The 72,089-nt window shown below is 41.6% G+C and overlaps 2 protein-coding genes across 2 annotated transcripts; one reads left to right on the top strand and one right to left on the bottom strand.

Moving 5' to 3' along the window:
• Positions 1–15,330: 15,330 nt before the first annotated feature.
• cyp2r1 (cytochrome P450, family 2, subfamily R, polypeptide 1) lies at positions 15,331–17,843 on the top strand. Its single transcript, XM_079998336.1, has 4 exons — positions 15,331–15,436; positions 15,551–16,183; positions 16,283–16,612; positions 17,468–17,843. The coding sequence occupies exons 1-4, from the start codon at positions 15,421–15,423 to the stop codon at positions 17,752–17,754; spliced, it is 1,266 nt and encodes a 421-aa protein (XP_079854462.1). The 5' UTR covers positions 15,331–15,420; the 3' UTR covers positions 17,755–17,843.
• A 4,053-nt stretch (positions 17,844–21,896) lies between these two features.
• pde3b (phosphodiesterase 3B) lies at positions 21,897–68,779 on the bottom strand (the record flags this gene model as incomplete). The annotated part of the gene is made up of 16 exons (XM_079997279.1): positions 21,897–22,111; positions 22,689–22,932; positions 23,642–23,803; positions 23,938–24,141; positions 26,412–26,611; positions 27,302–27,415; positions 27,616–27,727; positions 27,946–28,080; positions 28,312–28,457; positions 33,018–33,106; positions 34,182–34,407; positions 34,726–34,829; positions 35,385–35,530; positions 36,030–36,278; positions 39,486–39,536; positions 67,877–68,779. The coding sequence occupies 16 exons, from the start codon at positions 68,777–68,779 to the stop codon at positions 21,897–21,899; spliced, it is 3,300 nt and encodes a 1,099-aa protein (XP_079853405.1).
• Positions 68,780–72,089: the final 3,310 nt, after the last annotated feature.

Here is a 72,089-nt window from a genome sequence, read left to right as displayed (position 1 = left end):
GAAGGCACAAATAATCACGTTTTAGCTGGACGGGAGATGCAGCCGCGAGAGACCTGGGAGTGCATGGAAAGGAGTTTTGACCAACGAACTATGAACTATAATCCCTGTGTGGATACGAGAAACCCTGGTTGTAGATTTGGAGTTACTTCAAATCAAGGCAAGAAATACAAAGGTGCAGATCTGGTGAGGGAGTTTTATAGGTGTGAGGAATCTAAGGGTAAAGACTATGTGCAGGTTTTCACAGATGGATCCAAGGATCCGACGACAGGAAACACAGGTTGTGCAGTTGTAGTTCCTCGTCATAGAGGTGAGATATGTAGAAAGACCTCAAATTGCTTAAGTGTTACTCTTACTGTATTGTTGTTGAGCTGTACGCCATCCTGATGGCTTAAGAATGGGTTGAACAAAACAACTCAAGCGGGGTCGTAATCTGTGGTGACCCAGTCCCTGCTCTGTGCAGTCTCAGGACAGGTGCGTCCAATAATCACCAGGATTTACTTCACAAAATAATATAGATACAAGCAAGAACAAGGAAATGAGGCGCGGAGGTCATGTTCCTTTGGGTTCCTGCTCATACGGGCATTCTTGGCAATGAAAGAGTGGACAAACTAGGCGAGCAAGCCGTTAAAAAAGAAAACATAGACACACAAAATCAGCGGGGGAAGGGCGTGAGACAGAAGGAAATCTAATAAAGAACGGCAGCAGCACTGGGATCGGGAGATAAGAGGAAGACATATTCCATTCAAAGTACAGCCGCGTTGTGAGGAATAGGGGAGGAAGTAGGAAAGAGATGACACCCATCACTAGGTTAAGAATAGGACACCGTGATCTGAACAGTACGCTTCATCTTATAGGGAAGCATCCAACCGTTTTTCTTTTTGTGATCATTGTCAGGAAGCAGATACTTAGGCGCGTGCGCTTGTTGGTGGCAGGAAGTATGGAGCAGAGAGAGAGGACGTGATGGAAGAAATGAACAGATCAGGACCAACAGGAGGGGGAGTGAAGAGCACACTGCAGTGTGGAGGAAGCGGACAAGGCAGACCATGCTTGGTCAGCTTCCTAATGAGGACAGGACTGATGAGGAAAATATGACAAACTGGACACTGAGGGAGTTAACTCACTCCAGAGGAGGGCAGTAGTGCAACATTTAGGATGCAAGCTGCCGTTAAACCCCAACAGGGAAGAAGAAGAAGGCAAAGCACACTGTTAACTGAGGGGAGCACTGATTTAACCATTTCTCACATTCTCAAGTGAAACCTTTGAACTTGACCTTTTTTTGTAATATTCTTTTCGCTAAATATCTTCCCAATTATACATTTGTACTTACTAGGAGAGAATAAAGTGTTTTGCTCAGTGTTCCGCTTTAAGATAGCAAACATTTGTTAACATGGCAGTGTGACACCTTACCCTGCTGATGGGGCAATGTGCCACATGTGCACACTCACTATTTAAATGCCAATAAGCCTGTACTGAAATAAGATATGAAAACTATATGAATACAAAAAAAAAACAGCTCTCAAAACAGCCTCGTCTTCTTGGCATGGATTCCCCAAGATGTTGGAAACATTCTTTGAGATTCTGGTCCATGTTGACATGACTACCGCGCAATTCCTGCAGATTTGTCAGCTGCACATTCATGCTGCGAATCTCCTGTTCTATCGCATCCCGAAGGTGTTCTGTTGGAGTCAGATCCGGTGGCTGGGAAGGTCACTGAAGAACACTGAACTCATTGTCATGTTCATGAAACCAGTTTAAGACGACCTTTCCTTTGTGACATGGTGCATTGTCATGATGGAAGTAGCCATTAGAAGGTGGTAAATTGTGGTCATGAAGGGATGCACATGGTCAGCAACAACAACTCCAATAGGCTGTGGCATTCAATTGGTGATGGATTGGTATTAACCGGCTCAAAGTGTGCCAAGAAAAAAATTCCCCACACCATTACACCACCACCACCACCAGCCTGAAGTGATAACACAAGGCAGGTTGGGTCCATGGACTCATGCCGTTAGCGCCAAATTCTGCCCCTGTGTTCCTCAGCAGGAATCGAGATTCATCAGCCCAGGCTACGTTTTCCAGTTGTCAACTGTCCAGTTTTGGTGAGCCTGTGCCCACTGCAGCCTCAGCTTTCTGTTCTTGGCTGACAGACGTGGAACCCGACGTGGTCTTCTGCTGTTGTAGCCCATCCGCCTCAAGGTTGGGCATGTTGTGCATTCAGAGATGTTTTTCTGCTCTCACCACAAATGTACAGAGTGTTTATCTGAGTTACCATAGCCTTTCTGTCAGCTCGAACCAGTCGGGCCACTCTCTGTTGACCTCTCTCATCAACAAGGTGTTTCTGTTCGCAGAACTGCCGCTCACTGGATGTTTTTTGTTCGTCACACCACTCTGAGTAAATTCTTGAGACTGTTGCATGTGAAAATCCCATGAGATCAGCAGTTACAGAAATACTCAAACCAGCCCGTCTGGCACCAACAATCATGCCAAGGTCAAAGAACTCTGGGATCACATTTTTTCCACCATTCTGAAGGTTGTTGTGAACATTAAATTAAGCTGCTGACCCGTATCTGCGTGATTTTATGCATTGCACTTCTGCCACAAGTTTGGCTGATTAGATAATTGCATAAATAAGTAGGTGAAGAGGTGTTCCTAATAAAGTCCCCTTTCATAGTATATACAGTATAATTAAAGTGTTATTATTGGAATGTTCTTGCACAATCGGAGACATATTTGATGATGGTGCATTCAGTTGGGAGATACATTTCAAGATATGGATGCAATAGTAGAATAGTTATCCTTGTTCAAAGTATGAGTTCACCACGATACGTACTAATGTAAAGTACCTACGATATATAAATGTTTCGATATGTTTCCTAATCGGCAAACAAGCGTTATTCAGCGCCCAGAGAAGCAAAAATGTTCAGCTAGACAAGATGTAGAGAAGATGTATGTGTTGTACCAACTTAAACATGCGATATTCAATTTTATGGCTGTATTCAGGAGGAATTCTCACACTTTTCCATATCAAAGCCCGTCAATTTGATGCACATTAGGCCTCAGACCCCATTTTATAAGATGTGGTAAAGTAAGGGTATTTTTATGGGCTGCAGCTTTGTCAAAATCAGTCCAGTGTTTGGAAAAAACAACTTGGTTGAACCTCCCTGAAATCCACAATGCACCAAAAGAATAATTAAAAAATAAAAACACAGACTAACAGCTAATTGTCATCCAGATGGTGATGAAGCGTGGGTGACAGATGTGTGTCCAGAGACATAGGCGCCATGGACCATCTCAGACATCCCCTCCACCTCCTCCTCCTCCTCCTCCTCCTCTTCCTCGGCTTTATGGAGCCTTCCCTCGTGGCTCCCACTGCAGCGCTCACCCCATGGTCCCCCAGGAGCCCACCAGCTGAGGCATGCAGGGTTTGGAGACAGTCTGGGGAGAAGATGGAGGCAACTCCTACATAGACAACTGCTCCACTTAGTGAGTTGATTATTGGTTTGTTGCTTTTTCTAATGCGTAGATGTACCACAACATGTACCACAAGTGGATGGTAAAAAAAAAAACTGTGCTGGAGAAAATAGAAAGCAGTTGTTTCTACCTTGAATTTATTTCAACTGTCACAGTCAAAACTGCACATTTCCACTGTAAGTACTTTGTGACTGTACTTCAGTTCATTTTTTCAAGTACTCACTGGCTAAGGAAAAATAAAGGATGAAGACAGAAAAATCTGGAAAAAATGAACACTAATATTCTACTTAAATAATTCACTGACAGAACTAGAAATGCGATATGAAATTAAAAGGCAACTTACTGTTTTAAGTCAAAGTGCCTTATTGTTTCTTACAGCCTTGTGGCACAAGGCCTTATGTAGGGGAGCTGGTCATTGCTTCCAAAATGTATTCAGAGATGGACACATGGCTGCAATGTGGTCGACACACCTGACTAGCAGTGATTTTCAGACAGACAGATCCCTCACAGGGGTCTAAGGCGTGCCGTCTAAATACACAAAACATCACATTACCACAGCTGTCATAGTTGTTTGTATAGACTTGTATAGACAACTATATAGTGGCTCCAGTTTCCCCTTGCTCCTTTTAGTAATTTATTCAGTTGTTTTCTCCCCTGCCATGCCACCTTTTTATCACTCCTCGTCCACTTCCCAATATTAGATGCCTTGAAATATAAATCGCCATTTTTACAATAGTACGTCTACGAGAGTCATTTATGAGGAGGGAAAAAAATAATAATTCCTCCCCAGTATTTTGAGTCAACTAACTGAATTTGATAATTGCCACAAACCCAGAGGTACAAATACTGATGCCAAAGGAAAAGTTTTACTTTCTGATCCTGGAATTGTCCCTCACTGAGGATGTGGTTGTGAGAGCAAAAACTTTTGAGAGCTTGGTACAACAGCATGCATCTTGGCATAAAGCAATACAAAATATGAGTTAAACATTTCCCAGAGGACCCCTGTCAATCAGCTATGAGTCTATCTGTTCCGTCGAAGCCACTTGATGATAACACGCCCGGTGTGCCATGACGCCCCAATCCCCCGGCAGTGGTGGTGGGTTGAGACAAAAATTTAAAACACCCCTTCCCTGCAGAGACGCTCGAAAAGACGGGTCAGAGGAGTGCGAGAACAATCGTCCAATTAGCGCCGCCGAGCAGGCGTGGAGATTAGAGGCCTCCGAGGTTTTGCGTTGGCTTTGAAAACACCCAGGGGTGCTATTAGGAGCCGTAACAAACACTTTCCCCGGAACCTCCTGCGATCTGCCCAGAAAGGTCAGAGCTGCTGTTCAGAAATCGGAACTGTTAGGGAGCGTCGGAAGATCTAAATGAGTGGCCTACGTCATTTCCCATTCATGTCCCTTCCCCACGGCTCAAATCTTCATGTGATAGAGCTTTTGAGAAACTTCGGGTTGCGAGAAGTGAAAATGAAGACAGAAAATACACAAGTTCTCGTTTGTGGTAGGGAACTTAAGCAACTTTGATCATTCTCGGACATGTGGATCGCCATTTATCTACCTAATACATCATGTAATAATATGTTCAAGTTTTCAGTTGTACTGTAGCTGTTACATTCATTGACTCAGAATGGATGTGAACCCCTGAGCATGACACAAAAACAATCAGGTACGGAGTCAAAGACCACAAGGTTTATTCCAAAAAACAGGCAGGGGTCAAAACCAGTAGATCAGTCAGAAGGCAAACTTATCCGACAGGGAACAGGCAGAGAATCAGAGTCCAGGGAATCAGGCAGAGGTTCGCACAGAAGGTACAGGCAGTAGTGCGGGAAAGCTCAGCGTAATGCAAGAGACAATCTGGCAGAGAACAGAGTATTTATACTGGAAACCAGGTGAAGGGAGTGACTGAAAAGCAAAAGGGAGGTGGTGGATCTGAAATGACATGCAGGTTAGTGACATGGCATGAGGAAATGACCAGATGAAAATAAAACATGAAGACAAAATATAAATACTGGGAGATCAGGGAGGATTCATGACAGTAACAGTGGTTCAGCCAAAAACAGTATATAAAGATGATTTGATGTCTTTTCAATATTTGCATAACCTCTGTGTGTTCCAAATATGGATTTACGGCAAACTTTCCACATCTTTTTCCTCTGGTCACAAATGTGTCTCGCGGAGCTAAAATACATTTTATTCTTGTATTCAGATCACAGCCATTACAATGCTCAAAAACACTTTTTTGCTCTTATACTCACTTAGTGGCAACAGTGACACGTAAGAAAAAATGTTTTACAACACTTATACTCATGAACATGTGTCTCTGTACCGGCTCACAAGTCAAATACAAGCACAGACAAGGGAAAAAACTCTATATTGTTTCTATTTAAAACAGAGATTTCCTCGCTCTACCCTATAATGATGTTTATTTTTCCGCTCATAATATTAAGTCTGAGTATATCTGTGGTTCTTAAATTACAGCATAGATACACAATGAATGCTGAAAGCTTCGTAGTCTGTAGATAATAGTGGAAAGCGACCTTTTTTTTTTGAGCGATTGATGATGATGCAGCGTCACCGGAAGTTACTACGCTGCAACACACAAGAGAAAACACAACAGCTATAAACATTGTCAAATGTCATTTTAAAAGGAACACTCATTTCAGTTGAAATGAGTGTTCCTAAAAGATACACATCTATTATTTTTTAACATTTTCTTAATTCGACCTTGATTTATACCAGGGGTGTCAAAGATAAGGCCCGTGTGCCAGATTTGGCCCGTACGGGGGTCCACTCGGGCCCACGGGGTTATTTACGGAAAAAATAAATAAACACACATTTTCACACAAATATTCATATTCCGTTTTGATCTACAGAATACGCGTCCAGTTAGTACTCTATAGATACAGCTGTGGGGTCATTGAAATATTAAGAGTCCAATCACTGTTTAATAAAAAGTAAGCCAGCCCAGATGAAGACACATTTTAACAATCCAACGACCCCAAAATAACACCTATGATTTCGACTATTGTTTTATAAAATACTTATAGATTCATGACAATGTCTTGCAGCACCTTATTGGTAAATACTTATTTTACAGTCATGGAAGTCGCTCCGATGCGTCTCTAAATATTCAATGTTGTTTATTGTTCTAAAGAAGCAATATTGGTATTCAACGGTCAGTAGTATAGACCACATACTATGTCTTGTTCCCTCTGCGGTGTTTACAAGGGGCTGTGTCGTTTCCTTCTCCCGAAAGCCATGGCGCCCACGTCGGTGGGCAGGAAGCTGCTGCCGCCCAGTCCACCCGATCGGCTGAGGAAGTCCGCGAGGCGGTGGGTCACACATGTGGCCGTGTTGCAGCCTCGCTTCTCGGCGGTCACACTGCTTGGAGGAGGGGGGTGGTTCGCAGCAGAAAAGGGTATTAGGATGCTCACAATGTGTTTCTGTGCTTCCTTCGAGAGAAATATAAAACCAAATTCATTTAAAATAAAGAACATCATTGGTGAAAGTGCTTTTCCTGCAGATGGGTGCTCCAAAAAAAAAGGTATTGTCAATAGTCAAATGTATACATGGTGCCATGGTCGTAAAAATGTACAAATGACAGTCTCAAGTCTTCAAAACTGATTATACCCAAGTCTAGATACTTGAAAAATGTACTTAAATACAGTAACAAAGCCTTTGTGCTTTTGTTACTTTCCATACGATCCACGCTATAACTGAAGTGTTTATACTAATTATGGGGTGGTAACACCAGGAGCAATGCGATCTGACACTCCTCAAGCCAAGCAGGATTGACATGCAGCAGCAAGCTCCTGCACAGACAGTGATGGAGAGGTGACCACGGCTGCCTCGCCCCGGGGCTTCATATCATGCTGGGCCTGTGCCTGCTCCCACGTCGGCGCGGGGAGAGTTTGACAGGCGGCGCGCAGACCGGGAGAGGCTGCCGCCAGGCGGACGCGTGCTCGGATCGGCCCACCGCTTGGGCATGGATCTTCCCGGGCTGTCGGGGACAAATACAAAAACATGCAGAAACAGGCGCACGGTGCCGACACGCTGACGTTATGATGTTAGTCCTGAATGTTCTCATTGTCGACATGCTGGTGTTCCTCACGTTGCATGCATTTTGAACAGATACGTTGCATTGATATGTCTAAGCCATGCGACCAGAGTAGCGACGCAAGACTCATGAACTCTTCTTTTAAATGACTGGGTAGTCGGGAGTCACTCCGGCAAAAGAGTAATCATCCAAACAGCCATTCATTCACAGACTGAAACTGTGACCGATTTACACTTTCACGTTCCACCACAATAAATAATTTTGACAGAATTGTATGTAATGTAAATTACTTGTAATTACTATTAATTTGTGATTCACCCACAAATAATGAGAGAATGAGGCAAAGGATTTTCGAGATCCAGACTGAAGCGATCATTTGACAGAAGTGAACCTTCCTTTTCCGAGAATTAGAAAATGTAACGACTGTTTCTACTTAGTGCCTCGTCAAGAGCCGAATCTGGAACAAAAGGAGTCAAACCTTTCATCGCTACACCCGAGTCTCGCAGGAAACATGACTGCACACCCCAAAAAAAACCACTGCCGTGAAATAGTCATGCTCCAGTTACATTTGTATTTGCGACATCTTTTATCATGCGTCTCATTCCTTCTATTTGGTTTACTCTACGTCATGCTTTTGTTTCTTCCTTTGACTTATTAAACCAGCATTCTCCTTCAGACACATCTTGATTTTATGCAAAAATTTAGTACAGTGACTGAACATGCATTGAAGAACGGTAACGTAAGATGGATTGTGTTGCTGTGCCTTTCTTACAATAAAAACACCAAACCTGCAGCTGTTGGAGACTTATTGGAGAGGGTTTCGTTCTCTTTTGTATTTGGTAAAGATACATTTAAAAAAAACTTTGCACAAAACTGTTTCCTAAAAAGAGGAAAAGGAGATGAACAGTGTGACCTGCCGTGGAGATCGGAGCCATACCTGTTTCCCTTGGCAGCTTGCTGCTCCCGCTCATCCGAGTTGAACTGCACGAACTCCTTGGCGATGGCATTGATTAATCTCTGCGCTTCATAGTTCATTAATGAGATTTGGTCCGACTCTAAACTCGACCTGGATCAGAGGGATCAGACTGACTGGATTTACCAGTAAAATGTCATTTCTTTACTCTTGGCCAAATTTAAATCAATCTTGTCAAGCAAAAATGTTCTATTTCAAAAGCCGAAAGGTGGACATTTTGCACAGTATGACTAGTATTGTAATTGATTTTGATTGTTTGAGGAACGATTTCATTCCATTGATGGGGGCTTGAAAAAAGTCAAGTTGTTACGTGGATTAGGAAATGTTTTGAAAGGAAATTGCTGATTGCTGCACATTTCTCACATTATCAGGATCATCCACGCATATATAATTGATTGGATAAAAAAAAAAACAAGACCTCTTACCTGGGCGGTGCTGCATGTAAGGTGCACTTTTGATTCATGACCATGACATAAGCGAGCAACAGAGTGGAGAGTTTCAGTGTGACCATTGTCCCCTGTGGAAAACACATCACAACAAAATAGAATAGCTGTAAGAAAACCAACTTGTTGTTTTTTTGTTGTTTTTATCAAATCAATTTGACTTTTACATAATTTATAAATCATTTCATGGCTCAACCAACAAATAATATATATATATATATATATATATCACAAATAATAAACAAATATTACTCCTTAATTTACAAAAGCACAAACTTTGTGAGTCAAATGTGAGATCTGACATTCCAATACAAAAGCTATTACAGCCACAGTTGCATGGGGAAAGATGCAATAACTCACATTAATAAACGAATGAATAAAACAAATACGTCACCTTAAGAAAGTAAAGGGCACAAGTAATGTAGAGTTAATTGTATTCCCTTCTATCTCCAAATACTAGTTGTGTTTCATCATGTAAAGAGTAACATAAATACCAGTAACCATATCAGCTACTCACCTCAGATTGTGGCTCTTCTTCTGTCAAATTAAATGCTTTTTATCCAGATGAGCTTCTGATGAACAGCAGCACAACTCAGTGTTTTATATGTTTTGGAGTGGGCGGGCCTTAGGAGGCTCTTGGCCAATCAGCATCCTCACTGCAAAAGAGCTGACCAATCAGAAGTTCGGTTTAGTTGTCATTGGTAAATTACTTTGGACTTCAAACCAATAGTACATTGATCAGCCACAATATTAAAACCACCACTAATATTGTGTAGCTCCCCCTCGTGACGCCAAAACAGCTCTGACGCGTGGAGGCATGGACTCCACAAGACCTCTGAAGGTGTCCTGCGGTATCTGGCACCAAGACGTTAGCAGCAGATCCTTTAAGTCCTGGATGTTGCGAGGTGGGTCCCCCATGAATCGGGCTTGTTGTTCCAGAACATCCCACAGATGCTCGATCAGGTTGGGACCCTAACCCCGGCCATCCACATGATGCAGAAGAAAACGTGATTCATCAGACCAGGCAACCTTCTTGCATTGCTCCATGCTCCAGTTCTGAGGCTCACGTGACCATTGTAGGTGCTTTCGGCGGTGGACAGGGGTCAGCATGGACACTCTGACCGGTCTGCGGCTACGCAGCCCCGTACGCAGCAAGCTGTGATGCACTGTGTGTTCTGACACCTTTCTATCATAGCAGCATTAACCTTTTCGGACCAGACGGGATAGACTTCGCTCCCCACACTCATCAATGAGGCCATGGGCTCACTGATGGCCCCTAGAATGGAGGACCCTAGTTTTTAGTGACAGTGCCACCTAATGAATTATAGTTTTAAAGATTAGTAATGGTTAAATGGTTAACAGTTTATCCACCAAAATACTGGTTTGTCCAACTTTATAATTTTAAAAGTTTCATCCACCCAAATATTACTTTCTCTTCAAGTACTCATAGCTTTAAAGGTTATTAAACCGAAATACTACTTCCTTTCAAGTTTAAGGTATGCGGTTAGAGATGGGGCCAGGGAGAATATGCACCCTAGGGTTAGGCACCCTAACCCTAACACCTGTTTAGGTGTTAGGGATAGGGTGACGTCCGTCTTGTCCATGTGTCCTAGAAATGCAAAGTCACGAAGGATGAGGGTCCAAGGACTGCGGTCCTGAAACTGCAGCCTCCTTCAACGCCTGACCAGAATAAGGCTCTCGTTTACAAAACCCGACACTCACTTGAATTTTAGAAATTAATTTTAAAGTAGGTAGTTGATGCCGTATATTGAAATCAATGTCTCGAATATTAGTTAGAATTAGATAAGATTAGATTGGATAAGATATGATATGGTTAGATTACATTATTTTGTATTGTCTGGTTCTGGATTCAATCAGTGTTAAAGTGGAAAATAGGGCGGTCGATTTTTCCCTATTAACCCACTGCTTCGAGAATATTTCTGGACACCAAAATGAGCCTTTCTTTTTGGAGGAATTTCCTCCATTCCAAAATATTTGTAGGAAGAGCTTTCTTGGCATTCACTGTCTTATTGAGCATATTTTCACAAAGCAAACTTAAAAAACTTTTTTTGCTTGCAAGATATTAATGTTAAGTAGAATTAAACTTTTTTATTATTATTTGGCCCATATAACACTGATAAATACTTTAACTGACCGTCATTGCTTATAGTATTCATTGTACACAACAAGCTGATGACGGTTTGAAAATATTTAATCATTCCATTCAACTTGATAAATTCACTCGAGCTGTACCAAAGAAAAAAGAGGCAGAGCACCATTCTCCCAGTCATCTAGCTGCAGTCAATTTCTTTATCACATTTATTTAACTCTTGAGCCAGCTAGTGGACAAACCCATTCATTGCAAATATTCTAACACTCCAACGGGGCTCTCACCAGAGCTGGATATTGAGGGGGGTGTCTGAAGAATTACAGTAAAAAAAAATTAAATAAATAAAAAAATTAAAAGAAAAATCCATGTCTCTTGGTAGTAGCAATCGCTCTAAAATCAACGAAATATTCTTTATTTTTTATTATTGTTGCAAAGAATATTGCCTGACATTCATTTAAACGTTCATACACTACTTCTAAATGGTTTAAATATTAAGAATATAAAATGATAATTTCATATTAAGAATTTATGGACCTAGCACACCAATTGGCCCGCATCTAGATGATTCTAATTTAAACCTGAGAGTAAAGCAATTTACCACAACATGAGAGTTAACCTGTTTAATTTATTCATATGATCTACTGCAAGTACCGTCAACTTATAGTTGTAGGCCTACTATGAGAAAATGCTGCTCAGCAAATATCAATGAAAAATTAAAAATATCCATTTTAAGGTCGGTGTTTTGGGGGCGTGTTTTGTGTTTTGGTTCGCTCCAGCAGGGAGGAATCAGGGAAGCCATTAGAGCCTAAAAGGGCTCTGCTTATGGTTGTATAGTTATAATGACATAACTTAGGTTCCCTCTGGGATTCCATTAGCAAACAAAAGTGCTGCCAAGCAACACACATTAACTCCTCAGAACCTCCCTGCAGCTGCACCACCTTTTTTTTTGACTAAATTTCAACCCTTCTAGGTAATTGTGGGTATTGGAGGATACAGGTCAGGTTCACTTGAGGCGGAATTAGAACAAAAGGACTCAGCTGCCTGACTTAAGTCCTTCCTCAGTAACATTTGTGTCTGGGCCGATGACAGAAGGCAGATTTATCATTTGCATGGATGTTCTCATTTGGTGGCCACACCGAATCGAATGGATTGGGAGAGGTCTGCATGGAGGCTGTTCAGTGCCTCTGCACAAAACTCCTACCAGATGTACAACAGGGAGTTCTTTCTGGGTAAACAACTGTATGTTCAATGAGGAGTCAAGCAGGACTAATGAATCACATGGGTGTGAAATATAATTTGTTAAATATTGGACAACTGTTTGTGTAGGTCGCGGGCGACGACTGGATGGACGAGGAGTGGTGAGGCGAACCGAAGGTCAGCGCACGTTATGGAGCGTTCGCCTTCTTGCGTTTGCGTTGTTAGAAAAACAAAACTTTTGAATGGAGGACCATTGTTATCCATTGTTGCTTCTAAACCTTTTTGTTCGCCCACACAAAAAAGAAGGTTTTTGTCAGGTGAAGGGTTTTAGCCTGGCTATGAGCCAGAAGAATTTCTGGCAAAGCTGTGCAAGCTCGGAATGCAGTGCATTCCCCAACCTTCAACTTTTAAACTTAGGGCACAAGGGGCCAAAGTGTTGGAGCATTTGGTTGACAGAAGCTGCAGGAGCTCAGTGGGTGAAAGTGTATTTCCTTTAAAAGGCTTACACACTATGTGATATCCTCGGTTACTTAAATGAGTCTCCTGAGGGATTTTTTTTCTTCCCACCATTGAATTACCTATAAATGTTGTATTTGATTTTATTTGTTCAAAGAGCTCCACAGACGTTCACCTAAAATGCTCAAAACTACTCGTCACCTTGAGGACCGTCTCGGAAAAAGTTGCCAGGAAACACCAGATCCAACTTTTTGGCCAAACTGCTGACAATGTATGTGGTGTGGCTTGAGCAGCCACACCTGACCTGGATCGAGGAAACTAGTGGACCCAGGATGAGAGTGTTGCTCGTTGGTTGGTCTAACGCGCAACAGGTAGAAACCCCATCCCCACACTCACTCAGGAGAGCAGCCCCTGTCATGACACATCTCTATCTGCTCCTGGGCTTATTCCATCAAACCCGCTCTCTACAATAAACCGGTGTCTACAACCCCACGTCTTCTATGTCTCTGTGACGGAGGTCCCTAAAAACGTCACTTGGGTGGCAGGCGAAATTGCCACAAGGTAATCCTCTATTTAACCATTTCTGTTAAATAGATTTAACTACAAGTTCTGCAAGTTCACTACTATATACTGTGCAGGAACATTGAATGCGTATGTCACGTGGATGTACGAGATGACTTTTGGATTTCGTTTTATGTACTGATCATATAGTGAGATATATCGGAATGTATTAACCAAGTAGTTAATTGCATAATGATATTGTTAATCATATTATCATTATGTGAGTTATGATATTGATATGTTAATTACCCATGATATATTCTATATGAATACATTCAGTAACGATTTTGCTGATGCACATCAAAGCAGCACCAGGGCATCAATCAACTCAATCTATGGTTTCGTTATTAATATTCATTAATTATACACCAATTCATATATATGGTAAGGTGTCATTGGTTTTGACCCACATGTTGAGATCGGATAGCTTTAGTTCAAGAAGGATAAACGTTAAAAAAAAAAAGGGATATTTGAGTTTCAGATGTTGTCTTGAGTTGTATTTCCTTCTTGCAGCCCCTGCAGCCAAAATGTGTAAAACCAATTATTCCAAGGGCGTGTTCCTTGCATAATAAACGTCTCGCCAAACAGGCAAAAGATAAACATGCAGCGTTCAGAACTCCCACTGCACCCAACACTGAGCGAGAGCCGAACAAAGTCCAAGAAACAGCCCATTGGGGGGGACTGACTTTTTTGGCCAATCTTAGCCCAAGAGGAGGCGGGGGTGGGGGGGGGGAGAAAATGTGCAAGATGATCCATATGCCTCAGTTCTTTTTTCGGCGAGAAGGAGTCGGGGAGGACGGGCGGAAGAGGCTACGTGGGATTTCTCAAAATGCTTCCATGGGACTGGAAACCACCGGGGGCAGTCTCCTCCGGACAGACTGTCGTCGGCGCTGCTTGTCTGGTCGTTGTCGCCCTGACCCTGGTGCTGGTCCGGCAGCTCGTCAAGCAGAGGAGACCGCCGGGATTCCCCCCCGGACCGTCCCCTCTGCCGGTCATAGGGAACATATTCTCCCTGGCCACGGAGCCGCACGTCTTCCTGAAGAAGCAGAGTGAAGTCCATGGACAGGTATCAATCTTTTTTTTATTTTTATTTATTTTTTTTTTTTAACCAATGCATTTGCAGCGGGCTATAATGCATTTTGCAGGACATTGCATTTTGCAAGATAATGCATTTCGCTGGACATTGCATTTTGCAAGGGAATGCATTTCGCAGGACATTGCATTTTGCAAGGGAATGCATTTCGCAGGACATTGCATGCTGCAGCTGCATGCGGCGCTGTACGATTCTGTTCTGCAAGTTTCATAACTTCATCACCCTCCCCTCCCTGCGCCCCCACCCGACACGCATGCACTTGAAGGATATGCGTGCGCGCACTCAAGCGCGCACACAACACACCCACCCAAACGCAGGCACGCACGAAGGCACTGGTTTATAATGACATTCATATCGGAAAAACCTCAACGTGTGTGTGCTTGTGAAAGACCACGGCGGTGATTCTCGACCTTTTCATATCAAGGACCCTTTATTCGGTACACCCGCTCGGCCATTTGACACCATTAGATAGGATTTTGTCCCAATCTGACTCCAGCATTGTAGTTGTTAGATATGATTTAGTCGACAATTCCACACCTGCAAAGCACTGTAAGGGAGATAACAGTTAAACTATGATCAAAAGAGTCGTTATTGCATATTCTTTAATGTGCTATTGTCTCTTAAATGAAATAATGTGGAGGCTTAACTATTAGGCTAATCATCTTGTCCCCCAGGGGACCGCCTGCAACATCTTGAAGGACCCCTGGGGGCCCGGCTGACGATGTTAAAGCATTTTTTTTTTTTTCAGCCCGTAAAATAGATATAAGACCAAAGCAGAGAGAACATTAGTTTATCTTGTTTCCTCTGTTCCTGCTTTCATTTAGCCTATTGTTTCAATTGTTTGTAGCCCCTTTTGTCTCTTTGTATAAAAATGATCATTGTAAAATGCCCAGTTTACAATTTCATGATTGCTTTCTGCACATTTTTCTTCCAGATCTTCAGCATTGATCTTGGAGGCATATTGACAGTTGTGATTAATGGATACGACTGTATCAGGGAATGCCTTTACATCCAGAGCGAAGTGTTTGCTGATCGTCCATCCCTGCCTCTGTTCAAGAAAATGACCAAAATGGGGGGTAAGAGCAAGTGATCTGAAACCACCTTAATCCCTTGTTAAAATGGGAATGCACTTTGACATCTATAGGTTGAATTAAATGTCTTTCTGACAATCACCCATTCCCCCCTTCAAGGACTCCTCAATTGTAAATACGGCCGAGGCTGGATCGAGCACCGCAAACTGGCCTGCAACTCCTTCCGCTACTTCGGGAGTGGCCAGAGACAGTTTGAGAGGAAGATCTGCGAGGAGTGCATGTTCTTTGTCGATGCCATTGACGATTACAAGGGGAAGCCCTTCAACCCAAAGCATTTAGTCACCAATGCCGTGTCCAACATCACCAACCTCATCATCTTCGGGCAGCGTTTTACCTACGATGACCACAACTTCCAGCACATGATAGAGCTCTTCAGCGAGAACGTGGAGCTGGCGGTGAGCTACTGGGCCTTCCTCTACAACGCCTTCCCCTGGATCGAGTACGTGCCGTTCGGAAAGCACCAGAAGCTGTTCCGCAACGCCGCCAAGGTCTACGACTTCCTGCAGCAGGCCATCGACGGTTTCTCCCAGGGCAGGGTGCCTCAGGCCCCACGCCACTATGTGGACGCCTACTTGGACGACTTGGAGCAGAGTGCGGGGGACCCGGGCACCTCGTTCTCGCGGGAGAACCTCATCTATTCGGTGGGCGAGCTCATCATCGCAGGCACCGAGACCACCACCAACACCCTGCGCTGGGCCATGCTCTACATGGCGCTCTACCCCAACATACAAGGTTAGTCAGCGAAAGGAAGTCCTGGGCGGTAAGAAATCATCAATTCCTTCATGGAATAGTTGATGATTTTATTTTTTTTGTCTGCCTCTGCTCTTACAGAGAGGGTGCACAGCGAGATTGACAGGGTGCTGGGCAGTGGCAGGGCCCCGTCGCTGGAGGATAAACAGAGGATGCCCTACGTGGAGGCCGTCCTTCACGAGGTCCTGCGCTTCTGCAACATCGTTCCCCTGGGGATCTTCCGCGCCACCTCCCAGGACGCCAAGGTCAACGGCTTCACGATACCCAAAGGCACCATGGTGATCACCAACCTGTACTCGGTCCACTTTGACGAAAAGTACTGGAACGAACCGGGAGTCTTCTCGCCGCAGAGGTTCCTCGACAGTAACGGCAACTTCGTCAGGCGTGAGGCTTTCTTGCCTTTTTCTCTGGGTGCGTTTCTCTTCAACCTTTCTTCCAACTTCCAAAAGGTTTTCCCAAGTTTAAAATGAAATTCCACAACTTGTAGTGTAATCCACCCTGCACAGACGATTTAATGTATTTCTACATTAACCTGGAAATGTAGGAATAACGTGGGTTGGTTTGGAGATGTTGCCAAATCAGATTTCTGTGCTAAGGAATCTTAGCCCTTGCACAAGCCAATACCAAAGTTATATCAAGGTTTTTGTTTTTTTTTCCCTCCATAGCACTTAATCCTCTTACTGGCTTAATAATTTTATGCATTGTTTACATTTGAGTCACTACGATTAAGAAAACTTTATATTGTATCTATTTTCACTGCGTCATAACGCAGAATCTGGCCACCCTACAAAATGTATGCAATAAAAAAATGGAGAGAAAAATCATAGATGATCTGCTAAAACTTGGTTGACTTTTTTTTTCTCTCTTAAAAAAATATATATTTTAATGTAAGTTATTTCTTATAGTTTTCGTAATAAATAATTCATAAAATTTTATAGTATCAGAATAAGACGACATTACTTAAAATGTCTTCTTTCAGAGAGCAGAGCACTTAAGAGAAATCTGTGGAATCAGCTATGTTTTGGAGATAGCTCGAAGCCAGATAATCTTATGCATCCATTTTCTTGTCAGTCAATTAATCACCATGGGGGGAAAAAAGAAAAAAAAAAAGTTTTTGAGTTTTTCTTTTTTTTTTGCACTGAAATTTTTTGTATTGTAAATGTCTCTTCATGAAGAAATATCAAATATTGCAGTATGTGCATAGGCATTTATACATATTTAAGAGTAATCGAAATAAAACATTTGTCTTTTTTTTTTTTTTTCTAGGAAGGCGTGCCTGCCTCGGCGAGCAATTGGCCAGGATGGAAATGTTCCTCTTTTTCACCACGATGCTTCAGCGCTTCCATCTGCAGTTCCCTCCAGGAACGGTGCCAACTCTCACTCCCAAACTGGGGATGACCCTGCAGCCCATGCCATACTCCATTTGTGCCATACGCAGACAGCAGACCCGGCAGGCATCAGCAGATATAGCCAAACAGTCATACGGCACAGCTTCTCAAAGCTTTAAAATCTGCACTCCAGTCTTATGCACAGAAAAGCAACCTCACGGGTGATGGGGAAAAAAAAACGAAAACAAAAAAAAACAACACACTTGGAGTGAGATCTTCCAAATCCCTTCCACCGTCTGGGAAATGCATGAGTATGCGGTACATCTGAGCATTATGCATATTTGCACAAACTTGTTAAATAACAGGGAGAGGAATCCAAAAAACGGCAAGCTTTTATAAAAAAAATTGTGCGTTTCGTCCAGTTAGGACGTTCTGGAAACAAATGTGTGAAACCTATTCTGTCTGGACGGGTGACTGACTGGGAGAGCGGAAAAGTGAAAAGTCTATGACCCCGGGTGCTCCCGCCGTGGGCCTGGTGCATGTCAATGATTTATAAATACACCTCTTTCACGGGTCACGGCCCCGTCTTCTCAGGAATGGGTCCAGGACAGCCAAACAAGAGCAGCGCTTTGCAAATGTGTTCCAACTGTATGGAGAAATGAGACGAGCAGACTTTCCAAGAAAGTTCTGCGTGCGCACGCGGGGCTTTGGAACTGGACGAGTGCCACGTTTTTTACATTTTCGTGAACTTGCTCCGACCCGAGTTCCAGGGTCTGGCTTTTGGTTAAAAACGCTCTCTCTGAAAACTTGTGCAGCGAGATTGCAAGAAGCGAAGCCAGTCGAGTCAAAATAAATGCTGCACATTGGTGCTGGAAAGTACTTCATTTACATGCAAATGTGACGTTTGCTAAATATCTTTTATACGCTGTGGTTTTTAAGTACAAAAAAATGTGTTTTCTTATGAGCAATATACATGAATGTTGTTTTTTTTCCCCCATGCTTGTTAAATTATTGAATTACTGAGAACTAAGCCTAAAGAAATATGCCAAATACAGTATACCTCGATGGTTTGTTTCTTCCATGTTAGTTTAGCTTGGAGATAATATTCCTAATAATTTCAGAAAATGCATATAACCGAGCAAAAAAAATCCCTGAATATCTTTTACCGTAAAATAAAATGGCAGGAGCGGCGTTATTTTACTTAAGTATTTGACTTAAGTTTAAATAGAAGCTACAATATTTGAAGCGGAAACACACACACGGACACACATTCGAACACAGACCAAAGCCGTCGATTCTTTAGGGATTGTGGTTTATGACAGCTATAAATAACAGAAAAAAAAAATCAGTCGCCCCAACAATGCTGATATGGGTGAAGGGTTACATTAGATAAATGCACATATCTGAATGCTACATAACAGTAACAGCCATTCATAGATGTATTTGTATTTATGGCACAACCATCGGAGGACACTGGTTTGTGCAACTACACAGTGAGGAGGAAAAAAAAACATTTTTACTTTAACCATGTGAAGTTAAAATGGGGTGTGTGTGTGTGTGTGTGCGCGTGTGTGTGTGTGTGTGTGTGTGTGTGTGTGTGTGTGTGTGTGTATAGGGGGGGGGGGTGTCAAGGCGTAAAATTCCCTTGCATGGATTCACATGGAACCATTGACGACAGAGGTTGTCCAATTTCCTACGGCTCCTAGGGAGAGTCCAACAAGACCTTTGACTCGCCGTGTTTTTTCGGGACAGAGCCGACAGACTACATAGGGACAGTTTGGCACCAGCTGGAAGGAACCGACACCTAGACAACAGTGATAGAGAAATAACGAAGACTACGAAGAGTGGTTATGATATGAAGCAGGGATATGCTGAACCCAAATGGAAAAACAAACAAAAAAAAAGAGAAAAAAAAACAACAAAAAAAAAAACAAACAAACAAACAAAAAAAACCAACAAAAAAACACCTTAACCCACAGTCTCACACCTGGAAAAAAAGCTGTAAAGATAAAAACTCTGGAAAGAAAATGATAATTACAGGGTCTCAATGTACAATATATGTCAGCCGCATGTAGAAAACAGATGCAATCAAGTTAATTAATTAAAAAATATATTTTATATTCATATGCACATACACCTTTTGTGCGGAGGCTAAACACTTTTGGTATTAAAATGTGCACACCTATTTTTTGTCTTTATAATACTACTTTGTTGATTTTACAATGCTTACTCAACCTTTTTCTTCAGAGAAAAATGATCTTTAAATATGACGAAAGAACGAGGGCCGGCAAGGCCGAACTTTGCTTCCATAAACCTTCTCGTTATAGTGGAATGCCTAGAGTTTTTACAGATAAAAATAGAGAACTATATTATTATTATTATTATTATTATTATTATTTTAAACCTGCCTCATCACACATGATGAAAAAAAAAAAAAAATTATATATGAACATAAACCAAAGTGAAGGTGAAACTCTGGATCCCTTCTTTGCACACTGGCCTGATTCTGGGTTTGGCAAAAAACCAAAGATTTGCAAGTAAGAGACAGAGCGGAAAAACTAGAGCGAGCGAGAGAGACAGACAAACAGAGAGAGACGGAACAAAACAGGGAGAGCTAGAGAGACAGAATGAGAGAAAAAAAAAAAAATAGAAACGTTTTATTATTTTTTTTTTTTCTTGGCGATTCACCAAAAGCAAAGATGTGAAGCTCTTGTAGCGTGAAGAGAAACGGTGCCAACAAACATTGCAATCAACACGGTTCCGACATGAGCGGTCAAAGTGGATCGTGTGACGCTGCTGCAGAGCCGAAATCTGAGCGAGCCGACGTTCAAAAACAGACGCAAGACAGTTTGTGTCCAAAGACAACCCGTGCTTCTCCGTGGCCACAGAGGATCTCAATTGCTTGGATTGGTTTTGTTTTCAAGTTGTTCATAAAAACATTTAAAAACGACCCCGGCCATCCAGATTGAATTCTTTTTCTTCTTCTTCTTCGATTTTAAAAGTGTTATTTTTCCGACACTCGCGGCGAGAGGAATTTTTGCAAAATAATTATTCAACTTTGCGTGAATCCTGAGTAACCTTTAAAAAAATACTTGTAGTTTCAAAAAGAGGAAAAAAAAAAAAAAAAAACGAAAAAAAAAAAAAAAGAAACAATCCCTTCATTGAAACAGCACTCCTAATCTGACGGCAACATGTTAACACCAGAGGACATTTTTTTCACTGATTAGAAACCCCAAAAATACAGAAATCGCCCGCCCGCGCGCACACACACACACACACACACACACACACACACACACACACACACACACACACACACACACACACACACACACACACACACACACACACACACACACACACACACACAACGACAATAACCACAAGTGCACTCTGGCTTCCTCACTCGCACACACTCAAACCCCCCCCCCCCCCCAAAAAAAAAAAACAAAGCGGAGTAGGAGCGTCCAACAGAAAAGGCAGGTGGTACACATGAGTAAAAGCATCCAAAATGATGCAGAATAAAACGCTAATTCAATCAGTCGACATTTGTTTTTCCGCCATTGTCTCTGCGACTGAGTCCGATACAGTGTTTCGTGTCACCAGCGAGGGGAGAGGAGAACTACGCCGAGCCCTGCGACATGGGGCCGGTAAAATGTTCAGACAGGCACATTTGATATAATAATAATAATGAGTCTAAAATATACCTGACATGGAGGCTGAAAAAGGACTCAGTCTCTTTTGCTTTTTTTTTGCTTTTGCTTTTTAAATTTTTTTTCTTTTCCTTTTTTCTCTTTTCCATGTTGAAGCGGTTTCACTTTGGTACGTTTGGTACGTCACTCACATCCAGGCCACCTCCACCTACACACCGCCTTTAGACGCAGTTTTGTTTTTCCTCGTTGTTGTTGTTGTTGTTGTTGTTTTGTGTAGTACCTCAAGGGGGGAGGGTTTCTTTCTTTCTCTGGGTGCACCAGTCCCCTCGGTTCTGGCACTTCTTCTTCTTCTTCTTCTTCTTCTTCTTCTTCTTCTTCGGGGTGTACTGGACTCTCCATGGGATGAAAGTGCATAGGAGTGGGGCTCCCTCCGTTACAGCAAGGATCCGCTCACAGTAGTAAGGCCTTTTATGTTTGTTTGTTTTCTTTCTCCAAAAGAATGTGACAATGTAAGCACAGTGAAAGTTCCGTTATCTGTGTGTGTGCGTGTATGTGTGTCACTATGTAAGGGAGCAAGGTAAGTGTCATGTGTGTGAGAATTCATCATAGTTTGTGTGGGTGAAAGGCAGGTGGGTTGAGGGACTTTCGCCCTTACTGCAGCTCCTCCTCCTCCTCCTCCTCCTCCTCCTGCTCCTCCTCCTCCTCCTCCTCCTGCTACTGGCGCTCCTCTCCCTCCTCCTCCTCCTGGATGACCTGGATGTCGTCGGAGGAGGGAAGGCCGGGCGGCAGGCCGTCTGGCTGCTGCTGCTGCTGCTTCCCCAGCTCCTTGCCTTTCTCCTCTTCCTCGATGGTCTTCTTCCACACCTTGTGGTTCTCTGTCAGGTGCTGCATGATGTTGCAGAACAACCTGCGGTGGCCCTTCGTCCTCTCTGGAAAACAGGACGAGTGTGTTTAAAAGCGAGTGTCCGGAGGTGGAATAAGTGCTCAGACCTTTTATTTCGAGGAAAAGCATAAATATCGTGACACAAAAGGGCTGTACTTATGAGTATTAAAAGTAAAAGTACCCTGTGCCCTAATAAAACAGTCTATAAGACGCATGAAGTGCTACTCTGGCTGTTTATTCTGCAGATGAGTGCTTATGCATATTCCAATTTATAACATTTTTTTATTTTTATTTAATTTAATAAAATGTATAAAAATAGTATAAAAATAGCACAGGCGGTGTACAAATACATACAAATATATACAAATCAAAAAATATATTTTAGTCTACTACTAGGAATGTAGTGTGGAGTAAAACATGTATATATATTTTTTTTATGTAGTGGGGTAAAAGTCCCCGAAAATGAACATAATTAGGTGAGCACAGATAGCTATTTTTTTTAACTTAAGTACAGTAACAAAGTACTTTTACTTCGTTACTTTCCACCATTGTAAGGATCATAAGTCAAAATATGTGGTATATCAATATATTTCATGGTTAGGGTGTTTATTCTGGTCTCTCACTTTGTGCCAGGTCCTCGTCCAGCTCCTCGTCCTCCGTGTCCGTGTCCACCTGCCCTTCGTCCTCCTCTTCCTCGGAGCCCTCCTCGGTGATCCAGTAGCCGGGCAGGAGGCCGGCGGCATCGTACGAGTTGCACAGTGGCCCCACGATGTGCGTGATGAAGGACTCCTGCAGCTTGGCCAGCTGCGGCGACGAGCGGTCCATGAAGGGGCTGATGGGTAATCCCAGGCCGGCCTCCTCGTCTCCCTGGAGAGCACAGGGAGGGGAGCTTAATGGGAGATTCTACCCAGAAGCAGTCACAACTGAGAGCGTCACCTCGGAAGTTTATCATTGTTGTGTTAGAATAAGCCATCAAAACATATTATCTTCATCTTAGGTTTAAATGAACGCAGGGGTGGTGAGGTTTGGTCCGGTTTGATGCTTCAACCTAACGACAACATCACAGCCCACGTTAAAAAAGTATTTATTTCATACTGAAAGATATTTTTAGTATTAACAGCGTGTTGAAATTATATCTCTATGCATTTGTACTTTGGTGATTATACCTGAAGTGTATTTTTCGTACTTCTTATTTACTTAATTCAAAGTACAGCTTTAGTATCAAGTCATTAATATGCTGTACGTGTAGTGTAAGTACGCTTTTTAAAAAATTAATTGAATCATTAACCTAACTTAAGCTGTACTCTAGAGTACCCAAAAAGTGTGTTATTTTGGTCCTCAAAAGTATATACATTACGTTTTATTTTATTGAATGATATATTAATTCATGCACATCTTTAAGTTACACGTCTAACACACCAAGTTCAACTTAAGTATACCATTTTTCTTTTTAAACAATATGGCATTTCAGCAATTGAATGTCCTAAAATAGTGAAAATAGCATTTAATACATAAGAAATGTGGAAGAATTCTGTGCAGTCATTAAATTTGGTCGTGTGGTTGGAAACGGGCGTGCCTGCTCATAGAACTCGTTGACGATGCCTTCCGTCCACTTGAGGTGCAGGTCTCGCGTTTTGGCCGGACCGTTGATGTCGGCCAGCTTGATGCAGACCTGGCACACCAGCAGCCGGTCGTTCTCGTTGGTCCAGTCGATCCCCGGACTGTTTACGTCGTTCACCTGTTTGGGGAAGGGGGGAAAAAAAAAAGTTGATGACGGGGGTTATCCGTCATACGTTCTGTTTTTAGAACGTCCGTCAATACTTTGGTCCAAACGCAATGGAACCAGAAATAGGCGCTGGAGCCGCCTTGCACCTTGGCGTTGAACTCGGCCAGGAAGTCAAAGTGCTTCTTGAGGTCGGTGGCGAGGATCGCCTCGATGACCAGGAAACGAAAGCGCTTGAACTCCACGTGGTCCAGGTTGACCAGGAAGTTGAACTCGGGGCGGGACAGGTAGAGGCTCCAGGCGGACGCGGCGTGGTGGTTCTCCAGCACCGAGCGGTCGTTGTACAGCACGGCCTGCGCGTGAGGAGGAGGAAGGAGATAGATTGAGAGACCGGTAAAAAAAAAAAAAAAAGGACAAATGGCAAAGGTCAAAGGCTCCCTGTGATTTTAACATTTAGAATCACTTCTGAATGATCTTCTCTACTCCAAAGAAGTGGGATGAAAATGAAATTAGTATGCTGTACAAATGTTGAGAAAGGCAGATGGAAGAAGGTGAAATTAACTGAAATTAGGAGAACGTAGGAGTAGCAGAGCCCTTTTCCCAGACACGGTATCTGTCAGCGTTACTGGGAATCAATACGTTCAGGGTTCCCTCTCCTTTCATTCGACCCCATTTCCTGGGACTTTTGCCCCAACCCAGACAGGATCCGCGCTATCGCCACCCGTGTTGTGTCAATAAAATATTTAAACGGGGACGGTTAACCTTTTCACCCTTGTTATACAAAACTGTCACGGCGCAGGGAAGCCTCGTCTGAAGGCCGATAAGCCGCACTGCGTGATGTGCCGTCACCCGACGCCGCGCTCCTCTTCGGACGCTTGTGCAATTGTACTTTGTGTTCAGCGTGGCCACACTTAGACAGATTACCTTACAACAGCCTCCAGAGAATTTTCACAATGCTTTGGTACAACTCACAATCAATATTCACGTTCAAAATACTGAAAAATGTGACCACATCTGCACTATAAAATGCACCTAATGTTTGTTTTATACCAATTACTTACTTATAACATGAATTTAATATTAATGAATTAATACAATATTAATATACAATATATTTTTAATATTAACATTTAATTTTTAACATTATATATAGCTATTTAATTGATATACATTATTTAATAATGATAATAATAATAATAACATTAATTACAATTAATGAATCATAATATATGAATGAGCTACTTTTTCCCCCGCAGAGGCGCAAACAAAGGAAACCCGAGTCAGTCAGAGTAACGTGGAGAAGTACATTCACTAAGGAATATAGGAATATCCTGTGTAATAAAGTCTCTCTGTAGGTGACAGACAACTAAGAACAGAGGTAACCCCCCTTCACACAAAAACCAGTGTGAAAAACACGCAGCTCGGCGCTGCGTCATAGGGCGGCTGACAAGAATAATTATCTTTTTTTTCTCGAGGAGACACAGAAGTTTGAAGAGGATTCTTCATGGTGGATGAAGAGGTAACTGTTATGATACTGGGTGGATCTGATATGTTCTGGCATCTGTCACTGAGGGAAGAATCGGGGAAAGGTCATTATCCAGACATCAGCATATGGTGTTCGAGGTGCAAGGGGTCTCCTTTTGTGGTCTTTTTGTGGAACGATTTGTTACTAATGAATCTCCATAGCTCTACCATATGGCCATGGAAAGTTGTTTTTTTTTTTCGTTTTTTTTGAGGACGCTTTCAATTAGATCCCAGTAAAACTTAGGTGTAAGATCTGGTCTGGGTTTGCACTCTCCCCCAGCTGTCTCCCTGCTTGTTTTGACGTCTGTCCTCGCTCACTAACTAGGCAACGGGGGCTTCAGGGCACGAAAGAAAGTGTCAAATATGTGTTGAAAACTTCATAGCTCCCCCTATAGGAACAAAATCTATTATCAGATGTTTAGATGTTTGTTTCTGACCGTTTAAGTGTTGGGATTTAATGTTTATGGATCTGTGAATTAAAAACAAAAGATGTCCGTGTCCTGAGTTTAAATAAGGCACTTTAAAGGAAAGACTTAATGTACTTCATTGATGTTTCGGTCAATGAAATGTTCCAGTCCCTCCTGCGGGCTTCAGATGAATGAGGTTCTACATTGCACTCAGTTTGCGTTTCACGTTTTTCCCTTTTGGAACTCGATTCTCATCTCACCTTTGATTCAGTTCAAATAAACTTACTGCAAATAGTCAACTGTGACACTAATCATTATTGGGACTGAAAGAGATAATCCCAGTAATCCTATTGTTACTCGGTATTGGTCTGCACCCAAGAATGAGTTCTCAGTACTCGCTCTGAAAGAGTAGAGTTTAGATCCGGTTTATATGGACAACATCTCGGGACAGGTGGCTGTACTGCTGTTGTTTGCGCTGTTGGAGGACAACATGTACGGTCACGAATTGAATTCCCGATCCAGAAGGTGAAGTGAATGCAGGACAAAAAAATAAATAAAAAAAAGGTTGAAGTTTGAAGTTGAAGCTTGAAGTTACCAGCTAAGACTCATTTCAGTGACATGGGTGCATGCTTACGTCACATAATCAATGCCGAGCTCAGATCGGGGAAACTATCATTGGACAAATGTGTTACCTGCGGTGCGTTAGTGGCTACTAGAAAGGCGTTTGTGCGGCCTGGGTGGTCATAGTCGTGCATGGCGGCTGCTACATAAAGGGCCATCAGCTCCAGAGCGGGGATGTTCCAGGCCAGGCAGCCGTAGCTGTCGTCTGAAATAGAGGAGCTCTTGGAGGAGGCGTAGGATACCCTGCCAGGGGAGATCCCACTGTCAGAATCTGTCAGAAAAAAATTGTTTTGAATAAAATACACAACATACGTGTTACAATCTACAGCACACGGATTCAAGTGGCAATCTTTTTGTAACTGGCACTTTAAATATAACTTAAATATAATGAGCAGGTAAAAAAAAAATATCGTGGCATTCTGGACTCTGGAAGCCACACAAAAAAAGAGGAAATCGGATGTTTTGAATCATTGAGTGTATTTATGTCCAGTGGTTATTCCACGTTTTACAGAAAATCACAGAAGAATTTAGAGGATTCATATCAATTTCAAATATAACATCCATTAATTGACTTATAAGGTTTAACATGTTCAGTGCACAAGGCTCTTCTCTGTAGTCTAGTTGAATAGATTAAAAGAAAAATGAAACCCAACTCTGTGCAAAACAAAATCTCCCTAAACTTTTACTGCTACATAATTAAAGTAAATAATTCAACAAGATTCATTCTGGCTTACAAAATGACTGGACTTTAAATGGACTTTAAAGTACTTTATAAGTGTCTATTTACAACCTGGCATGATCTATGTTGTAAAAGCCTTTCTGGCAATGTTTTTATTACTTTTTACGATTTGAATAACTAAACGTGGAATATCACAGGTTTTCAATGACGATATTCTTTTTCAAGGACTTTCCAAGCACTTAAGCACAAAAGGACCTGCTAAGAACCCCGATAAATGTATACCTGTGTCACTTTCGGTGACGTGCTCATTGTGGATCTGCTGGAAACCTGGGATTGGCCGCGTCGTCAGGTACCAGACCGCATGGAGCACATCAGTAGCATGGACCCTGTTGTGATCTACAGTTAAAAGAATGTTTGAAATATTAGTTTACCAGCCGGGGACACATAATGGCCTCACAAAAATTATTGAGTTATATGTCATCTTATTAATATATATTGATAAGCATGAATTCACTCTTTATGCATTCACATTGTCTCTATGTCATCCAGCATCTATACATATCTGTGAACATTGCCTGCCCATTGGACCCACTTACAGGGAATGTCCCTGTAGCCATTTTCCAGAGCACAGAAGTACATCATGAACTCCCTCACAGGGATCTTAAAGATCTCAAACAGACATGTGTCCCGGAACAGGGTGTACGTTACCTGGGAAAATAGAGTCAAATCTTTAAGACACACCAGGGAACAAAATACAAAATAAACATTACAATTATATTTAGCCAAGACATATACACACATACATACAATATGTCCTGTATATACAGTATATACATATATACACACATGAATATACTGTATATTAAATGCATTTGTTTTTAAATCCTGTGATAATAAAAGAGATTTGGCTGGTGTATGGTTCTTACATAGCTGAGTATCCTCCCGGTCTTCCCTCCCGTTCTGTCCACCAGGTCAAAGATCTGGAAGTTCCAGCTGTTTATTTTCTCCATCAGAGCGCTGTGGTCCTCCAGCATCGGGTCGAGCGGGAACTCGCGCTCGCCCTGGGCATACGTTCGGGTATTAAATGTGTTTTTAACTTGCGTTACACGTCCACACGGCGGCAGCAAAGTCGAGTCACAAACACACCATCACACTGTGCTGTCAGGACTGGCCTACGTTTGGAGGCGACAATGTCCAACCAGCAACAGAGAATTGGGACTTTAGAATGCACCTATTTCTCTTTTTCATTTCCTTAGCTCCTCCTGCAGAAGTTCCTCTCCGCTAGCTAGTACCTCTGCATCCTTGGCACGGCTCTTCCCGTCCTCCGCCTCCTCCTCCTCCGCCTCCTTCCCCGGGCAACCCTCCATGTCGGGCCTCGTCTCCGCCTCCACACTCTCCTCCCGGATCAGCGCTTCTCCCAGGAACTCCAGACCTTCTCCTAAAGAGTCGGCACAAAGACATGTCACAAGAAATGATTCTAGAAATTGTAATTTATGTTTTACTGACACTATCTTTGAGGTCCTTTAATGCATCAGTTTGTTTTTTTGTTTGTTTAATATTGACAGAAAATTATAAATAGACTTGCAACATAAGTGCACGATGCTATTCTTGAGACATGTTTTAGAATAACAAGGAAATAGTCTAAATGCTATCCGCTTTAATCAGCTCCAAACTGTCACGTCAGAAAGGTAAAAACCTAAAAACCTTTTTTTTCTCTTTTTATTTTAAACACAATTTATATACAAAAAGATAGATACTTTATTTATCCCCGGAGAAAAAATGCAATGTTACATAATAAAGTTATAACAAAAAAAACCCCATATATATATATATAAATATAAATGTAATACTTAGGTTTATAGCATTATATTAAATATATATATATATATATATATATTTTATATAATGCTATAAACCTAAGTATTCAATTAATTCATTCCAACCTGAAAAGAAAGAGCCGCTCGACAGGCTGTGGTAGTCATGCACATGTGCACACAGACCCGCAGCCAAAAACAATAATGCAGCCCACATGAAGTGGGTTTTACTCCATTCCGGCCTCAGCCTAAAACGAGTTTGACACCCCTGCTCTAAAACAATCACACCACACTTCAATTTATTTATTATTTCATCCTTTGAGTTTCGCGTTGGCAGTGTGTATCACTGCCAGAAGTGGAGTAATGGTGATTCAAAGACAGACAGTTGAGCAGTACTCAACAGTTAGCTACTTAGCATTTTACATTTTTTTATAGATTTTATAGAATCCATTTTAAATCCTCTATGTCCATGTGAAAGTCAACCCTGGAAGCAATTATTCAAGATATGTGTTGATTGGGGCTTCAAACTAAAGCCCCTTTCACACATAGCTCCCGGCAAATTACTGGGGGAACCTTTCCGACATCACTGGTGATTTTCACCATTCACACATGCAGCTACATTCCTGAACCTGTCCATCTTGCGCCTTTTCACACCTGCCATGATAAAGCCGGAAAAGATGGGGAAAGGGACAGTGTAGATGTGATCGTTTGGACAGTCTGTCGACAATGATCGTTCAATCTAAATCGGTTTGGTTTTTTTCCTGGCTCTTAGAGACCAGCGCTTCGCTTCCCGCATCCCGCCCCTCCCGGACAGGCTCGGTTCCCTCCGCTGACGGAGCGGGGACAGAGCCCCCTTCCCCGGATGCAATAACCCTAAACCCAATGTTATTAAATCAATGTGATCACTTTCAACCTGTCCTACACGCTCTGCCTCCGGAGAAGGAACGTTCTCCACCCGTTCCACCTCTCCTTCTCTGGCGCCGCGCTCCAGTGCAGCTGGGGGACTCCCCACTATTCCAAAACCCCAATAGTCCGGAAAATGTCCCCAAGGGCCAATGATGTCATTCTGCATAATAATTTGCCATGTGCGATTGAAGATTCAGTGTGAACAATCGACAGATGAAGAAATATTAATTTGCCTCAGAGTAGCTTCATTTAATTGTATTTATTTTGTTTATATCATATAAGATCATAATGTTTGTTTGCATCGACTGCAATTTTCTTGGCCAATTCCTATTTCTAAGTCGGACCTGCAGATGCAGATTTCCGATCTGTTGTACGTCGATGACAAATATGTCCCTGATCTGATCACGCTCACGTGATTGGACAGCTGCTCATACAGACTACCACTGCAGTTTTCAGTTACCACAATAGTGAGATTGCTGATTTTTACACTGTTTAATATTGTTCATTATTCACTATGGAACAATAATAGAACATTAAACTGTCCCTGAGTTCTAATAAAATAGAATGAGACTGTCACCAAGTTTCACTATAATTTAACCTGTAACTCTCTCTGAGTTTTAGTAGAACACAACGTATAACTAACACGGAAATGTCCAAAAATACACACACACACACACACACACACACACACACACACACACACACACACACACACACACACACACACACACACACACACACACACACACACACACATATATACACACACACACACACTACTCACAAAAAGTCAGGGATATTCGGCTTTCGGGTGAACTTAATTTGACCTTCTCTAAACTTTTGAATGCACATGTCCAACTGTTTAATGTTTCAGTACTTTTTGCACAACTTGCTGTTCTCTAACAAGGAGCTGAACGGCAAAATTCACAACAGGTGTTTGACCCATGAATCGACCAATACATTTCCTGGTTCAATTAGAATTGGTATTTAAACAGTCCTCTTCATCATGCTGTTCACATTTTGACATCACGAGACCAAGACGACATCTAACAATTGATCACCAGTACCTCGCCATTGTGAGGCTTCAAACAGGATGTTCTCAGAGAGAAGTGGCCGCTGAGCTTAGAGTGTCACAGAGTGTCATCAGCAGCTTGCAACAGAGATACAGAGACTGGAAGAGTCACAGAAAGGCATAGAAGTGACGTCCTTTGGCCACATCCCACACTGATGAGCGCTTCATTGTGAACAGTGCCCTGCGGAACCGGATGATGAATGACACTCACCTCCAGGCACATTTAAGGGAGGTGAGAGGCACCCAAGTGTCACGTCAGACCATTTGAAACCGTTTACATCGGCGTGGTCTGTGTGCTAGATGACCTACAAGGGTACCTGACCACACCACCAGGCACAGGCATCATCGTCTTGCACGGGCCAGGGAGCATTTACTCTGGACGAGGGACCAGTGGCCTCAGTGCTGTTCTCTGATGAAAGTCCATTCACGTTGAGCAGAAATGATGGCCGCCAACGATGTTGGAGACGTCAAGGAGAGCGCTACGCATCAGCCACTGTTGTCACCAGACGAGTCTTTGGTGGTGGTGGTGTTAGTGTGGGCAGGTGTGTCTAGTCAATACAGAACTGCCCCACACTTTGTGAATGGTACAGTGACAAGCCCATACTACCTGAATAACATCATTAATCTAGTCATTGTGCCCCTGCATGAACAACACAGGCCTCATTTCATCGTCATGGACGACAATGCTCCAGCTCATGGAGGTGGCATCATTAGGGAACGGCTGCTGGAGACTGGGGCACCTCAAATGGAGTGGCCTGCACTTTCTCCAGACCTGAATCCCATAGAAAACCTAGGGGATCAGCTGAGTCGCCGTGTAGACGCTCATAACTCTGTACCCTAGAACCTCAATGACCTGAGGGCCGCCCTTCAAGAAGAGTGGGGGGCCAGGCCTCAGCAGACAATAGGTCCACTTGTGAACAGCATGAGACGTCGTTGTCAAGCTGTAATTGATGCTCAAGGGCACATGACAAGTTATTGAGACATTGACATTTTTTGTTGTGGTAAACCCACCACTGTTGTTGGTTTTTGTTTCAATAAATTGTTTGAGATGAGGAAATCACCATTGCATGCTTCTACATAAATGCTCTACTTTCATGATATAATATCACTGTAGCGTGAACTTTTTACATTTTCCAGAAATTTCACCCGAAAGTCAAATATCCCTAACTTTTTGTGAGTAGTGTATATATATATATACACACACACACACACACACACACACACACACACACACACACACACACACACACACACACACACACACACACACACATTATAAACATACATACACACACACACACACACACACACACACACACACACATATATATAGTATATATACACACACACACACACACATATTATATATACAGTACGTACACACAGACACTTTTTTTTGGTTTTAGCTGTCATTTCGTACCTGTGTATTTTGACTAAGAATTGCGTAGTTGGTACACAAACTGCGCACAGGCTGGCAGGTCTAAACCTCTGACTGGTATTTTCAAGAGGTAAAAGAATAAAATGTAAGAATATAAAGACCAGTCTCGGCAGAGACTGGACGGGTTTCAGTTTCTTGTCTTTGCAGCCGACCTCCACAGTTCAGACTCCCCATTTCTCCGAATGTTTTTTTTTTCTTCCCGGAAAGATTATTTGTCAAATATTTGTACGAAATAAATATTTGTAAAAACACACCATTTGTGCTTTGCCGATACCGGCAATCTTACTGCTCCCATTCACAACACAGTCATAACACTGTGAGGTCTTGAGGTGGGAAATTGCCCAAACCGATTTCACAGAATATCGATCCCTGCTCCCATTCACACATGACCCTATGCAGAAACGGTTCCGGAACATTGCTGAGAAAGACTGCATGTGTGAAAGGGGTTGAAGATCAACTGTATGGATGGATGATTGATGCGTTCGTGTGACCATTTTTGTGTCAGTGAAAACTCTGGCCGCTAGATGGCAGCATTACCTTCCAATAATAGAGGAATAGATACGATCTAGAAAAACAAAAAGTTGTATGGTTTCATTCCTCAGCAAACAGCCCACAGAAGCCCTCGGGTTACCTTCTGGGTGCTTGCCAAATGAGTCGAGCACCTTTACACTGATATTATATTAAAGAGATAGTTTCCTTTTAACCATTTAATGTGTATACATATTGTTTGAAACTGCCCAAAACAGTCGTCTCTTTTCCCCGTCGTACCTGAGCGTCTGCGCTGGGCCTCGGTGATGTGCTGGTGTCCCTCCCCCACGTCTCCACCAGAAACCCCCTTGGGCATCTGACGGCCACAGCTGCAACCAACAAACACACCGAGCACAAACCCAATTTCCATTTTACAACATTTAACTTAAAAAACAAAACCAATAACGAAACAATCCACTTATTGTGCTCCATCCCGCTGTCGTGCCCCCCGGGGGGACCATAGTCGAGTCAAAAAGACATAGATGAGTGAATTGAAACTTGAGCAATGATCTCATCTCTTCAGGATACACGATGGAGGGCTCCTCCACGGAGTTTTCCACCTCGTGAGGATCCACTAACCATTCATCGTCCCCTGCTCTGAGCCCATTCACACAGAACTTCCCCACTTCCAAAGACCGGTCGTCTTATTACAAAAAGAATAAAGCCATGTCTAACGCTGGGACTCTGGTGATTTGACTTGAGGGGGGCTGCAGGTATCAGAAAGTTAAATGTCATACATTTTTGCATAATTTAAGATGGATATTTGGACAAATCATCTTTCTGATTCAATAAAGTATTACAGATAAATCCTGTATATTTGGTACAAAGACAATTGCGTAGAAGGGAAGGTTATGAATTAGATTCTATTAACTGTTTTTATGACATATTAAATATTAATTTACATTATAATATATTATTTCCTTCAGAGCAGATATCAAGGTAAGGTATTAGAAACTAGAATACATCTAACCATTACTTTATTTCCACAGAACCTCGGACGGGTAAATACAACAATTTTCTTGGATTAAAGGAAGTAAGGTGAAGTAAGGTGAAATTAAGACTAATTTCTAATTATTATCTAATTATTATTATTATTATTATCTAATTATTATTATTAATTATTATTATAATTAATTATGAATTAAATTCAAAACTAAAAGTATATATATATATATATATTTATTCATTATGAATACATTTATTATGTATTAGTTACAAAAAAAAATTAAGGGCTCTTTGATGACTTTTAATAAGTTCTTAAGACTTTTCAGAATCAGAATCAGAAATACTTTAATAATCCCAGGGGGAAATTACTTAAGGACCCGTAGACACTCCGCTAACAATAACTGTAGTACAGTCAGTTCGACTACTACCAACAAATATATGTACGTCTTGATGTTTCACCTGGTGCAGAGAGCCCCCGTGGCGCTTCGGAACGCCTGCTGGAAGTCCGGGGAACTGAGGGCGTATCCCAGGGGCTTGTGCAGGTTGAGGCTGACGCTGGGCTTGGTGAGGAAGTCCGCCGTGTCCGGGAACTCCACAGGGGAGCGGGTGACCAGGGAGGACCCCAAGCCCACCATCGGAGGGCTGTGGGTGGGTGAGGTGACCGGGCTGAGGCTCGGAGAAGCGCCTGGGAGGTGAGGAGGGCGGGACGAAACCTTAGTATGACATTAATATGACCTCTAACCGGGATAATGACCCGATACGTTTGGTGGTATTGCCGGAAGAAACCCGAAACCCGTTTATGGAAATGAAAACCCAAATAATACACCACAGCTGAGGATGCACACTGCACACTTTCAACAAGGTGGGGAAAAAAACAACTCCAGAACCCTTTCTCCTGTTATATCTTAACTCCAGGTTTTGGAAGCCCAGCAATTGACGGTGTATGATCATCATGCCATGTGTGGGAGTGCAATCCTGATGAGCCAGTGTCTGTGAGGCTGACCTGCTCTTCTGGAACCCGTGTGGTAGGTGAGGGTGACGGAGGATGACCTCTGCTTGGGGATGGTGAGCAGGTTCACATTGGGCCCGTTGGAAAGAGACCCCGAGCTGAAAATAACGACCAATCATTGTGACTTTAACTATTCAATCATGCACGTACAATAGAAATATCTATAAATAAACTACTTTATTTATGTGATGAATCAGAACGCTTAAGCCTTTAATCTGATATACATTAATTTTGCATACCTAGGTCTCATGACACTTCATTTGAAGGCAATATTACTGTGTTAGTTGATGTATATCAAATATAAAACTTAACTATGGAATTATGGGAAAAAACATGGTTTTGAGAAGTTGCTTTTAGCATACATACAATTCAATTGAGATTTATGTTTGTTATCCTGTTATATCCCTTATGCCTTTGTCTCGCATGATGTATGACTGTTTTTTTTAGTTAAGCGGCACTTTGGTCAACATTGGTGGTTTTAAATTGTGCTTTCTAAATAAATTGACTTGACTTTTGCTGAGTGTGACATTTAAGGAAAGCCCCCTATTTGGTACGGATCCACTACTGCCCCCTGGTGGAGCAGCACAAAGCCTAACTAAATAGGTCGGGATGGACCCAGGTCATACTACATGTGGGTGTTTGGGGGGTGGTACCTGGTTAGGTTGAGTTCGGGGTGAGGGGGTCTCTTGCCGTTGTTGCGCTCCCAGCGAGAGGGGGCGCAGTCGAGGGGAGGGAGCGGGGAGGAGGTGGAGCTCCTTCTGAGCTGAGGAGTGGGGAGGCTGTTCCTGCTGCTCAGACCCTGCACCCAAAATAAAGAGCAACATCGATATATATTGTCAGTTGTCGACGGATATGTGTTCAATTTTATTTTTCATATTATACAGACACATACTCAGATATACTGTATGCATGATTTATTATTTTTATTCCTATTTTCTCCACATCGCTTGGAGTCTGTCCTTCTCTCATTTCACTGCGCCGTACCTGTATGACTGCATGTGACAAATACAGACTCTTGACACATTGTTCTATATTTTACATCAAGCTTAACTTGTATAATCTATGTTTTATATTCAAATGAAAATTTCAATAGGCGACAAAAAGTTTAGTTATGAATAATTAAAATTTAGGATTTATATTATCGCTGTGAATTATTTGTGCGATTACATTAAAAGTATTCCTGTTTTTTATACACTCGTCTCTAAATCTATTGGTGTCTTTATCAATTATTTTTATTATAATAATGCAGACACAGACACACAGACACACACAGTTTGTGAGTCCAGTCTCTTGCCCACCTTCATTGACTTCCTGTCGCTCCTCTCTACAGAGTCGTCGGCCTCGTCACAGGAGTAGAAGCCGGGGAACGGCGTGAAGGGATTGACCCGTGGCCGGCAGGACCCTGAGAAAGTCCCCATGAGGCTGGAGACGCTGCGCAGAGAGGACACGGTGTGGGGCGACAGCGAGGAGTCCAACAGCAGGTCCGACACCAGGTTCCGGGCCTCGTTGATGACGGACAGGTCCACCCCGTTGCCACTCACAGCACCCTGGAATATAGCAAATATATAAATACCCAAAGACCTGGATCTGCACAGGGAAAGGTGAACCGAATAAAGTTCATCTTTGATTTACTTACTACTAGTTTTAGTACTTGAACGGATTATTTTACTTGTCATTTTTTAAAAGGACCATACCGGTTGAAGTTGTGTTTTAGCCTCTTCACTAGTCCACACCAATGGTGGAAAGTAAAAAAAAAAAAAAGAGTACTTTTACAGTACTTAAGTACCTTTTTCAAGTATCTGTACTTGCTATGCAAATATCTAACTTTTTACTGGACTATATTTTTTAACACAGTTACTCCAGTTAAGAAAATATATATTTTAACATATTTTGAGATAGATCATTATAAACAGTATATTCGTAAATTTGTAGAACACCAACTATAGTGTTTTATTTAAAATTATAATCAGGATCTGCACGAGCACTCATCTGCAGAAACAAAGCTGCAGTCGCACTTTATGTCATATTATAGGCTCAGTCGAATCAGGCACAAGTACTTTTACTTGTAATCATTTAAGTATATTTAATACAGTAGGAATGTCAATGTAGTACCTGAACTTTTACTAGTCGGGATGTTTGTTCTTTTCCTGAAGGGTCCGAGTACTTGCACCACAGGATGGCACACACATTGCACCACGTATTACCCTCCGACCATTTTCCTGATGGTAGCTCAGATTTTTTTGAGCTCCCATTCTCCCAGAATCTCTTTCCCTTTGCGGAGCGCGTTTGATAAATGGTTGGATGTGATATATAGATGGACTGAGGAGAACTGTGGAGGTGTAAGCGGTGGTGGAGGTCTTATTGGGAGTGGAGTGGAGTGACCCTGGCGTGTACCGTCTGCAGGAGTACCACGCGCACTCTGTGCGTCACGGCTTATTATGCTGTTCTCGCTGATGGAGATTTTTTGCATCCCATCACCTCCTCTCGTCCTTCTGGCTCGGGCCATCGCGCCTCCCTCTGAAACATCTCCTTCATCCTCTTCCCCGTAACTAGCTTATTACTGATTATTCTCCTTCCGCCTCTCTTCTTCTTCTCCTACCTCTCTTCTTCTCCTACCCCTGGCTCTCTTCTTCTTCTTCTTCTGCAACCTCTCGTCTTCTTCTCCTGTCTATCTGCTTCTTCTTCTTCTCTTATCTCTCCTTCTGCTACCTTTCTTCTTCTGCTCCTGCCGCTCTTCTTCTTCTTCTCCTACCCCTGCTTCTCTTCTTCTTCTGCAACCTCTCTCCTTCTTCTCCTGTCTATCTGCTTCTTCTTCTGCTACCTCTCTTCTTCTTCTTCTGCTCCTACCTATCTACTTCGGCTACCTCTCTTCTTCTCCTACCGTTCTTCTTCTCCTACCACCTCTTCTTATTCTACCCCTGCCTCTCTTCTTCTTCTTCTGCTGCGTCTCTTCTTCTGCTACCTCTCTTCTTCTGCTGCCTCTCTTCTTCTTCTGCTACCTCTCTTCTTCTGCTGCCTCTCTTCTTCTTCTGCTACCTCTCCTTTTCTTCTACCTCTTTTTCTTCTGCTCCTGCCTCTCTTCTTCTTCTTCTGCTGCCTCTCTTCTTCTTCTGCTACCTCTCCATTTCTTCTACATCTCTTTTTCTTCTGCTCCTGCCTCTCTCCTTCTTATCCTGTCCATCTTCTTCTTCTTCTCCTCCTGCCGCTCTTCTTCTCCATTTTCTCTTGCCTTTAAGACGTTTTTTATTCTAAAAAATTGTCTATTCATGAACAATAGGCAGTGGTCCGAGCATCCATTTTCCAAGGATCAGCGCCATTGAGAGCTAGCTTCCCTCTTATTGGCTGTCGCCCAGCGCTCTGCGCTGCTAATTTGCATAAAGTCGAAACCTGCTCAACTTGGCTTGGGCTGCCCCTAAGTAGTCGACTCAACAAGAAGGATCTCAGTCGACCAGATTTTTTATTTATCGGTTGGTCGCGGGAAAAAAACTATCCAACTCCATTCCAGGAGCTGTGTTTTGTAACCTTAAAACCTACAGTATATGGCTGAACCCGTGTATGAAATGCTGGAGGGCTTTTAATTTGAAACTAATTTAGCTCGCTTCATGCGTACATGCCGCACAGCGCTTATAAATTAAATTCATATTTTAAAGGTTACAAGTTACTGTGCTGGTGTTACAGATAAATTAACAAAAGGATCAGTTCCCTTGCTGGTTGTTCCGACACATTCAGAATAGGGATGTTCCCAACGACTAATTTCCCTGACTTTTAAATGGAAGTTCATACTTTGATTATTCGACAAGTCCAAAAGTCCGAAAAAATATTGCATATATTATAAGAACCATTTGAAACTGTTAATCACATTCTTCAATAACCAAATTGTATTTTAAAGGGTTAACCCTAACCCATTTTATCTGTAATGTCGCACAGTGTTGTGCTGTCAATGTAAGTTATAACATTATATCCCAGCCCCAAAAACATATATTTAAATACTTAAATAAATATTAAAAACGTGCAACGATTAGTCAACTAATCGCTTGAACTGACGACTAATAGTCGACTAGGAAAATAATTAGTCGGGGGCAGCCCTATCTTCCCTTGTCAGCGTGAAGCTGTCAGCTCGCTGCCAGTCGTTGCTCTGCCCACTGAAGCTGGACGAAGCAGGGCATGACCACACCTTAACCTAATACCAGAGAACGGCTCCACTAGTTAATCGATCGCGGATTGTGTCCTTCTCTTGGACGGATAAAAAAAAATAGAAAACAAAAAAAAAGCTAAAATGGGTCGCCGCAGATTATTGGATTGTAGACTTTTTAAGGAGCCGCGGAAACCCTTTGCATTTATTTATTTGTTTACTGCTTTGTTCATTGAATTGTCTCCTAGTTCTTTGTGCTTGTGCCACTGGAATCAGTAGATACCACGTGTGTTAAATAAAAGTGTTTTTAAACTCTTCCTCTTCTCCCGCCTTTCCTCCTCCTTCTCATGCCTTCTTCTTCCGTCTCTCTTCTTCTTATTCTCCTTCTTCTTCTTCTTCTTCCTCCTCCACATTTCCTCATCTACGTCCTCTTTTCCTCTGAGCTCTTATGGAGCACAGACAGCAGGTGTAGATCAATTGCTAGGAAGGAACTTAGCGTCGTGAAGTCAAACTAATGTCAGAGAGGCCAAATCCTCACCGCTCAAGGCGGGCTTTCACTATTCCGCCTGACTCTTTTTTAAATTTTTCATTTTTAAATGGGAAGCAGTCCTCCATTACTGACCTGATATTGTGGTTTGTACCAGTGTTTCAGGTCCCAGTCCCACAAGATCATCTGCAAAAACAAAACACACCTCAGTCAAAAATATGATTGCGTGCGTGCGTGCGTGTGTGTGTGTGTGTGTGCATGGATGGATGTGTGTGCGTGTGTGTGTGTATGGATGGATGTGTGTGTGTGTGTGTGTGTGTGTGTGTGTGTGTGTGTGTGTGTGTGTGTGCGCGCGTGTGTTTACAGGCATGCATGACAGATATTTCCGAGTATTTAACCTGTTCCCGACTTCCAGAAAGATGTCTTCCAGCTTCATGGCTTCAAAAGAAAACCAAGGTGCTTTTAAAGACAGAGTTAAGAAAGTGAGTTCACGTCGGGTGGGGTGGGGGTTTCTGCAGCGTTTGATGTTTACTCTTTTACGAGAGCTCTGCTGTTTACCTCAAGAGATGGAGCGTAATGGGCCTCTCTCTCACAACGCGAAACAAGAAAAGCAAAACCACTGCGCCCACAATGACATGTCTGTGAGAGTTATGAAATCTTATCTGGTCCCAACTACGTCAATCGCCGGCGTTTCTGTTTTTTGTGGTCGCCAAATAGGAGCTCTTACACATTAAAACTGTAGGCAGCACCATTTAATGGGCTAAAGCTGCATTGAAAATATCTTCAACCAGCCGCGTTGCCGGCTCCAAAACCCACTGTAGCCTCCATTAAAAAAAAAAAAAAAAAAAAAAAAAAAAAAAATGAAGCCACTAGTTTCGTTAATGACTTTTTTATAATTGTTTTGCCATGCTAAAACACGCCATAGTGGTATTATAAAACACCGGGGGGAAGGCCGGGGCTAAGTCCTGTGTTTAAACAACGCATTGGAGCAAAGCCTCGCGGAACAAAGCCTTTGTGAGCGAAGATTTACAGTTTACTTGTCGTTGAGTTGAAGCCACGGGTTGCACTTTCATTTCACTTTTGCGTCAGAGACTTAAACGGTTGCACGGGGCACCGACCGCCAGTCGCCTTTCGACCCACCAGAGAGGGGTGGGAAGGCTCAAGCACAAGTTCACCAGTGAAGGAGCATCAGTGACGCGCTGACAAGTTAATCCGTATTTACATATTATTTCCTGTAAAGCTGTTGTGCCTTCTTGAACACCACTTGCAAACGGGGCACAACTATTTGCACAATTATTTAAACATGTTCCAGTGACTGTTCGTTGCCATTTACTGAAAACTACTCATATGTCTTGGTCGCCTGAGGCGGTGGGGATATATTTTATGTTCTTTTTTGTGAGTGTTCATCCATCTCGACAGACCACGGACTACAGTTCACGCTGCTTTATCAAATTCACCGCGGTGTGTGTCTGATCAGTGCATTCTTGCTGGGAAAGGCGGACCCCACCACCAACAACGGAAACAGAACAAAGAGGAGCACGGAGATAGCACAAATGCATTAAATGTTTTTTCAAGTGCGAGCTAAATAAAGAAACAAATATGGAATTTTTTCCAACAAAATTATCTTGCGGATGACCGCTTTAATATTTGTCTATGATGCTCCCTGCTGCAACAATTGTTTGCCCAGTCACCCCAATGCATGTGATTTCACTTTATTTTATTTTATTCTATTTACTAACTGCATTACGTTTTAGGAATCAGTTCATTTTAGTTAGTTAGCTAGGTGGAAATTAGGTAAGCTATTATGTTCGGTTTGGAACTTATTGTGCATAATCTCCGGGTGCGTTGTAAAGACATTTCACTGCATGTGACAAATAAACCTCTTGAATCTCGCACACTCAATGATGAAACAAAATAATTTCCTAACACTCGAGCTGCCTCTTTGCAACTGAGCGACAAGGTTTTAATAAGTGAGTTTGGGGCCGTCCATGATCATTTTCAGGTGAGGGTGGATGAGAAAAACTCCCCACCTCAAAACTTTAATTTCCGTAGTCAAAATGTTCAAGTTTAAGCTCTGCATTATTGCAACAACTGGTTGCAATGGTGTTACTAAATAACCACACCCACCATGTTCTATATAGTGAGATTGGCAGTAGGTGACCTCGAAGGGGGATAGAATCACTGTATTTCAAGCATTTGAACAATATTCTTTAATTCGTTTATATTGGAAATTGTTTGGAAAACATTTTCCTGGGGGAACACGTTGTGAGACCCCCTTGGTGGAAGCTCAACCCACCATTAAATAAATATCTTTGGTTTCACCCTTGTCGTCAACACCATGGAAAAAAAAACACACGCATGACAATAAAAATAAATTATGATTGTGCTTAAATGGAAATAAAAAAATCCATGGGAAAAATGAAGAGCTAAATCAGTACTGCGCAAATTAAATGTATGTGACATGATGATATTATGATGAAATAAACAGTATCAATGAAAACGCCAACAATCCTAATGGAGACTCATGGGTTCTTGGTCTACATTCAGGTTTTAAATGAGAGCGTTAGGTTGCGATGTTAAAAGAGATCATACACACACACACACACACACACACACACACACACACACACACACACACACACACACACACACACACTCCTCACCACAAGGGGGAGAAATAAATTGAGTGTGTCAGCTCGAAAACAATCTTTTTACAACTCGGCAGAGCAGCCTCAACCAATCCCACCTACACTTCATAGAGAAACATTAACTGTTTTGAACATAATGATTGTATTATAGTTATTTATGAGTTGACAGTTGATACAACTGCACACCAAAAAGGTGCAAAATGCACTCAAATATGTTCTTATGATATTGACAGTGACTTCGACCCCATCAGGTTCCTGCAAATACAGAGACGCTCCATTAGGAACTCTTTTATCCCATAATGCAGTGCTGTTTTCACTGTTCTTTAGTGACACCAAGTACTTCAAGTCTTATTTATGCCCCATTTTGTTATGTAGCAGAGAAAGATCAACACAGTATTACTGTATGCAAATTAACAGATCTTTTTTAAATTCGAATCAACAACGTGTTTACCAAAATTGTAGTAAATAAAGGCAAAATTTGAGAAATAAACATTCTTATTAAAAATAGTAAATATATTTAAATGCATTCATTTTGAATTAATCTTAATTAGTGTACATGTTGTATTTTGTTATTACATTTAATTGTCTCTTTTTTTGGACTTGCACTGTCAAATCCGCTGCAGTAACACCTGCATTTCCTCCCGGGGATTAATCAAATGCTATCTTATGTTTCTTCACCATCCATTGCCGGGGCCAAACTGTGGAGGTCTACAGGGCCAAACGCGGCCCTCGGACTGCAGGTTGGCCACTGCTAGTACAACCTGTAGCTAAGGGCATTAAACAGATCAGTGGCTCCATTCTTTTGACTCTAATCAGCGCCCGTTTCATTGATCAAAGTGGGATGTTGGGTGTTTGTCATCAGCGACTGTATGACACCGCCAAACATTTAATATGGCAAATAAGCCCTGCCATGGCAACCCGACAGAGAGGCCGGCAAACAATGCTCCAAACGCCATGGCAACTGGATGGGGAGGGGGCAGAGGAGAGGGCTTTTGGACGTCGGCTTGTTTATGGAGTGATGCAGTGATTTAGCAAGAAAAGGAGAAAGAGGAATGACACGGAAGAGAGCAGACGCGCCGCGAAGAGAGGGTGAGAAATTGTGATCACACTGCTGACCCAAAACCGAAATCCACGACATGCACGCGTTCAGTACAGACACATACAGTTTTGTGTATAATCTGGGAACAGATCAGCTTCACATGCGAAACCAAGCGCAGTTTGCGCTCACATGAATTGACAAGATGGCCTCTTCACCACCAAGGAAACACAGGCCTGGGTTGCATCAACATGTCACCAGCCGGAGCCCGTTTTCCCTCCCCCAATTGAATCCCTGTCTTTTGTCACAAGATTGCGTATCTTTCAATGACGGAAAAAAGTATTTTTATATTTGCTGGTGTTATAAAAAAAAAAAAGGAATACTACACGGACACTCCGAGGGACAAAAGTATCAGGGACAAAAGACTAGAACAGCTGCAAACACAGCTCCAGTATGCAACAAACACAAATAAAACACTTAAAGCGTCGTCAAACATTACGTTTCTCCGCTCTCACAGGTATGGGCCACAGGGTCCGGACATCATGACAGCATACTCAATATGAAATCTAGGCAAGGCAATTTTGAACGTTCTTCTGAGACAGAAAACGTTTACGATTCGGCAAACAAACAGCGGAGCCCGGTCCTTGGGAATCAGTGTGACTGTACATACAGTCACGTCGTCACGTGCACGCCCTGTTGCATGCGCATGTGAATTAGTTATGTGTTAGTTATGTGCGAGAGAGGGCTGCAGCTGGTGATCTTGGACAGAAGGATAAGTGCGCAGAGTGCGAGTGCTGGTTTCGTTACCTGCTTGACCCTGACAGGATTATAGCATCAAAAAGGCACGACTTAATCTAATATTGCAGTTTGCACGGAGAGTGCTCCAAGTGCATAATCTAACTTTTTTTTCCAGGTCCAGCGCGCTTTAGTATGACATACGTAAATTCTGAGAGGAAAATTGTAATGTCGTCAATGATAGTAATGGCTTAATGACCATGACTACTTATTTATTATGGAATAATTATAATAATTAAATAAATAAACAAATAATTATTTATATTTTGTTTATATATTTGCTGTTCATTTACTTACCCTAAATGTTTCAAACACAACCTTAAACAACAACATAAAAAATAATCACATTCATATAACATTTTAAGGACATTGTACAAACCCTGTTATATGAGGTTCCCAACAAATCTTATTATTTACAGATAACCTGTTCTTAAATATTCCCAAACAGGAGTCCATAATAAACCTATGCAAGCTACTAGTCAGGCGCTTAGTTACACCTGTGTGTCATATTAGCCAGGCTCTTGCACTGTGGTGTGATAGGTGGGGTCAGGGTTGGGACTGATGAAAACACTCTAATAAGTGTGCGTGCGTGTGTGTGTGTGTGTGTGTGTGTGTGTGTGTGTGTGTGTGTGTGTGTGTGTGCGTGCGTGCGTACTGAATGTGCGTGTGTGTGTGTGTGTGTGTACGTGCATGCGTGGATGTGGGTGGGGGAGCATTGAAAAGTTGCCACTGGCAGTCAGAGGGCATTTGTATGGCGAGGAGCAGGGCAGTGGTGACGTCAGTCCACAGCGACACACTCAGCGTCAGCAGCTCCCTGCAGACGCACAACCAGATAATGAGGAATGGGCTCTTGCCGTCACACACACTCACGCGCACACACACACACACAAAGACGCACGCATATGAATACACATCGAGGGAGAGAGGAAGCCAACGCAAGCAAAACCCCGTTTACGTAAAATAGAGCAAATATTAAAGGAAAGAAGAATATATATATATATATATATATATATATATATATATATATATATATATATATATATATATACATACAAAAAAAATGTATTTCGTTTTTTTTTCTTCTATATAAAAGATTAAAAATAACTGTGTGGATTTGAGAGGGGAGTGTGTTCCAGGAGACAAAGCCGAGGAGATCAGAGGTCCCGCCGGCGGCAGGAGTGCACACTGGATTATGTTATAGGCAGAGAACACCGTGCCAGAGCTCAGGCAGGGCAGCGAGGTTAGCCAAGAGCCGAGGGGGCTGAAGGGGACTTTCACTGGTGTAGCCAGGGCAACCTGGCAGGACCATGGAAAATTCTTTGACTAGGGGGGAGAGGGGGTTTGTGGAAAACGTCATCTTTGGGTTTTTGAACTAGTTTAGCACTTCACTGACCAGGTGTTGTTCTGTGTCTACATCCAATTACAATAGCTCCTGATAGCTTGACAAAGCTCCACCACGCTCCAAAACACCGGAAAGGACGAGGTCCACAAAAAGGGACAAAAAGTATCGCTGGACGCGATCGCCATCATAACAAAGAATGACTCAACCAAAAGGGGATGTCTTGGCCAGGGTTCTGGTTAAATTTTCGTTTTATTTCATTGTTAGTATACTCAAAGTAATGAATTGATGTATCAAGTAACGTATTACATTTCAAGGCAAGGCATTTACTCTTGAAATTTAAATCAAAATATGTTTCAGGCAGGGTTTCCAATCAACTAATTCAGATTTTTTTCCAGTCGACGCCGTTTCTTACGTTAATAGTGTTTGAAGAAGGAAGGAGTAATGTCATGGCGGGGCCTTATTTGAAGAAATTTGAAGTTAATATTAATGGATTTCGATATTTTTAAATCCAGAAATTATGAAATTATAGCCAGGTGAATATTCATTTGTCGAACTTGGAGATATTTTCTAAGTAAGTAAGTAAAGAAGCTGAGTGACAAATGGACCTGATGACGGAATTGTTCTGCGGAGTGACTGTTACAAGTGTAAAAAATATACTTAGCTTTGACTGTTTCACTGTCTGGATCCCCTTTTCCTCACATTCAAGTTTTCTGTGCCGTTCCCACGCTTTTTGAGAACTGCACAGAAATCAGCAACAGCTCCTGCATTTTCTGTTTCCCACTAGAAAGTATGTACAGTGAATTTGTGGCACACCCAAATTAAGATTTTAAGACTACTATAAAATTGTGATATAGGCCTGACCCTCAAAAAAAGATTTTCTTTTCACATCATTTTGACCCATACAATTCATTTTACTGAATAGTATTGACTGTTAGTTTTGGGTCATTAGAACATAACGGCGAACATATAATCAACACTTGTTCAATAAAGACATCCAACATGCCAACACCGAAAAAAAAAGCAGAACATCAAGTTGACATGCTTGATATGGATAATGTTGTGGATGTTTGTATTGGGCTGATAACAATACCCTATTTCAGCCTGCTGTCAGGCAGATACCCAATATTACATTTATCCGCCCATTATTTGAGGACCTAATTCCAACAATATCGAATTGTTTACCAAGTCACTGACATCTACTGATAACATCACTGTTGTTGTATGGTTAGTCATTATCTTCGGTTATTAATGCTATAGTATTTTCTAAATTAGAATTTGGGCTTTGTCCCCATTTTCAAATGACATTCGGATCTAAAGCCCACAATACATAAGGTTTACATTTCAATCACAGAGGTGTCATAACACCTCTAATGTTGATAAATGATGTTGAAGCGGCCGACACCGGCCTGGCTGCGTGTTTCCTGACGCTCGCAGTGTTGCCATAGCCCACATTCCCATCATGCTCACTCCTGTTCCATCACATCCACACAGCGTGTGGCTTGCTTGACCCTTCCCATTTGTTTACATCCGTGTGTTGGAAAACATCACTTGCACACAAGTTACACTCCCTAGAATCCCGACGTAGCCGAGAAGATAGACATGGCTGTCTGCTGTGGATTTGACAACCAGCTGTGGCCCCCGTGTAGAGGCGGACAGACCAGAACCAGTGCTGCGACAAAAGGGGGAAAACTAAGAACAGGAATGGTGGCGCTTGTCCATGACCTTGTGAGAAATAGCTGGAAAATTGTGTTTGCTGAGCCAGGTTAGACACAGATAGGTCCCAAAACATGGGTGTGGGAAGGCCAGGGGACTGGAGAGTGGAGGACAAGGGATTTGGAAGGAAGTCCAGGAAGGCCATTACACAACTATAAAGGCCTGACTTGGACATATGCAAGTAGCAGAATAACAGGTGTGGCCGCATCCAAAGAATCACAACAGCCACACCTAGCCTGGACTGAGTCTTGACCTATTGTCTCCCTTTTTCTGTCTATACCCACGACCGTCTCATTTTTATCCCATGCATCAAGTGACAAAACATTTTCCAAAGAATTGGGCCATTTATTTTTACTGTGGGTGGCTCGTGGTTGAATTAGGCCATTCAACTTCAAAGTGTTGTTGTTTTTCTCCACCAATTGAGCTCTAGTTAAATGCTGACAAGCGAAGGGCCCCCACCAAAAAAGGCACTTTACACTTCAATTAGTAATTCCTTCTGTATGCACACGGGCTGTCAGTCACAAATGTGCAAACCAGTGCCTACATGACACCTTGCCTAAAGCTTTGCATGCGAGTCATTTGATTTTGTGTTCGAGCATCTGCAGCGTGGGCTCGTGCACTGGGGGCTACTATAAAGCCTGGCCGATGTCCATTCAGGGGTGTGAGCAGTTGCTAGCATTACTGATTTACAGCTGTTCTGCCGGGGGGCCATCTGCCTGCAGAATACAGGCCAGTTGGATGCTGCTGATGACTTACGTCAAGGCAGTATGTCAAATCCCACTACCACCGAAATAAAAAATAAAATAGAACCACACTCGCTCACAACCCACATCAACTTTTTTTTGTTTTAGCTCTGCAGCTGAAACACTGCTAAGCTCTGCTCTAACTGAAGCACTCATAACTCCCCTTCTAATTTGCGGGATGCAGTCAATCATGTGGTCCCGAACTGCCATGCTATCCACACACCACTGCATACTTCCTTCCGAATGTATAACAAAAGCTCTAGACCTTGGAAATATTGGAAGATAAGCTAGTAGTGAATGTGGCATCTTACAAAGTATTGCAAATACACTACAGTAATAGTTACAGTAAATACACTAAACTAATACATTCAAAATATTATCAGATAATATCAGAATCTGTTTATTTGGCAAAGGCATTTCCATATACATGGAATCAAACACAAACAAGGTGCACAAAAAAAGCTGAGCATTTTTTATTTTTTCATTATACAGAACAAAAAAACCTATTCATTTACAATGTTTTGCCAAAAGCTGCACGGGATGTTCTTATGTTTGACTCTTGGCTGACATTGCATAACCACCTCACATCTCATAGAAAATGATTAGTTCCAGACAAATATATATATTTGGAAAACAAAATGTTAAAGTCGACATATTAAGCTCCTTTTTAAACAAGTTAAGTCTCTGAGGTCCCCAGAACATGTTTTAGAAGGTTTTTTTTTTTCAAAAAATACCACTCGTATTATGCATTAGAGCCATTCTAACATACCTCTAAATCCATTGTGTTCCTGACGCTCTCTCTCAGTGGGTGGAGCCACCCTGCTGAGGCAACGAGTTCTGTGAGCCAATGGCGTTGGAGCATGGCTTCCTGGTTTCGTTGTATTTACCCCGTAACTCTCACTGATTTCACCTTATCAGTCCAACAAAATCCGTTTCTGAACAAATTTGAAATAAGCAATCCAGTTGCTGAATCTCCACTCGTATTAGATCTGCAAGGCCTAATTTAAAAGTTTGTTCCGACTTCGGCTGCCGTGCTCCAGGCTTGTGAGAGACATGGAAAGCGTACCGTGACGCACCGGGACTCAGACGCGGGGATTTTTTTTTCCGTTTTATGTAAATGTCGCAAAATAGAATAAAATAAATGCATCTTCAATAAAGACACTATTTTCATTGGATTTTTTGGAGAAAGGCACAGCGGACGAGCTGACGTCAGCTTATGCAGAGTGTTGAAAAAAAAACCCACCTTTGAAAGCGATCGTTCAGAGCAGTCGGAAGTTTACCTTATTATTTGACACTGGCCACGTCTAATATGAACATCCCACATCATAGCGTAATATAGATATAAATAAGGAAAAGCATAATAGGTCCCCTTTAAGGAAAGTTCAATCTTTCACCACTAAGAACATTCTAAAACAGAAATTAGTGAAATGGATTGACTATTAGAAAAAAATTGAAAAAAGCACTTACTTACTTACTCATGGTATTTGTCCATTGATATGAGTTTTAAGTCAAACAATCATGTCACTGAATATTTCGATTCTGGTGGACTTATGTACTGTGACTAATTTTACTAGTATGCTCAAATAATTTGCATCGCCCGATGTACGCTTTGTTGATGGACTTCTTGTCATATTTATTGTACTTAGTTATTTGTATTTATTTATTATAATCTTTATACATTTTTTAACTTGATCAAAAAAAGGTGTTTGATTTCTGACCTCAAGCTGTCAAAAGGGATGTAGCTACAGCAGATCCTGAGGATGTTAATGTATTTTGATAATAAATGACATCATCATCCTCCAGCAGACACTTTGTCCTGTGACTTACAATTATTCATAATTAGGGGTTAAGTATCTTGCTCAAAGATACTACAGCATTCCAACAGGAGCCCGGAATCGAACCGGCAATCTTCACATTACTAGACAATCCCCCTAAATGGCCTCCAGTATTAACTATTGCACTTGAGAGATAGATGCAGTTGAGGTCACTGACAGGGCGTTATGAAAAATGTGGAGATTACATAGAAAAGAAAATCTCACCTCAGCTGTCAGCATTGACTCTGGTTATGCTGCTGGCTGCCTGCCAGACAGAGCAGAGTCTGCATAATGACAAACACGTGTTTGCAGGAACAACAAAAATACCACAATCTAAGTAAGGTCAACCCTAGTACGTCAATGATGAACTTTTTCCCACAATAGCATATTTCCAGCTAACGTGGCCTACTCTCTGGCTGCACTCAGCTACAAAAGCTCTATACTTTAGATGGCTGCCAATAAGCACAAAAAGGGCAAACCAGCTGGTACTTCATCGTGATATATGTGAAAAGCTAAAGAATTATGTGTTTTATCTTATTTGAGCCGAATTTATTCAATGAGCCATGAGATAGACATGCCTTTTTTCTCCTAGGCTATATGCTGTGTTTGGTAATCAGATGGGATTTAGCCAAGCTTATTGGAATATATAAGCACCAAACTACCTATTCCCATCATCAATGTTGACCAGCAAGATGCTTCTTGAATAGCTAAGCAACAGGTTTTTATTTTTGTGGGTTTTTTTTTACCCCTTTTGGCATGCTGTCAATCAAAGACGTAATTTGATGTTGGCGACTCTTGTGTGTGTTGGGACTCAACAGCAATTCATCAAAATATAATCCTTGACGCAATAAGTATTTCAAGTAAAAATGTCACAACTTCAAACACGTAATGACATTTGAAATTACGCTTATTTCCCCTGATGGATTATACAACAGGAACAAAATCAATAAAGAAATCGGACTGAAAAGAAGAATCAAAAATGCTCCTGGAATCTGTAATATAGCAAATAAAACCACCAGCCTTGGCTCGGTTACATGCAGGCTTCATTTTATCTGCATTCAATATCCTCTGTTGACCCCTGTCTTTGCAATGTTCAACCATCGCAGAGGGTTGGCAAGCATGTAGGCATTCATGACCTTTGCAGAGAAGTGGCTGAGGGCACCACTGTAGATACCCTGAATAGTCCTCAAAGTCATTTTAGCTTGCTTTGATATGCCAATCTGCACGTTCATGAAAAAGAAAAAAAAAAAAAAAAAGGTCTTCGGTTTATCTACTTTTAACACAAGCAATTATGAATAGGACCATTAAACCTGTGACGCACAGAATGTACGATCTGTGCAACAGCCCGTCAGGCTTTATATGTTGCCTGAAATTTATGAAGCAGCGGTTTATGAGGGTAAAATAACTAAGCAGATCTGCCTCGGGACAGCCTTCTCTGTCTCGTCCTTGCATAACCAGCCCTGCACCTGGGAGTTTAATGTCCGCGGTCTGGATTTTACACCGCGCAACGCGTGCATACATGGAGAAGTGCTGTATTGTGTTTTGTTCTGTGTGCTTTTTGTCTATCAACGCACCATTTAAGATATGAGCTATGAAACAAAAGAACTCAATACCAGGGGAACCATGAAAAGAAAATAGTCCATTATCTTGTTCAGGAAGAGCAGAAAATTGACTGTTTGTTCACTGTTGTTCTATAAACTGCAGGCCTGTAAGTCATGGGAGATGACCATATAGAGAGGCCGAAATGAAAGGGCAAAGAAGTAAATATTTCAGGCTTGGCTACTTGTGAAAATGTTTTCATACTAAATGGTTTATTTGTTATGTTTTGTAACGAGAGTGCAAAATTATGTCACTTAACCCCTTTTGCTTTTTCTTACATGGTCTGAAAAGTTCAGTCCCGGAATTGTTATGAAAAGAAACGGAATGAGCGCTCAACTAAGATTAGAGATTCATGTCCGGAACATTTTCATGTTTTTATTCACCTCTCAAATCGCTTTCATTTACAAAGTATTGAGAAAACAAAGGAGAGCGGAGAACACTTAATCACACAATTCCTCAACGACAGCTGTCATCTCATTTTGATTTAAAGCGCACAGTGTTTATCGGATGAGGACTAAAGATTCTTCAGAATCTCGCCAGCAAACGTTGTAAATGGTCCATCAATCATGGACACATGTTTATCCTTTGGATTCAGAGGAATAAACCTAAACATGCCTATACACCTACACACATCCCATAATGACTAATAAAGTATCAAAACTAAGCAGAAAGAGCACATTGTCCAGAGGCCAAGAGAAAAATGTTGCATAACCCCGGTCCCCCCCACCCACCCCCAATAAAGTGTTATCTTATCTTATCCAAATTTAATATTTTCATGCTCATAAGATATTAAAAATAAATAGTGGATTCTTTAGCAGAAAGATTTGGGGACTTTATTTTCCAATATTCCAAGCACAACATGCTTTCCCAAGTTAATGCAATGCAACTGTTTGATGACCACATTTCTCAGCAATTATTCCTGTTAACCATACAGTTAAGAGGGTTAAAGAGCAGGCCCGTTTGGAGGCCCGAGCGCAACAGGAAGGGTATACCTGATTTGGACATGAATGTTGCATCAAGGAGGACTGAAGCCTTGTAAGGGAACATCTGGTTTTATCATGGAATCAGTGCAGGCTCCTCTCATAAACACTGCCTAAAGCCTGAGCCCGTGCACAGCGGCCAATAAGCATGTGAATACAGACTTGATCTATCAGAGCCAAGTGGTGGGAGGAGTTAGAAGGGGAGTTAAAGCCACAGCGAGAAAAAAAGACCACAGCTGAAAAAAAAAAGGCTATTTTCAAGTAAATCATTTGCAAATAGGTGACCAACGCTATACTCACTGTTCTCATACAATAATCTCAGCTGCCCTTATGCACGCGCACGCGCACACGCACACACACACACACACACACACACACACACACACACACACACACACACACACACACACACACACACACACACAATGTGTCCATAATAATACTGTATATAATAATAACCTCAGGCATTAGTGAAATGTTGATTTCCACTCCTGACCAAGCCAGCATTTACACCTACAAAAATATGTTCAATCTCCTTCTCAAAAATGGGAAGCTCACATTTTAGTCACATATGTCTAGGTGCGTTTGCTGACATGTTTTGAATAACAATAATATCACATTTTGTTTACAACGGTTTAGAACAAAGCATTTGTACATTTCTGCAGTAGATCCCCGACCTTACACAGTAGACTACAGACGCAATCACAACTTCCTGTTTCTCGTCTCTTACCTTAGTGAAGATATTTGCCAAAAGAGCTGGTTTGTGGAAGTACAAAACCTGAAAAAACGTTTTTGTTTTTGGTATAAAATACGACTGTCTTTGTTTGACCCATTGGACTGCATTTGAGCACATAAAGAAGCTGTTTCTCAATATGCCGTGCTCTGTACATTTCTTAAATACAAGCATTCATCTGAGATTGTGATATGAACAGTTATAAATGACGGGAACCAACATTTAAATAAGAAAAAAATGTGAAGTTATCCTTTAACACTGATCTAAGTTGCCACATTTTCTGAGAGGTTTGTGTTTTAAGGCAAAGGGCTTGCTAGAGCCTGTCCTTTCCTCCAGATGCAATCGTGGTGTGAGGGCCTGGGCTGGATCATCACAGAGGTAAAGGTCAGAACCATGTGCCGCAGCTGTAAATGCCTCCAATTGCTCCACTGGTACAACTTTTATTTTTTCCAAGCTATGTTTTTGTGTTTTCCTAACTACAGTGGAGTAACATGACAACAACCTCAAGAATGTATTGGACAAGTATATTTTAAAAACATCCTCTAAAAGGTAATATAAAAAGGAGTTTTAGGAAAGGATGACAGATTGCATTAATTATTCATACTTAGAAAGCCGGTAATGTCAATAAGTCCTATGGTTTTATTTATTCAGAGTCACGTCTGGGACCACAACTTCTGAATGGCATCATTTGGAGATGTGGATCATCGCCGGATACACAATTTCACTGATTCCCTTTGCCCTGGCCATGAACGTGGTGATCAAATCGGAAAAGGTTAAGTGCAGAGGCCCTCTGATAAATGCTGGCATCTGACAACCCATCAAAGGCTTCATCCCAACCTGACAGTAACAACCACATCGGTGCCAGGGTGTAGATGAATCCTCCAGGGTCTGGAGAGGCTCATCACTCAGGCAATAATTTACTTCAAGCTGGCCAAGTCATGGTCTCTGGTGCGAAATAGACAGAATGAAGTTGTGCATTTCTGTGGAGGGCATAACTTGTGGAATGGTTGTCAAAATCCTCAGAAAGACCTCTAAAGTCAATCTGAGGGAAGTCACATCAATCCAGAAACCAGTCGCGAGCCAGCATTGTGGCTGGTAGCAGCAACAAATCTGGACTGCCGGGCAAGTTCAGGGTCTGCATCTACCAGCATGGCATTCTACCCGCGCATACTCCGGCCCCTTCTGGTATACAATGTACAACACACCACTTTTGAGAGGAAATCTGCTAGTTGAGCAAGCAATGCAGCCATACAGGCCATGGCAGTTGCAGCACAAAGCACCAGCTGTGTATGGTAGGGCAGGACTAGGTTGTACCCCAGGCCTGCACAACAATGCCCAGGGCAAGGACATATACAGTCTTGTCCAGGAGGAGCTGTGAGCACAGGTGGACGAGGTCTGCAGCAGTGGAATGGAAGGGATGCAGCAGCAAGGCCCATGAATGAGATGGAAGCATGCAATGCATCAGGCCATTGTGTTCTGAGCTCTGGCAGAACAAAATCCCCGGTCATCAAATTCCTGATCCAGTCCACCAATGATGTTGTCCCTGGCCCAGCCAACCTCTCCTGGTTTGGGTAATTGCCATCTTGCCCCCGCGCCTAAGAAGAGGGGCACTTGAACACATCCTCAGCTTCTGCCTGAAAGCCCTGACTGAGGGACACTATTGGGTTTAAGGCGATAACTGAAACCATTTGCAGCCGCATCACCCAAAGCAACCACCTCTAACCAGCAAGACGGATCATTACCTTCATCAGTGCTCTCTCTACTTAAATGCCATCTGGTCTACTTCCTGAAACATTCACACAGATAGTCACGTATGGTTTGAGCTGACCATCCATTGGGAAGACCAGAAGGAAGACGCCACTTAGAGGAAGATACCCTGATATGATTCTCCAGTGCCACAGGCAAGGCTGGAATACCCAGTGTGTACCCACTGAAGTAGGCTCAAGATGGTATGCTGCCCACCGACTCTGCAAGGCAAACGACTTCTTTGGTATGAGAGGTGGCGAGAATAAGCTATCATAACCACCTATGTGGCTACTGAAAGGGCTTCTTGGTGGCTAAGGAATAAAAGGAGTGAACCATCCAAACTGGATCCACTGGGCATGCATGGGTATCTGATGTCGAAAAAAAACCCAAAACATCCAATGATACCAGGTCAGATCACTGATGATGTGTCCAACTGCATCAGAAGATGTATTTTATAACTATCTAGTACATAAAAAAAAAATCGAATAAATCAAAATCATTTTGTTGTCATGTGTGCTTTTACCTATTTATTTTCATTTAAAGTAAATTAAATCCATTGAACATTTTCACAACGAGCAAGCCTATGGTGAAAAGTCAAAAGAGCATTAAAGTCAGTTGATGTGTTATGAAAATAATAGGGCCTGGATGGGTAACAGGGGTGGGTTGTTTTGGTATTTCACATTGTTGAGTTGGGTGTTTAGCAGACACATAATGAAGTGGCGGAGTCTGCATCCTGCCACGAGGAAAAGTGCCAGCACACTCTCCTAGTGAAGAACACTGAGAACCTGTTATTGGAACAACAAACAGAGAAAGAGAGTGGGTGCAAGAGACAGAGAGAGAGAGAGGGGAGAGAGATGGAGTAAGTGAGTGAGTGAGAAAGTAAGAGGGGAAAAAAAGAGAGGTGGAGAACGAGTAAGCGAGACTGGGAAAGAAGTGGAGAATAATAGGGAGAAGGATTCATCACTAATGGAACGACAGAAAATAAAAGCTGGGACGCTGATTTAACAAATCATAACACCGAACAGAGCCAAGACCAGCACCTCCATTTCAATAGATGTTTCCTAACATTTGTTAAGGTTAAAGTAATGCGACGTATGTCTCTAACCAAACATTTGTAATATATTATCTTATTAATTTGCTTATTTAGCAAAATAAGCAAATTAATTTGAACTAAAATAACAATAATGTAGATGTAATGCATAGTTTTGAAATTGCCCCTATCACATCACTTCACATTACAATCACTCGACTTGAGCTTTAAGTCAGTAAAACTATTTTAAGCTTCTGAACCACTGATTTCTATTGAAAATAAACTGTATATACTGGTAAACAAAATCATAATGAGAATTTAGGAATTAAATATATACAATTAGTTTATATGTATTTTATTGTAATTAAATTATTATTTTTAATGAATTAAATAGATAATTCATAGTATTTCAAACTAAATATCTAAGAACAAATTTGCCTTTAAAACTAAATGGTTGTGCCATTATGTTACAAGTTTGTATTTTTAACAAGAAGACTCAAAACAGTGCCGCGAGACAGGAGTGGTGGCTCCTTTAGAGAATGATATCTCTAAGACCTATCTCAGGAATGTCAGCGATCAGGAGGCTTCTGTGAGGCAGGCTGAATGGGTCCACCCAGACAGCCAAAAGCACAGGAGATCAACATTTACACTATTAAGTATAAACTTATAAAGTGCCGACATCGAGCAAGACAAATGCCACAGTACATAAATACTGGAGCTTGCTGGTTGTCAGCTGAGTCACAGACAAACAAAGCAGGAGTAGGTTTACTAAACAGAAGTAAGGAGAGCAAAGGTGAGGCCACACGTATATCTGGTAGATCTACTATATCAGTATGATCTTCAGCATTGTGCAAAATCCATCTTCAAATGTGGAAATAATGAAAGGCATATTCGCTATCAACACATTTTGGCCAGAACTCAATTAAGAATCAGTTTCTCTGGGAAACACAATTGTTCAAATCAGCGATCGATCAGTGAGTGACTAGACACTGTTTGTGGTCCTGGCGCTTTCGAAAACAACACCAAACTCATGCAAATCGCCCATTCTGTTTAAAAACAAACATGTAATCTGTTCTAGTTATAAAAAATACTTGAGTGTATGAAATAGAAAAAATAAAATAGTCAATGCAGTAAACTGATCCAAGAGAACACTTCACAAGACATGCATGCCACCCATTTTATGATAGTTTTGACTTTCCCACCTTGTAAACCTTCTTTGGAGATGATGTATATGTCTCTAATAGAAAAGAAAAGCTGCTTAACATGATCTATTTGCATGAATTCTAGTTTGTTATAGTGTAGCTATTTCGACCGTAAGAGATCAATAATTATCTATTACGGTTATCTATTATTATTATTATTATTATAAGTTGTAGATTATGATGTGCAACATATAACAAAAACCTCCTTTGAGCGAGGTCTATTGGACCAGCAGTGATGTTATCTCCCTGAATGTCACCTCTGGCTTGTTTCTCTAGTGCTCGCTTGATCCGTGACATGCTTACGGTTAAATCCCTTACACTGTCTTTGTCCTTTCATTTGTGGGAGATTGACTCTATTACGTCCTTAATAGACTATCTATACGTGGGATATTTGAAAAGGATATGGTTCCGGACATACCAGAGATACCAGGCATTCCAAAAAAAACAAAAAACAAACAAAAAACGTATTGAACTCTGAAAAACGCATCTCTCTTTCTCCTTATGGTCCCATATTCTATTTGATGGAAAATGCTTAACTTTAAGCCTTAACCACATATAGTACTCTGTCAATTAATGCTATTAATATCTGCAGCCCCAAAGCCCACTACCTTTAGCACCCACTATCCACTGTACTAGGTCTGGCATCAACAGCAATTGATGCCAGACCTAGTTTTTAGTTTTTAGACAATTAAAGGCTAAATAGAATACAAAATAGAATAATTATATATGTATAAATCTTCCCCCAAGCCATGAGTAGGCGGGAGCACAGGTCAGCTGTAGTGTCTTGCTGGGACACAACAGCAGGGAGGTTGTTTGAAAATACCAAATTTCACCATTATTTAGCCTATGAGGCCCATGCATTTTAATTCACCCACTTATTCCTGTTTTCACATTAAAGGGGACTGGAGTCTATGCCAGGGTTACTACAGGTCGAACGCAGGGAGACAACCTGGATGGGATGCAAGTCTATCGCAGGGTCACACATAGTTTGCTCGCACACCTATCAGCAACCTCAGGGCTGTAATCAGCCGAACCTGCATGCCTTTGGAAATGTGACGAAAGCAAATCGGCCAAAGTAAACCCAAGGTAACGCAGGGACAGCACACAAACTCCACACAGACACGGCCCGAGTTGGGAATTTTACCTTGTTCTCTGGTGTTATCCACTCTGCCCCGTGCCTGCCTACGTGGTCACAATGTCCAAATTTCAGCATATACTGTAAAGGTGCACCACTTATCACCAGGGTGCCCGCAGCCCTAGACCAGTGTTTCTCAAATAGGGGTACTGCAGGGGGTTTACGCGAAAAAAAATGTGTTGAAAAAATAATGGTTATATATAATGTTTAAAAAATAAAAATTTAAAAAAAAGCCACAGACAACGCACATTACAGGACATCATTTGTCAATTTTCTTTATCTTTCCCCCCAATGCCACTTAAGGGGGTACTCAGCTGAAAAAAGACCTTAGAGGGGGTATACTATGAAAAAAAACTTTGAGAACCACTGCCCTAGACTGACCTATGGGTGGTTCGGGGGATACGTCACAACTCTTACTCTATCCGAGCAGGCCAGTGTGTGCGAGCAGCAGAATGAGTTTGTGATTAGAAACTGAACTCGCACTGAACTTCATTTTCATTCTGGATCGGCTCAGTCTGTGTGCCTGCTACTGTATCTCTGCATCCCCACTCTGCGCTGGCACCACTTTATCTGCGCCAGCAACGCACACCAGCTGTGATAACTGCCCTCACCCACACGTGCAACTCAACTCGTAACATATTACTTAAATAAGAAAAAAATATAATAATAATAATAATAATAATAATAATGTTGTGCACCGTCAGTGCGGTGCAAGTGAATATAGGACTGGGTGAGATTGATCCGATCCAATATCACACTTATTTTATAATACCTCAATAACGATAATTTGACAATATTTTGGGCATGACTACTGGTGCTTTCATTACACATTTACACACAAGAAATGCTTGCGAAACAATCCTTAGTAATGTGGGTGGCAACAAAGAGTCTACAAACACCAGAAAGTTATATATCTTTACTGTAATGCATCAACTACAAGTACAGTATATCACAATATTACGATCACCAAAATTCCAGACGATATCTAGTCTCGTATGGCGAGATCGCTCAGCCCGACAAATGAATTAATCACACATTGTGAAGACATTCGATATTCACTATGTCAACCTACTTCGTGAAACACTTAGGCATTAAGACATATCTCTGTGGCATAAATAAAAACCAACATACAATCTACATATCACTGTGTGAGCAGGAAGGCTCTTTTGTAAACCTGAAATCGAGAGGGCTGAAAGGCCGCATGGTTGGTTAACTACAACAGGTCAAATTTCCTTTACTGTCAGCGAAGAGACAGATATGGAGGGGCAGAGAAAGGGAGAGAGGTGGAGGGAAGGCGAGAGAGAGAGTGGGAGAGAGAGTGGGAGAGAGAGAGAGAGAGAGAGAGAGAAGGCTTCCCAGGAATTGATTATCCTGAGCTAGCAGGCTCCAGAGAAACCATGACCGGATGGGGCGATACCACACTGGAGCCCGAGCGCTTCCAGAGATATAGGAGAGTGATTTCTCTACCGTCTGAAAAATCTCACTTACGTTACGGAGAGAGATATAGTATTTCAGACAGTATGTTTGTGTGTTGTGTGTGTGTGTGTGTGTGTGTGTGTGTGTGTGTGTGTGTGTGTGTGTGTGTGTGTGTGTGTGTGTGTGGGGGAAAGAGGTGGGGGGAGGGGTTATAGTGGGAGAAAAGGAGACAGCTAAAAAGTAGAGAAAAGGGAAGAAAAGGGGTGGGGATTGGCTGGGGCCAAAGAGCAGCCCCCCCCCCCCCCACCAAAAAAAAAAAAAAAAAAAAAAAGTGCCTTAACCTTAACCTTCCACTCTAATAGATCAGGTACCATACGAGCCATTAACCTATGAGCATTAAAACATGCATCTATTCAAAGTCACTTTCCTTTGGGTTAAAGTTGTGTTTTTTTGTTGTTGTTGCAGTGAGTAATAGTGCTTCACAGTTTTGCCATTTTCAGTGGGATCTGCCCTCAGCTGCTAAACACACACAAGCCCTCCTCTGTAGCTGCGGCTGACGTCAACCGTCACTTAGCAACAGCCTTTTGGTGTAAAAGCAGCAGCGCTGACACCGTTTAAAAGAAAAAAGAAAAAAAAAAAAAAAAAAAAAAAGACATCTCTCTGAGGAAGACAGAGAGAAATTTGAAGAATGCAGAAGGAACAAAGACAGTTGTGGAAATTAAGGGGGGGGGGGATTAAAGTTTGATCCGAATGTTCATCTGCTATTTATAAGGTGAAAGGTCAAAAAAATATATAGAATTGCAAAAACCTTCAATGTGTTGAAAATGTATGTATAAATTCTGACAATATTTAAAATTTTGTATATATATAAATATATATACACACACATACATACAAACACATACACTGTACATGCACACACACACACACACACACACACACACATATACAAATACATATATGTATACACACATAAAAAATACATATATACATACACACACATACAGTATATATACATACTGTACACACACTGCATGCTGGACACCGCACTAGTCAACACACGTAAGGTTCAACAACCTCCACTTTGGCTTAAAAGAGAGGCCAGGCGAAATACTTAAACTGTTCTACACCTTGTGTCGTAATCACATTTTTATGATGAACCAGGCAGATATTGCGTCTCTCTTCCATGAGCAAATTGTGCTGCAAAAAAAAAGCCACAGTGAAAAATAATCCACTTATAATACTTTCAAGGAAGGACTTTAATTCATATTGGGAAATTAAAAAATCTGAGTGTACAATTCCATTTTGATTTCTTTCTTTATCTATAATGATTATCATTATAATTTTCAAATATGTGTATGGACACTGCATAACAAGGACAAAATGGAAATGAAAAGGCAATTAAAAAAAATGTTTATGTTTAGCTGTGATGTTTATTAATAATGTATAGAATACCCACTTAAATGTCATAATGGGAAACAGTTTGCAAATGCATTTTAACTATAAAATTTAAATGGACATTTGATCATTACATGCACATTGAATTACATTTTAATTGTAATAATGATATAAGTATGATCAATGAGAATGCATTAAGGAAAGTAAGATATTATGCCTTCATACAAGTAACTCAATCTTGCCGTCACATTTTGTATCTCAACATTTTCGAACACAAACTCAACAATGCAAACAAATACGCAGGCAGGCGCACACACACACACACACACACACACACACACACACACACACACACACACACACACACACACACACACACACACACACACACACACACACACACACACACACACACACACACACACACACACACACACACACTATGGTTAACGGTTATTAATGGACAATAAATAAACAAATGTGAGTTATTAAAAGGATAATATTAACACAAATAAAAACCAAAAAATGCAAGCATAAAAATAAAAAAAACTATCCAGCAACTTTTTGCTTCTCGAGGTGGAAGTCATCGGGCTAAGCCCTGTTAGACTTCTCATGAAAACTAAAGAGCTGCAGGCTAATTGGTAGTGATCATGACGCAAACCGTTTCCAGGGCAACCCAAGTTTTGGAGTTCCCGCTCCAGCATTTCCTCATCTGTTTGCACTCACACCATCAGGGCTGACAATGCAGTCGCTGCATCCTGTTTCAGTCTGCAGCACCTCGCGCAGCTTAACCCCTTCAACCCTGCAGGGAAAACTAACCCTGACCCCGCCAGCTCCACAACTCAGCAACTCAACCGTTGGAACAACGATGTGAAAGTGATTAAGTAACGTGTACGGGAGTAGAGGCGCACACGTAAAACTGTTTGACTGTAGTTTGAAATCTGTAAGAATACATTCGTAAAAAAATTAAATAAAATAGCAGCAGAAGCCTCAGGGCTGCAACCGGTGTATTCATGAATGCTGATTCCACTCCGGTGTCCTATGTTAATCGACCGCAAATTGGTAGAGCTAAAGCTTTTGGCATCACTGTTAAGGTGTGAGGCAGTGAATTATAACAATGGTTATAATTTCTAGAACTTTGGTCGTTTTAACTAATATCACTCAACTGAGTAGCCTGATCACATTAGTCATGAAAAAAAGATCCCCCCTCCGCCAAAATAACATTTATGACATCAAGGGACCGAGGGGTGCGGTGTCCCCAGTGAGGGTTAATTATAATAGTAACTATTCGTGCATTAACTTATTGGAAAAAGAAGCCAGTGTCTGTCCAATTAGCTTTCAAGATATTTCACTGAAATTGCAACAACATAGGGCCTTGCAGACCACCTCCACACAAAAACTGTCAACTCCACGATCCATTTTACTAAACGTGTGGACTCTCATCTCCGAACTGGCCACAACGGCCAAATAATGAGCTAAGAGGCTGAGAATGCACACAGAAGTACATTACAGCCCATTAGATACAAGCTGGACCACGGGGAAAAAATATTCCTCTACAGTTTGAGTAGGTTCTTTTTCCCCCCGCCACCACTATGACAATTTAAATATTTATACAATCTTATGAAAAAGGCAAATTTTTACCTTTAGAATTGTACCATTAATGAGAATATGTTGTTCAACCGTTCTTCCGAATATTGTAAATGAATTACAAAAATAATTGCAAAGCCTATTTCTGAAATAATTTTTCAGACCAGCGGTCTAAGTAGCCTTTTTCACCTCCTGTACGCTCGCTGTGCAAGACCCTATCTCCTGTTCCCTTCACAGCTGGAGGCAGTCGCTATATTCTATTGGCCGATTAGTAGAACTTGGCTCCCCCCCCCCCCCCCCTCTTCTTTGCAGCAGTCACCCTGCGGTACGTCACTGGCTCGTGACGTCAATGTTATATCATTCCACATGGCTTTACAGCAAGAGAACGTGACAGCTGAGAGACGCTCTGCTCTTTCGGCGCTCTCCGCTCCCTCCCCTTTCCCTCAGCATCCCATTCTGGAGGGGGGTAGGGGTTTGTTAAGAGCATTATTTACCCCTGCCTGCATCCTAACCTCCCCCCTGGGAGTGGTAACCGCACACACACACACACACACACACACACACACAAAAAAAAAGGAGGGCTTTCTGCCGGGCGTTTCACCTTTGCAGAGCCACGGTCTCTCCTCAATCCGCCTCGGTCTCTCTTACAAAGTAGTGTTTTGCCGTGAAGAAAGCCCCAGAAACAAGTTGATTCTGCGGGGTTATCTTTAGCTCGTTGGGTCTGCTCTGTTCCATCGGGTACATTTGTGTAGTGAGAAGAACGGGTTAGCGTATGGGAAAAAAGGAAAACATAATGATTACACATCGAGGTGTAGATGTTGATGTGATGACCTGCAGTTGTCCGAACAATTTTACATGTACACAGAATATTTTTGGAGGAACTTTTACGGTTTGACAGACTGAGACTCCCTGTTTAATAGTATGGTGTAAATACATTCATACTAATCGGTAGCTCTTATTTTAATGTGTACATATATGACATATGATAGGTGTAATGACAAAATATTTACAATGTTTTTCCCTCCATCTCGGGGCACTAACAATCTGACGTCTGCTCGATTTGGGGACAAAATGAGAATAACACAAGATAGAGGTGTGATGAATGGGAGGGTGTGAGAGGATGAACACATAATGGAGATCGTTGTCAATTAAGAACACATATAACCGGCTTTCAGAAAACACGATTAGAGGCTGTTAAACATTCTTCTTCAAACATACTTTGTGCAAGAACGTCACGAATCCAAAACAAATGAGATCACAGCGAACATTTTGACAGAGAAAAAACAAACAGCCTGCGTTATGTTGTGTTTGGTGAATCATGAATCAGCAGCCCTGACGGCGTTGGGTTAATGCATTATGTATAGAAGGAGGAGCCTGGGACCATGTCAGGCCAGCTGATCACGTCAATGCTTCACAACACGGAGCCTGTTAGACTGCCGCCACGCTACATTATCGCCCGTGTGATAATGGGGCAACTAACCTATTGTGTGAACCTTGTGACCATTTTTCTACTAAACCAAAACCTAAACCATCGTTTTGGCTCACTTTGGAGGCCTTAATTGAAGTGACCAAATTCATGGAACATGAATGTCTGTGTGGTTCTTGATCTCGCTTTTTTATTCCTTTTTTTACAGCCATTTAGTTTGCCATTTGCTAAAACCACAAGGTTTTATAGTCAAATTAAAAAGTAAGAAAGCAACCGTTTAAAATGTTCTATTTTTTAAAAAGAAACTCGCATTGCGCATCTATGCTGTCTACTTGCTGTATATGGCCATGTCAATATTATCACTATGAAGCGTGAACTTTTAAGTGCTTTAATTACATATATTTGTAGATTTCATTACAGTTTTTAAAAAGTTTAGACAAAGCAATGAATTCAAAACAAGTTAGTTATCTTTTCCAGAAAGCCTTTGAACCACTGATAGAAACACCGCTGAAGTGCACCTGTTAACTTCTTGAAATAACAGGAAAAAAAAGTTTTTCCCCCAATGGTACAAAAATGACTTCGGAACTTTTCACTATTTATCATATGATCACATGTAAAATAAAGTTCATTAAGCTATCTATGTGACAAAGTTTTTACACGCAAAAGGAATGTGACATATATCATAACTTACAGCCATGCAGTGATCGGATTGATAAGTGGCATTACATTATAATATATCTAACAAAGACCCAAAAAGACTTCAAACTCTGAAAGTATGAGCAAGTCAGTGTCCCTGGCAGCCTGGAGTCAGAAACACTCGGGGCCTTGGGTATAAATCGGTAGAAAAAAAAAGCCTGCAAAAGTGTGACAAAAATGATGAACCTTGGAGGGTTTGGTTTGGAATCTTTCTTAAGCAATAATTTGTCAAAGTGACACAAATGTCTTTTTCTTTCCTTGATGCAAGCATGCTACACAACCAGGAACGTGTCAATACCGATACTGGCATCGGATGCCAGGTTTATATAGAATATCAGTCTCTTGAGAAAATCCCCAATATACCAAGAGCCATATCAAACATACATGTCAGAAGTTATAGAAATGTGACTTGATTATCTGCTTTTTTTGGCGTGGAGAAGCATGTAATGGCCACAAACTAATGGTCTAAGTCTACACTATTCGGTAAAGTAGAATAACAGATCACATCAGGTCAGTACTCAGCCCATCGGTGTCAGACGATCCTTAACAATTGGTATTTCATCCTATCCCTAATAATATATGAGAAAATAGTTAAGAATGGGCGTATCTCTTGTTTATATGTCTGCACGTATGTATCTTAAAAAATGATTGTTACATTAGGAGTCAGCAGTGATGTAAGTAGGCACTACATCATTCTTTATATCAAATATTGTTGCAACAGTATGTTATTACCACGTCAGTGTCAGTACCTTTTTTAAATGTGTATTCTATTTTTTATGGAAATGGATGGATATATCTGTAAAAATGTTGAATTTGTCTTGTACATATTGCAATGTCCACCTCAGTTTAACTATAACATAATACAACTACACAATTATTATGTTATGTTCTACATCTTTTTTTGTATTAATGTTTACTACTGATGATTCAGCATTTGTTTTTTTTGTTTTTTTACATCTATTGACAAAGCTGATTTTCTCATTTAGGTTTTTTGTTGTTTTTTGAGGATGTGGTTTATGGAATGATGATGAGAATAATAGTGCAAATCTACGACTCTGAAGAGCGAGCACAGAGTGAATAACTAGATATATACTATTTTATTTGCACAAACGATACGACAGCAAGGCTACTCATAAACAGATTTGAACTTTGCTTTGACTATTCAATCATGTACTTGATCAAATATGCTAATGAAGTGCGACACAAAGGAAGAATGTCTAAAAAAGAGTTAAAAAAAAAAAGCTGGGCAAGGTGTGTTGGCAGGGCAATAAAGGGAATACAGACAACTATATCCATTTCAGAAAACCAAACTTTTTCAGGGCCTGACTCGTTCTATGAAGACTGACCCCAGATCCGGATCATTTTTCCTCCTTCCTCCTCTTATATAATCTGGATTGCTGGTGGCACGCAGGGTGTTAATTTGACCAGTCTCCCAGTAGGATGACTAACAAGCCGCATTTCTCAGACATAGTGTCAAGATTGACGTCACATAAACCGATATGCCATGAATTTAAAAAGCAGTCTAAATCGCAGAGCCTGAAGAGGGTTTAACGCAATTCATACATCAATTTTGTGTCAGGAAGTTTTACACTTCAGAGAAAAGAAGTGCAGACTCAAGTTATGCTTGCGTTTTATTTTATCCAGCGCTTTACTCAAAGTTACGTCGAACTGGAGAAAGATGTATGTTTGAAATATCACTAATACTAAGAGTATTTTTTAATTTAAAAAAAAAAAAAAAAAGACACTGCAAATGAATAAGCTGGAAATGCTGATAAAGGTCACCGTTTCATGTGTTAAGGTCAAGTTGAACACTAGTTTGTGTCAACTCAAGAAATGTCTTGTCACTTACAGTAAATCTAACTTTTGTCCCAATTAACTAAGCTACAACAATAGATGTATTATCGCCTGACCCTCTTTATGTGATAGGTCTTACATAAGCAAATGGCTTCTAGTAATAATCTTTCTTATTATTTTAAATTAATATAAACCATGTCACTGTCAATACACCATTGTAATATTGCCTCAGATATTATTTTTTATATTGATATGATCAAAAATGTAATTTATTATTAATAATAACAATAATAATAATATTCCTAATAGTCATACAACCCCTAGTTTACATATTTAACAACACTTTCCTCATAATATCTGACATAACACCCAAATACCGCTTGCTGAGCACAAATTGTGTGTACTGAATAAACATGTTAAGTAATATGTAGTTTTTCTGTTTCAATCCCTTAACAACATTTAGGTGTCTCTGTAACTGCTCAGTTATAGACACAACAAAACACGAGTATTTCCATTACGCCACAGAGAAAGGCAGCAAATGGGCTTGGTGATTTGACAACTACTTAGTATAAGAGCATTCAAATACAAACACTGCAAACAAACATTTTGGGTTAACGTTCAGCATTAAATATGATACAATAAAGTACTATAACAAACTGTCGGCCTTGCTTGTCCACACACCTGTCCAGGATGACAAAGCTGATAGTCGCAGATATTTTGTGTATTTTTGTGACAAATAAAAATGCAGGTCTGAATATATCAGAATTCACATATTTAAATTTCACATGAACAACAAGGTGTCTGAGGTATCGGAGAGTTGCCTTTAATAAATGTAAGATATTTGGACAAATCTCTCTTATTCAATTAAAAATATAGCAGGTAACTATGAAGGTAAATATTATATTCAGTGGTCATTAGAAATGTTGACTCTGATGAAGAAGAATTTGACTCAAAAATAATATCAAAAATAATATCTTGGTTAAAAACTGACTGAATATTCCTGATGAAATAAACTTCATAAATGCAAATTGAATAAATAGTTGTTAATAATAAGATTATTGAATGACTTTCAAGGCCTAATATTTGTTTTGAAAAAATAAATGTAAGACTTTAGGGACCTGCAGACACGCAACACAATTACTAAAATCGTTTAATAAAAAAGAATTAATAAAACAATCAATAACAATGTACATAACAAACACACACTTTTGGGTCCATCTATTTGAGGAGACAGTTTGGGGGAGTTGAATGGGTGGTTGGTGTAGATGTTGTGTTCAGTACTTGGGAGACAAGAAAGGTCCTCTCAGTGCACGTGTTCCCTGAGCGTGGACGATTTAGACAGACAGACAGACAGACAGACAGACAGGCAGGCAGACAGGCAGACAGACAGACACACTAGGGCATATAGGGAAAATATATAAGCAAACATACATCCATGCTTTATGTGTTCTTTATTTTGCTTCAATAATTTTCCCACATATTTCTGTGCTTGTATATTTTGCTCTTCTAAAACATTTTTTTTTTTGTTCTGATTTCGGTTGTTTATTTTTCTTTTCTCCCTACTTTGTTTTGCACAGTTTTCCATTTATCGTTTCACTGCACATGACCCCAAAAAAAATAAAAAGAAATCTTGAACGTTGACTGAAAGACAGCCCGAACAGACGGGCAGCCTGCACCTGCATTGGGACCCTACCTGCTCTCTGGATATGCAGGGCAGTGAGGGTCTCCGGGGCATCTTGCAGCTTCCATAGTAGCTGGTGGAGGTCTCCCCCAGCGACACGCAGCTGGACCTCCTCCTGGGTCGGATCACCGGGACCTTCTCCTCGGCCCCGGGACCCCTGCTCGGCTCTCCCTCCCCCTCCCCTTCCCTGGACGGGTAGTAGCGGTCGAAGCAGAGCCCCAGCAGGGAGCCGCACACCCCGGCCAGGCAGGCGAAGACCGGCCGCAGCGACGCGGGCAGACCCCCGAGGCCGGTGAAGGACACCAGCCACACGGCGCTGGCGAACAGCAGCACCAGCACGCTGTGTCGGAGTCTGAGCGCGGGGGGGAGCAGCGTGAGCAGCCCCACGCAGCCCAGCGCGACCAGCAGCCTGCCCGCCACCATCTGCACCTGGTGCGGCTCCTCCTCACCCTCTTCCCACGGCAGGAACCGCAGGACCAGAAAGTCCCCTAGGTAGCATGAGGCCGGCAGGGAGACCAGCCAGAACCCGTTACTCTCCTTCTTTTTCCTCCGCAGGTAGAACGTGAGAAAGAAGAACGCGCAGCCGATGCTGAACAGCGGGCTGAGGCACCGGGACAGCCCCGACACGAAGCTCCGCAGGTCCCACGGAGAGTCGCCGCTCTGCAGCCCCCGGGAAACCACCAGCGACACGGCGAGCGCCGCGAACGCGCCGAAGGTTTTGAACAGTTTGGAGTTGGGGACGTCGCCGCCGCAGAACCAGAACCGGCACACGGCGAGCAGGAAGCCCCCGCGCGGGTCCTGGCGGAGCGGCGTGACGCAGCCCTTCACGTAGCCGTTCCGCGCGCTCCGCTCCGGGCTGCTCGCGCCGCCGGCCCCGTCCCGCGCCCCGCCGCCTCGCTCCTCGCGCGCAGCCATGTTTCCGACCCGCGGGGGCCGCCGCCCCCCCCACCACCACCACCACCCCCCCACCCTCGTGTACCTCGGACCCGAGTTCGCTCCCTTCGCCCGGTGGATCACGTCGCGTTAACGCTCAACTGCATGACGACGGCGAACGCGCTCCGCGGCCACTTCCGAACGGGCGCCACGGCTCTTAACAGCGCCGCAGAGGGACGAGGTGAGATGTTGTTTTTTGGCAGAGGCAGGGCGCTCTGTGTCGCCGCCTACAGGCGGCTCGCGGTGACGCGGGAGTTGCGCTGTGCGGTACGGGCTCCTCGGGAGAGGAACAAACTGGACGATGTCACTGCTCAGCTGTTGTCGGGTTGTTGTTGGGGTTTTTGTTTTTTGGCCCGGTCAACATTTAATTGGCAACCGAGGTTGAAGTTGTAATCTGTGATATTAATATTTCTGCTTTTTTTTTTTGTTTTTTTGTTTTGTTTTTTTTTTGCTGGTAGCCACTTTATGATCTATTTTAGAAACAGAATTTCATGCACGTGCTCCTCGATACAGTATCTTGCTGTTTCCACTGTTGGTGGCGGCGCCCGCCTTTCCTGGCAAGAGTAGAAGTTGATCTGGCAGTAAATTTGATATACTAGGCTAGATAGATAGATAGATAGATAGATAGATAGATAGATAGATAGATAGATAGATAGATAGATAGATAGATAGATAGATAGATAGATAGATAGATAGATAGATAGATAGATAGATAGATAGATAGATAGATAGATAGATAGGTAGATAGATAGATCAATGCATCAATGCTATCCAGCCAATCGTCACTTAAAAGGGAGACAAATAATATCAGTGTCAACCTAGAGTGAAGTCCACCCATAAACAGCATTCATGGTACTGTCCACCTGCGAAGATTTTTTTTACGAAAGATTTGTGTTATGTAGACGTTCACAACATGCATGATATTTTTTTGCTTTCATCTTTTTTTTAATGCAACTTATGCAAAGCGAACCCGATTTATTACTCGGGGTCCAGCCCCCAAGGTGCGGGAGCCCTATTGCTGTTGTTAATATAAAACTGATGTCAGTAGTCGACGGATGTCATGGATCCGCTGCATTCACAGACAAGACAAATGAGATATGTATTCGGGACTGTCCCAAGATGCCATCGTTCAAGTTTGATCCAGATCGGTCCATTATTGTGGAATCATTTAGTAAAAATCAGTACTTGTTATCATCGCCGCAACGCGCGATGACGGCTGGCACAGGTCACATGATAGCCTTGCACTCTAGTGATTGACCAACAACCGGGTCCTCAGCAAGATGGTGGCACGTACAGATTTGACTGAAGTCAGACTTTCGTTGGATGTCATGGATCCGCCTAACCCACAGACAATCTGAATAAGATTTGCATTCAGGGAAGTTCCAACAGGACATCATTTGAGTTTCATCCGGATCTGCGGTTCAGAATGGTGTAAGGAGTTTAGTGATCAGCAATCACTACCTCACCAAGATGGCGCCACGCATAGACGTATGCTACAACAAAGAAATCGTTGTGTGCATGTGCAAGTTGACAGAGTACACCGATCATGTGAGTCAGTAACCCAAACTTTACCAAGCTACTGTCAAGCACAGATATCGCCGTGACTGGACTTTCATTAACGGAATATAAGAAACAAACTCTTAACCATACAAAATTACCAAGTGACAGGTATTATTTTACTAGAATACAATTGGATGGAATAAATCACAGCATATTAGACGTCATAAATACATCCACTTCTGAAGAAAACTGCACGCACCAGCGTAAGTTCTACAAAATAAAATCTCAATAACACCACTGTCAGAATTTATACACATTCCGGAGGTATCAATGTACACAAACTTCCTGAATAATAATAATAATAATAATTACTGGAAACCCTAACCATAGGCAATTACATATGACTTAAATTATTTTTGTGTTTTTGGTGTAGCCCACTACACCATTTTCATTATATATCCTTTACAATTGAAGTCAGTTAAACCACTTACCTCAGTTTATTCATTTATAGGTTTATAAAATACATTACTATTGTAAAGGCAATTTTCTGTTGATTTACAAAGTGCCATAAAATAATTATGTTTCCCAAAATGGATTAGTAATCGTGATCCATAATCATATCTCACAATATTGACTAAAAATAATCGTGCTTCTAATTTTAGCCATAATCATGCAGCCCTACTTCAGAATGATAACCACCGTTATTTGCGGTGTAGGAAACCCAGCCACAGCCGCAAACACCACCATAGAATGACACTGTAACCAGGCCAGAACAAATTAACTTCTGCATCACAAAACACACCGGAACAGAGAGCCAAAGCACATTCGTCCATTGAACTTTAACGAAGGGTCAACAACCCTGGACCCCGCGTATTTCTGCCTGCAGCGATATTCAATTTTATATGGCTTTTGGCAAAGCCCTGTCTATGTAAATGTAAATATATGAATATCTTCTTTTCTTTACCAAGATATTTTGTATCTCACTGACAAAATGCATATGCAACAGAAAATGTAGGATATAGTTAAAATGTTTGTATAATTTATATGTCTTAAAGTTAATATGGGCTCAGTTGTTTTATTATTTGTTGTTCTTTGTTGATTTAATAGCTCAAACAAAAAGTACACAAAAGCAAAGGTTTGACATCAATGAAGCGTCTATATATTTAAATATATCGCTCATAATATACAAGCAAATAGTCCAAAATGGGTGTCTTGTTTAAATCTAAATCTATCTATATTGAAGTATATTATCAAATATGAAATAGTTGTTCTATTTGGCATCAGCAGTGATGCAGTTAGTTAGTTCAGCGTGAAAATGTCTAAAATTGAGAATTTCCCATGGCATCGACACCCAAACGTCATATTTGGGCAGGGTTAAATGTACGTGTTTGCATGTGTTTCATTGCATTGATAAAAATGAAAAGTCTCGTGGTCAAATGCATAACCCATATGTGTCAACATAAGTTCCAATTCTTTTTTAATATATTCATTTTCCTTTGGAGGATGTGCAAGGAGCTATTATTATTATTATTATTATTATTATTATTAATAATAATAATAATAATAATCATCATCATAACAACAATAATTGTATATAAATGAATTACTATAAATTATTATTATTAATAACAACAACAACAATAATAATAATAATAATAATAATAATAATAATAATAATAATAATAATAATAATAATAATAACCATAATAACCATAATCATAATCATCATCATAATCATCATCATAATATATATTTTCGTATCGAATAAACATTGATCTGGGATCGCTTGGTT

This window comes from Zeus faber (genome assembly GCF_960531495.2).
Source record: "Zeus faber genome assembly, chromosome: 3".
In the NCBI taxonomy this organism is placed as follows: domain Eukaryota; kingdom Metazoa; phylum Chordata; class Actinopteri; order Zeiformes; family Zeidae; genus Zeus; species Zeus faber.
Note: the sequence above shows the minus strand (reverse complement) of the source record. Positions and strands in the feature narration are given on the sequence as shown.

Excerpts from the sequence above, each read along its gene's own strand:
- cyp2r1 (XM_079998336.1), top strand. Across the intron at positions 16,184-16,282 it reads GCTCTACCCCAACATACAAG|AGAGGGTGCACAGCGAGATT; the intron begins GTTAGTCAGCGA and ends CTGCTCTTACAG. Across the intron at positions 16,613-17,467 it reads TTTCTTGCCTTTTTCTCTGG|GAAGGCGTGCCTGCCTCGGC; the intron begins GTGCGTTTCTCT and ends TTTTTTTTCTAG.